General features: G+C 43.2%; 1 protein-coding gene across 1 annotated transcript; it reads left to right on the forward strand.

Moving 5' to 3' along the window:
* The first annotated feature begins 8,004 nt into the window (after window positions 1-8,004).
* Window positions 8,005-52,857, forward strand: LOC124616695. The gene is made up of 4 exons (XM_047145033.1): window positions 8,005-8,098; window positions 25,473-25,554; window positions 32,862-32,956; window positions 52,120-52,857. Exons 1-4 carry the CDS (start codon window positions 8,005-8,007, stop codon window positions 52,290-52,292), a joined length of 444 nt encoding a protein of 147 aa, XP_047000989.1. The 3' UTR covers window positions 52,293-52,857.
* Window positions 52,858-70,746: the final 17,889 nt, after the last annotated feature.

The raw sequence follows: 70,746 nt of genomic DNA on the forward strand, positions 1-70,746 counted from the left end.
CGTCAAATCCTGCATACGTCCAAGCAAATCTGAACATGTCCTGGAATTTTCGAGAGCGAAGTTGATTGTGTGAGTGCCTGAACTTTGATAATTGACACACGTCAATTGCTAGAAAATAAAAAAGTTAAAATTTAAACTCGAGGGAAGACTTGAACCAAGGTCCTCTCGTCCCGCAGTTGCTTACGCTAACCACGAGACCACGGGCTCCTCAGATCACGTCGTCCTTGATGTGGCTTATGTTACACGTCGACTACTCAATTTGTATATTTTGCTTATTTTTTTTCATAGTTCGACAAAACTTCTTCCTGTTTTCTCGATTGATCTGTGTTCAGTTTTTCAAGGCCTATCCACTGTGCCAACTTATAACTAAATCTGAGGGGGGTGCGATGGGGAGGTTCCCTTGTGAGAATGGATGATTTTGTATGGGGTAGCAATGCAGGATTTTTCGTAGGATTTTATGCAGCATGCTAACAGGCATGTCCAACGTTCGGGCAATTCTCCGTGTGCTGCACGTTTGCACACCACCGCTCGAACCCTCCTGCAACATTGTGGCCACATCTTCTACAGATGTCGGATCAATTGTCATATTACACTTCAAAAGTACGTACCTTTTAGAATATTGTAATAATTGTCTCCGGGCCCTTATCAGACATCGGAGCAATGCCTTTTGTCATACCCTTGAGTGTCGGAACTTCTGCAGGGCTACTGGTGCACAGTCATCGTTCTTGTAAAAGAACTTTACAAGCAGCGGGTGATCCTTCGTGGAAATAGTGATGCTGGGCGTCTGGGACGCAAATATAATAGTGGACTTATAATTTATATATTAATGGTGGACATTAAGAGCAACAAAATACTGCAAAAGCCAGTGAATGTCGTTGTAGGTGACTTAGCTAGACGCTGCTGGTACATACACGTTAAGAAAAGTTCATGTGACATGTAGCACGTAGTGTATGCTGTGTCGATCATGATACAAACATAACAACATAATGTCTGCTCCCTTTTAGTTAATCGGAGTAACACTATGTACTGTCACATATAACTGTCTTATGAAAGTCGAGTTAAGGTCTACAAGTAGAATAGTGAAGGAATGTGACCAGTTCGAAACACTAGCTGTACGACAAGATAAAAGATAAGTTATCATATCGTCGAAGTTGGCGCAGCGGTTCCGTATTGTCTCAGTCAGTTTATCTCCTATAGTCCAGGTTGCCCCTTTGTTTTCAGTACGTAGTTGTTGGAGGTTCTCGGGACAAATAAGGTCATTTACGTCGATATAATGTGGATTTGTTTGGCCTGTAATTGCTAGTTTGCGACGCAGATTTGCAAATAATGTGGATGTGTTTCTGCACGCGAACCTGAGAACGAGGGTATCTCCTAGTTTGATGTGGAGCACAATGTGATATTCCTGAATGTGGCCGCCAGCATTTTACTTTGCTAGAAGCCCGCCTTGATGCAGCTTGATACACGTGTAATAGCATATAGTACAAAAGTGGAGTGAGAGTCCGCCAAATTGTACTGAACTTGCTTCTGATTGGTCGGCACGTTCGGGTACTAGGCGCCAAAACGTCTAATTTCTCTTAGTAATTGTTTGTATACTTTTCATTCTATTTAACCCGTTTACAGTATGACACTCTCTCATGGTTACCCTACGAGTCTCTCGTTTTTTTTTTTTTAAATTAAATTTCACTAGTTTTGAGAAACATAAGAGTAACGATATTACAACCGAAGTGTTTCGGACACCTTTGTGTCGCTTTGGTGCTCTTGGAGACGAAGTACTTCGGCTGCGCTAGTCACATTCGGGCGTTCCGGAGAGCCGGACGCTCAAGTATGTTTCGGTCGTTCAGATGGAACGTACCTGTCGTATTCTGTATCGGAAGTTGTCAGAAAAGTTACGGTACAATTTAGAAAGCTATGTCGAGTGTTGTAAAAGACAGTAGAAGACGTGTGATTATTTAAAATATAACAAAGCAGAATACAGTACTGAGAAGTGTCACCTACCGTCATTGTCAGTACTACAGATATAGCCCTCTGTAGATACGGAGACTAACATTGGCAAGTGGCATCCCACAAAAAGCACAATCGCAGGTTCAAGATGACAGCAAAGCAGTCTCCGCCGAAGAAGATCCCACGACCGACGAGCTGTCTTCTCTGCTGGTCGTATGTAAAGTATACTAGCGGCAAGACACAGTCAATGCCTTCTCTGCGCCGTAGCGATGGTAGCAATGGTGCTGCTAAAGCACATTTACTTACCACAGCTTTTCGAAATTTCTTCACCAAAAAAGACGAAGTAAATATTCCAGAATTCGAATCAAGAACAGATGCCAACACGAGTAAGCTAGAAATAGATATCCTCTGAGTAGTGAAACAGCTTAAATCACTTGAGAGAAGCAAGTTTTCCAGTCCACACTGTATGATGCAATAGCTCCACACTTAACGATCATCTACAACCGTTCGCTCGACGAAAGATCCGTACCCAAAGACTGCAAAGTCGCACATGTTACACCAGTATCCAAGAAAGGTAGTAGAGGTAATCCACTAAATTACAGGCCCATATCATTAACGACGATATGCAGCAGGATTATGGAGAATATGTTGTCTTAGAGCATTGTGACTTACGTCGAAGAGAAAGGTCTATTGCCGGCCGGTGTGGCCGAGCGGTTCTAGGCGCTTCAGTCTGGAACCGCACGACCGCTACGGTCGCAGGTTCGAATCCTGCCTGGGGCATGGCTGTGAGTGATGTTAGGTTTAAGTAGCTCTAAATCCTAGGGGACTGATGACCTCAGATTTAAGTCCCATAGTGCTCAGAGCCATTTGAACCATTTGAACCATTTTTGAAGAACGGTCTATTGACACACAGTCAACACGGATGTAGGGAACATCGTTCTTGTGAAACACAACTATCTTTTTACACACACTAAGTGTTGAGCGCTCTTGACAAGGGATTTCAAATTGATTCCGCATTTTTAGATTTCCAGAAGGCTTTCGACTCTGTACAACACAAGCGACTTGTAGTGAAATTGCGTGCTTATGGAATATGGTCCGAGTTACGTGACTATATTCGTGATTTCCTGTCAGAGAGGTCGCAGTTCGTAGTACTTGACGGAAAGTCAACGAGTGAAACAGAAGTGACTTCTGGCGTTTCCCAAAGTAGTGTTATAGTCCCTCTGCTGTTCCTTATCAATATAAATGAGTTAGGAGGCAATCTGAGCAGCCGTCTTAGGCTGTTTGCAGATGATGCTGTCATTTATCGTCTTGTGAAGTCACCAGAAGATCAAAAGCGATCGCAAAACGATTTAGAATATATATATGGTGCGAAAACTAGCAGTTGATCCTAAATAACGAAAGGTGGTAGGCCATCCACATGAGTACTAAAAGGAATCCGTTAAACTTCGGCTACACGATAAATCAGTCAAATCTAAAGGCCGTAAATTCAACTAAATACCTAGGAAGCACAATTACGAACAACTTAAATTGGGAAGAACACAGAGAAAATGTTGTGAGAAGACGAACGAAAGACTGCGTTATAGTGGCAGAACACTTGGAAAATGTAACAGATCTCCTAAAGAGACTGCCTTAACTACACTGGTCCGTCCTCTTTTGGAACACTGCTGAGCGGTCTGGGATCGTTACCAGATAGGATTGACGGAGTACAACGAGAAGCTTCAAGGAGGAGCAGTATATTTTGTATTATGACGAAATAGGGAAGAGAGTGTCACTGACATGATACAGGTTTTGGGGTGCAAATCATTAAAATAAACGCGTTTTTCGTTACCGCGGAATCGTATCATGAAATTTAAGTCACCAACTTTCTCCTCTGAATGCGAAAATATTTTGTTGACGCCTATCTACATAGGGAGAAACGATCGTCATAATAAAATAAGCGAAGTCCGAGCTCGCTCGGAAAAATACAGGTCTTCTATTTTTCTGCGCCCTGTTCGTGATTGGGATAATAGAGATTTGTTGTGAAGGTCGTTCGATGAACCCTTTGCCAAGCACTTAAGTGCTATTTACGGAGTACCAATGTAGATGCAGATGTAGACACGATAAAACACCAGGCTGCCTTTGTGTCACTGGTACTGCGTGTCTGGATGTGCTTAAGATCCTTTTAATTCCATAAATAGATGAAGATGACCGAGATGGGATGGTTTACTACCGGCAAGACGGCATAGAACCTCATTTCCTCATTTCCTTGCAGGAGTCCAAGGTTTCCTCGATAATCGCTTCCCAGTTCGGTGGGTTGACCGTGAAGGGCCAATCACATAGCCCCCTCGCTCCCCAGACTTGACACCACCGGATATCTTCCACTGGGGTTTCATTAAAGACCGTGTGTATGTTCCTCCCCTACCAAACAATTAGCTAACCTGAAAAATCGAATCTAGGCTGCCGTGCGCAAGTTACACCTGAATGGTTGCGATAACTGTAGGAAGAAATTGATTACCTGTAGCATATTTCCCACATAACAAATAGTAGTCACATCGAACCAAAGTGACGTCACTTTTATGTGACACTTGACGTTGTTAGCTACAAAGTGACACATCTGCCGATCTGTGTGTTATCTCAAGAAATTTCTTTATCATTCCAGAATTATACAGCCCTTCTTGACCCACCCTGTATATTTTATTAATAAATACTTGCATTTACTTATTTCTCCAATACTATATCATCTATCAGTCACTGATCAGGAAACAGTGCGGATTACACACATCAAAAAAAGTTTTGCATCACCCCAGTTACCAGAACACCTGAAGATAGACGTTGACTGTGGGTACTGTATCACAAACATAGTCCCTTTCACTGTTCATACATGTCACTAAACCCGCCCAAAGATGTAAACAATCATCCACGAGCAGCGACTATTAGACGGAGGGGGTCCGAAAGTCGATCAGTTCTAGTCATTCCACCAGGAACGAGGTACACGGCTCGTGTTGTCTGCAGTTCAACCATGCCTAGACGGTCAATACCGCTATTCGATCACGTCCGCATTGTTACTTTGTGCCAGGAAGGGCTCTTAACAAGGTAGGAGCCCAGGCGTCTCGGAGTGAACCAAAGTAGTTATGTTCGGACATGGAGGAGATACAGAGGGAGACAGGAACTGTCGGTGACATGCCTCGATCAGGCCGTCCAAGGGCTATTACTGCAGTGGATGACCGCTACCTAGTGATTATGTCTCGGAGAAACTCTGGCAGCAGCGCCACCATGTTGAATAATACTTTTCGTGCAGCCACAGGACGTCGTGTTACGAATCAAACTGTGCGCAATAGGCTGCATGATGCGCTGCTTCACTCCCGACGTCCATCGTGAGGTCCATCTTTGCAACCAGGACACTATGCAGCGCAGTACAGATGGTCCCAACAACATTCCGAATGGATCGCTCAGGACTGGCATCACGTTCCCTTCACCGATGAGTGTCGCATATGCCTTCAACCAGAAAATCGTTGGAGACGTGTTTGGAGGCAACCCGGTCAGGCTGAACGCCTTAGATACACTGCCCAGTGAGTGCAGCATAGTGGAGGTTCCCTGCTGTTTTGGGGTGGCATTATGTGTGGCCGACGTACGCCGCTGGTGGTCATGAAAGAAGCCATGTTGGCTGTACGCTACGTGAATGCCATCCTCCGACCGATAGTGCAACCATATCGGCAGCAAACTGGCGAGGCATTCGTCTTCATGGACGACAATTCACGCCCCCATCTTGCACGTCTTGAGAATGACTTCCTTCAAGATAACGACCTCGCTCGACTGGAGTGGCCAGCATGTTCTCCAGACAAGAATCCTATCGAACATGCCTGGGATAGATTGTAAAGGACTGTTTATTGACGACGTGACTCACCAACCACTTTGAGGGATCTACCCCGAATCGCCGTTGAGGAGTGGGACAATCTGCACCAACAGTGCCTTGATGAACTTGTGGACAGTATGCCACGACGAATACAGGCACGCATCAATGCAAGAGGACGTGGTACTGCGTATTAGAGGTACTGGTGTGTACAGCAATCTGGACCACCATCTTTCAAGGTCTCGTTGTATGATGGTACAACATGCAATGTGTGGTTTTCAGGCGTAATAAAAAGGTCGGAAATGATGTTTATGTTGATCTCTATTCCAATTTTCTGTACAGGTTCCGGAACTCTCGGAACCGAGGTGATGAAAAACCTTTTTGATGTGTGTTTCTGTATGCGTCAACTAGTCTAACAGTTGACTTCCTGCATTAAGCCTTTAACGTAAGATTATACACTACTGGGCATTAAAATTATTACACCAAGAAGAAATGCAGATGATAAACAGGTATTCATAGGGCAAATATATTATACTAGAACTGACATATGATAACATTTTCACAAAATTTGGGTGCATAGATCCTGAGAAATCAGTACCCAGGACAACCACCTCTGGCCGCAATAACGGCCTTGATACGCCTGGGCATTGAGTCAAACAGAGCTTGGATGGTGTGTACAGGTACAGCTGCCCATGCAGTTTCAACACGATACCACAGTTCATCAAGAGTAGTGACTGGCCTATTGTGACGAGCCAGTTGATCGGCCACCATTGACTAGACGTTTTCAGTTGGTGAGAGATCTGGAGAATGTGCTGGCCAGGGCAGCAGTCGAACATTTTCTGTATCCAGAAAGGCCCGTACAGGACCTTCAACATGCGGTCGTGCATTATCCTACTGAAATGTAGGGTTTCGCAGGGATCGAATGAAGGGTAGAGGCACGGGTCGTAACACATCTGAAATGTAACGTCCACTGTTCAAAGTGCCGTCAATGCGAACAAGAGGTGACCGAGACATGTAAGCAATGGCACCACACACCATCACGCCGGGTGATACGCCACTATGGCGATGACGAATACACGCTTCCAATGTGCGTTCACCGCGATGTCGCCAAACACGGATGCGACCATCATGATGCTATAAACAGAACCTGGATTCATCCGAAAAAAATGACATTTTGCCATTCGTGCACCCAGGTTCGTCGTTGAGTACACCATCGCAGGCGCTCCTGTCTGTGAAGCAGCGTCAAGGGTAACCGCAGCCATGGTCTCCGAGCTGATAGTCCATGCTTCTGCAAACGTCGTCGAACTGTTCCTGCAGATGGCTGTTGTCTTGCAAACGTCCGCATCTTCTGATTCAGGGATGGAGACGTGCCTGCACGATCTGTTACAGCCATGCGGATAAGATGCCTGTCATCTCGACTGCTACTGATACGAGGCCGTTAGGATCCAGCACGGCGTTCCGTATTACCCTCTTGAACCCACCAATTCCATATTCTGCTAACAGTCATTGGATTTCGACGAACGCGAGCAGCAATGTGGCGATACGATAAACCGCAATCGTGACAGGCTACAATCCGACCTTTATCGAAGTCGGAAACGTGATGGTCCGCATTTCTCCTTCTTACACGAGGCGTCACAACAACGTTACACCAGGCAACGCCGGTCAACTGCTATTTGTGTATGAGAAATCGGTTGGAAACTTTCCTCATGTCAGCACGTTGTAGGTGTCGCCACCGGCGCCAACCTTGTGTGAATGCTCTGAGAAGCTAATCATTTGCATATCACAGCATCTTCTTCCTGTCGGTTAAATTTCGCGTTGTAGAACGTCATCTTCGTGGTGTAGCAATTTTAATGGCCAGTAGTGTATCTGTTAATGAGGAGACCATAACAGCTTCTTCAATTTTTAAATACTGAAAGCTGAATTTTTGCTGCCACCGGAAGTCGTTAGACAGACAACCTGCTGCTGCGACAGTGCACCGTTTAGCCGTTTGGTTATACAGATGCTGGCTGGTGGTCAGGAGGAAACGTGACTTCGGAGGTGGTTCCTCATTGGCGGCGTTTTCATGGTGGGGCTGGAAGAAGAAGCCCCTGCCACCGACCGGGACTGCACGCCATGGCTTGTTCGCCGGCGTACCTGGAAGGGGGACGTCAGAATGGGCGCCCGCCGCTCTTCCTCGCTGTGCAGTGAGTCACGGCTGCAGTACTGCTTCGGCAGTAGCCGCGGGCGTACGCAGCATGCTGGAGGACGGCCGCCTCTGCGGCTTCAGCGGCACGTCGCTGTTGGTGTTGCTCGTTCTTTTCTGCCTGCAACCTGCGGGCGTCGCCTGTCGTAAGTCGATGCAGCGTGGCATCCTGTGTGTGTGTGTGTGTGTGTGTGTTTCTGTGTCTTAGGAGGGGGAGAGAGACTGGGGGAGTATAATAAACGTGTTCACGAACACTAGTTGGCGTAATTTTCATGAGTAGTGCACCTGTAATGGGAAGTCGCTTTCTATTACATCACCAACTGACAGTTTGAGTCCATGGTTAGCACAGTGTCAAACGAAAATATGTGGGAACTACTTTTTCATTAATTTTAACAACTCATTTTGCTGCCCACCATCACTGGTACGCCATCTGTTGCAACTAGAATAATATTTTCCTTCAGGTACTCATTAAAAAAATCCATGCGTTCCAAACAATACAGAAGTTGTTACAAATACCTTCAGCAGTAGAAGTATTTACCTCAGCTATATCAATAAGAATATTTGTGGGCTTTGCCTGTCAGGGAGTTTAGTTCTACAATAATTACTTAAAGATGATTACTGGCTAATTGTTGTGCTCTCAATCATTAGTGGTAGCTATGATCCTATCTCAATAATTGTTTCAATCACTGTGTTTTCCATTTTTTCTGTAATGTGAATAATAATGTTACTACACACCTTTCCACATGTAAAAATTTGGAAATTTATCGTAAGTTCCTATCGGACGAAACTGCTGAGGTCATCGGTCCCTAGGCTTACACACTACTTAATCTAACTTAAACTAACTTATGCCAAAGATAACACACGCACCCATGCCCGAGGGAGGAATCGTACGGAGAGAGTCGCGGGAACCGTGGCAAGGCGCCCAAGGCCGCGCAGCTACCCCGCACGACCCCGCAACGTAAAATGTGGTTCATGTCAGCTCCGCTAAATTGTTGCAGGTTAATTATGGTTTCTACATCATTGAAAAGCTGATTCTTTAAAGCAGTACCAAATATATTCGCTGCCACCTTCTGTTCGTTTTGAAACACCATAGTGGAAAACACTTTAGAAAGTCTTCTCTGTTGAAAAACGTTCCATAGTTGGTTAGCAGCTTGATGAGCGGAACTTCATGTTTAAATATTTTTCCGCAAAATACCATCTCTTCATTTCTTGCACCACCAGAAGATGACACATACGGTAGCCCAAGATTATGCAATGTTCATATCTTGTTCATTTCTTTCTACAACCATATTTCCCACTTCTTTCCAAATTTTGCGACCAAGTTCTTTTTTTATGAAACGATTGATCAACCATTTGTCTCACAAAATCCCATTTCTTAATCCAAAGTCCCACATTCTGGACGATCATTTGCCTTGCTATCGAACACACGTTCATTCATTGTATTTTCACAAATGGGTTCAGTTTACGTTTCCACTTTTGCCATCCACCAACAACGAAATTCCCGACTTCTCTCTCTCTCTTTCGCACAACAGTTATTGGCAAGTTTTAGCTTTTCAGCTGTATGACAACAAATAAAATAGATTGTTATTTTCCCGCTTATCGTACCTTAACCTCTAAGCTACCCTGTAACGAAAAGCAGAATACGTTGTACAGTCACGCATGCAGCCAACAAGAAGGGAACAGTTACAGTAAGTGAAGAACCCAGTATGACATGTCCCATGTGTCCGCTCACTTAGATGGAAACATTACCAACTCACCCTCATATTTTAAGGAGAAAGAAAAGCACACCTGTAGGATACTAGGTCCAGCAATTGATCCCGCGCAAAAATTTTGGGCCATAATTCTGACAGTACGGAGTTATGACCTTCTCAAAGAACAGCTTTTGAACTTGCGCGCGCACCGTTTCTCCGTCATTCGCTCCGCGCCACTGCAGCCGCCCAATGCCCGACCGCCAAGTACTGTATAGCGGAGTGACAACCAGGGACCTCCTATTAGTGGGATGTTGAAGGCGAGGGTAGGGAAGAGGGGAGGTGGACACATCTGCCAAAGCAAACGCGTTATGAAATCTCGTTCGCGGACACATGGTATTCTAAGCGAAAAATATGTAATTAATGCGAGTACTCTGTATGATATGTCAACCTCACGAATATTTACTTTCAATATTATTTACAGCATTCTCGCATTGACATTCTGCAGCTATATATGCGCATTAAAAGCAAATCAGTAAACCTAAGCAATAAAAATTGTTGTTAAATGAAGTTAATTATTTTCGATTTACAGTTTACTCTCGCCGATCACATTGACGAATAGCACAACTCCTGAGTGTACTTCACACTGACATTGTCAGCTTTAAAATCCAAACAAAGTAACGGATTAAAATCCGCGCACTTTGACACAGTGAACCAAACATGTTACCATCGTCAAAAGAGTGTTTCAAAAAACTTTCACTCAGTCTGCTCTGCAGCACTTCGCACTCTAGCGGCTGCAACAGCGAGGACATAAATTTAGAAGTCGTACATTCGGAAGGTCATAAGTGCGTACTATCAGAATTACGTCCCAAATTTTTGCGCGGTATCGATTTCTGGTGCTATTATCCTGCAAGTGTGCCCTTTTCCCCTTAAAATATGAGATCGAGTAAATGAAATTTCCTCGTTAGAGAACTAGAAAACAGACACACTCACTAGCTGCCTAGTGATCCAATTGTAGCAAACGGTCGCCTGCGACTTCGAAACGTTCGAAGCAGTTAAATGTATCGCTCTTCTCACCACAGATTGCACTGGCAGCTTTCGTATTGCTGTTATCAACATCAAAAAATGAACTAAATACTATTTACGTGCGTAAGATAAATTGTTGGCAAACTTTTAAGTTCTCCAACGTCGTAAAGAGCCTACTTCGCAGATAGAAAAGCTTAGGGACACGCATCCCGCAGCGTTGCCCCAGAAAATGAGCATTGGTGAACAGCATGAAATGAGTATCACCGCAGAACGTTCATGTATGTTGAACTCTTCAGGTGTTTATGCATCATCGGATGTTAAAAGTCTGATACTGGTGACGTTTATACACTACTGGCCATTAAAATTGCTACACCACGAAGATGATGTGCCACAGACGCGAAATTTAACCGACAGGGAGGAGATGCTGTGATATGCAAATTATTAGCTTTTCAGACCATTCACACAAGGTTGGCGCCAGTAGCGACACCTACAACGTGCTGACATGAGGAAAGTTTCCAACAGATTTCTCATACACTAACAGCAGTTGACCGGCGTTGCCTGGTGAAACGTTGTTGTGATGCCTTGTGTAAGGAGGAGAAATGCGTACCATCACGTTTCCGACTTTGATAAAGGTCGGATTGTAGCCTATCGCGATTGCGGTTTATCGTATCGCCACATTGCTGCTCGCGTTGGTCGAGATCCAATGACTGTTAGCAGAATATGGAATCGGTGGGTTCAGGAGGGTAATACGGAACGCCGTGCTGCATCCCAACGAGCTCGTATCACTAGCAGTCGAGATGACAGACATCTTATCCGCATGGCTGTAACGGATCGTGCAGCCACGCATCGATCCCTGAGTCAACAGACTGGGAGTTTTGCAAGACAACAACCATCTGCAGGAACAGTTCGACGACGTTTGCAGCAGCATGGACTATCAGCTCGGAGACCATGGCTGCGGTTACCCTTGACGCTGCATCATAGACAGGAGCGCCTGCGATGGTGTACTCAACGACGAACCTGGGTGCACGAATGGCAAAACGTCATTTTTTCCGGATGAATCCAGGTTCTGTTTATAGCATCATGATGGTCGCATCCGTGTTTGGCGACATCGCGGTGAACGCACATTGGAAGCGTGTATTCGTCATCGCCATAGTGGCGTATCACCCGGATGATGGTATGGGGTGCCGTTGCTTACACCTCTCGGTCACCTCTTGTTCGCATTGACGGCACTTTGAACAGTGGACGTTACATTTCATGTGGTACGACCCGTGGCTCCACCCTTTATCCGATCCCTGCGAAACCCTACATTTCAGCAGGATAATGCACGACCGCATGTTGAAGGTCCTGTATGGGCCTTTCTGGATGCAGAAAATGATCGACTGCTGCCCTGCCCAGCACATTCTGCAGATCTCTCACCAATTGAAAACGTCCGGTCAATGGTGGCCGAGCAACTGGCTCGTCACAATACGCCTGTCACAACTCTTGATGAACTGTGGTATCGTGTTGAAGCTGCATGGGCAGCTGTACCTGTACACGGCATCCAAGCTCTGTTTGAGTCAATGCCCAGGCGTATCAAGGCCGTTATTACGGCCAGAGGTGGTTGTTCTGGGTATGATTTCTCAAGATCTATGCACCCAAACTGCGTGAAAATGTAATGACATGTCAGTTCTAGTATAATATATTTATCCAATGAATACCAGTTTATCATCTGCATTTCTTCTTGGTGTAGCAATTTTAATGGCCAGTTGTGTATAATGATGAGCGAAAACATTATGACGAACTGCTTAACAGCTTGTTTGTCCGTCCTTGAAACGAAATACATCACTGATTCTGCGTATCGGGGATCCGACAGTTTGTTGGTAGATTGGTGGAGGTATCTGGCGTTAGATGTCTACGCACACGTCAGGTAATTCTTGTAAATAACGGGCCGGTGACTCACGTTACGTGGTGATCGCGCCCATAGCATTTACCTCACTCGAGTCTTGTGGTCGAGACATCATCGTCAATTCACTATAATGCTCCTCAACCCACTGTGGCAAGGTTCTGGCTCAGGGACACGGACAATTATACAGCTGAATGATGATCTCGCCATCGGGGAAAACGTCAAGCACGAAGGGATGCAGATGGTTCGCAGCTGTCAGCATGTCTTCGATTGCTACCAGAGGTCCCATCCAAGCGCAGGAGAATCTCTCCTGTAGCATAATACTGCTCTTACCAGCCTGCGTCCGTGGCGCGCTACATGTTTCGAGCTGCCGTCCACCTCGATTACGACGTTTGTGGAAACGACCAGCGACCGAGTGTAGTAAAAACCTGATTCACCCGAAGAGGCGACAGGTTTCCGTTGAACGACAGTCGAATCCCGATGGTCTCGTGCCCACTGCAATCGTAATTGACAATGTCGTTGGCTCAACATGTAAACACGTAGAAATGGTCTGCTGCGGAGTTCCATGTTCAACAATGTACGATCAACGGTGTGCTCCGAAATACTTGTGCACCAGCATTGTGCTCTTTCTGGAGAGATGCTACAGATCACCATCTTTCCTATTTTACAGAGCAGAGAAGCCTCCGAACTCCGCATTCTGTGAAGAGCCGTGGGGACGTCCAATCATCTAGGCCTGGTGGTAGTTTTGCTCTCCTTCTACCGCTTTCCGTTGGTGCTCACGACAGTAGTACGTGAGTATTCGACCAGCTTCGCCATTTTCGATATACCCGTTCACAGGCTCTGCGTAATAATAATATGCCCTTTGTCAAAGTCACTTATCTACATCTACATGGATACTCTGCAAATCACATTTAAGTGCCTGGCAGAGGGTTCATCGAACCACCTTCACAATTCTCCATTATTCCAGTCTCGTAGCGCGCGGAAAGAACGAACACCTATATCTTTCCGTACAAGCTCTGATTTCCCTTATTTTATCTTTCTCCCTATGTAGGTCGGTGTCAACAAAATATTTTCGCATTCGGAGGAGAAAGTTGGTGATTGGAATTTCGTGAAAGGTTTCGGAAACGCCTTTCTTTTAATGATTTCCAGCCCAAATCCTGTATCATTTCTGTGACACTTTCTCCCATATTTCGCGATAACACAAAACGTACTGCCTTTCTTTGACTTTTTTCGATGTACCTCGTCAGTCGTAACTGGTAAGGATCCCATACCGGCCAGCAGTATTCTAAAAGAGGACGGACAAATGCAGTGTAGGCAGTCTACTTACTAGACATGTCACATTTTCTAAGTGTCCTACCAATAAAACGCAGTCTTTGGTTAGCCTTCCCCACAACATTTTCTATGTGTTCCTTACAATTTAAGTTGTTCGTAATTGTAATACCTAGGTATTTAGTTGAATTGACGGCTTTTAGATTAGACTGATTTATCGTGTAACCGAAGTTTAACGAGTTCCTTTTAGCACTCATGTGGATGACTTCACACTTTTCGTTATTTAGGATCAACTGCTACTTATCGCACCATTCAGATATCTTTTATAAATCGTTTTGCAATTTGTTTTGGTCTTCCGATAACTTTATTAGTCGATAAACGACAGCGTCATCTCCAAACAACCGAAGACGGCTGCCCAGATTGTCTCCAAAATCGTTTATATTGCTAAGGAACAGCAAACGGCCTATAACACTACCTTGTGGAACGCCAGAAATCACTTCTGTTCTACTCGATGACTTTTCGTCAACTACTACGAACTGTGACCTCTCTGACAGGAAATCACAACTGCAGTCACATAGCTGAGACGATATTCCATAAGTACGCAATTTCACTACAAGCCGCTTGTGTGGTACAGTGTCAAAAGCCTTCCGGAAATCCAGAAATACGGAATCGATCTGAAATCTCTTGTCAATAGCACTCAACACTTCATGTGAATAAAGAACTAGTTGTGTTTCACAGGAACGATGTTTTCTAAACTCATGTTGACTGTGTGTCCAAAGACCGTTTTCTTCGAGGTAATTCATAATGTTCCTACGCAATACACGTTCTAAAATCCTGCTGCATATCGACGTTAACGATATGGAAATGTAATTTAGTGGATTACTCCTACTACCTTTCTTGAATATTGGTGTTACCTGTGCAACTTTACAGTCTTTGGGTACGGATCTTCCGTCGAGCGAACGGTTGTATGTGATTGTTAAGTATGGCGCTAATGCATCAGCATACTCCGAAAGGAACCTAATTGGTACACAGTCTGGACCAGAAGACTTGCTTTTATTAAGTGATTTAAGTTGTTTCACTACTCCGAGGGTATTTACTTCTACGTTACTCGTGTTGACAGCTGTTCTAGATTCGAATTCTGGAATATTTACTTCGTCTTCTTTTTTGAAGGCATTTCGGAAGGCTGTGTTTAGTAACTCTGCTTTGGCAGCACTGTCTTCGATAGTATTTCAATTGCTATCGTGCAGAGAAGGTATTGATTGTTTCTTGCCGCTAACATACTTCACATACGGCCACAATCTCTTTGGATTTTCTGCCCGGTTTCGAGACAAAATTTCGTTGTGGAAACGGTTATAGGCATCTCGCATTGAAGTCCGCGCTAAATTTCGAGCTTCTGTAAAGGAACGCCAATCTTGGGGATTTTGCGTCTGTTTGAATTTGGCATGTTTGTTTCGTTGTTTCTACAACAGTGTTCTAACCTATTTTTTCTACCAAGGAGGACCAGCTCCGTCGCTTGTTAATTTATTTGGTTTAAATCTCTCAATTGCTGCGGATACTACTTCTTTGAATTTGAGTCACATCTGATCTACAGTTATATTATTAATTTGGAATGAGTGGAGATTGTCTCTCAGGAAGGCGTCAGGTGAATTTTTATCTGCTTTTTTGAATAGGTATATGTTTCGCTTATTTTTCGGGGGTTTGGGGATTACAATATTTAGTTTCGCTACGACAGCCCTGTGTTCACTAATCTCTGAATCGGATTTGATATTCGTTATTAATTGAAGTTTTTTTGTTGCTAAGAGGTCAAGTGTGTTTTCACAACCGTTTACTATTCGCGTGGGCGCATGAACTAACTGCTCGAAATAATTTTCAGAGAATGCGTTTAGCACAGTTTCGGATGATATTTTATGCATACCTCCGAAATTAAAGATGTATATTCGCCAACATATCGAGGGTAAATTAAAGTCACCACCAACTATTATCGTATGAGTCGGCTACGTGTTTCAAATCAAACTCAAGTTTTCTTTGAACCTTTCAGCAACTGTATCATCTGAACTGGGAGGTAGGTAAAAGAATCCAATTATTATTTTATGCCGGTTGCCAACAGTGAGCTCTGCCCACACGAACTCGCAGGAAGTATCTGCTTCAATTTCGCGACAAGTTAAACTACTTCTGACAGCAACAAACACGCCACCGCCAACTGTGTTTAGCCTCTCATTTCGGAACACCGTTAGGTTCTTCGCAAAAATTTCGGCTGAGCTTATATCCGGCTTTAGCCAGCTTTCAGTGCCTATAACGATTTGAACATCAGTGCTTTCTATTAGCGCTTGGAGCTCTGGTACTTTCCCAACACAGCTACTACAATTTACAACTGTTATACCACTGGTTCCTGTATCTACGTTCTTCCTGTGTTCAGCCTGCACCCTTTGTGACTGAAGCCCTTCTTGTGTTTTCCCGAGACCCTCTAACCTAAAAAACCGCCCAGTCCACGCCACACAGCCCCTGCCGCCCGTGTAGGTGCCTCCTGCGTATAGTGGACTCCTGACCTATTCAGCGGAACTCGAAACCCAACCACCCTTTGGTGCAAGTCGAGGAATGTGCAGCCTGCTCGGTCGCAGAACCGTCTGAGCCTCTGATTCAGACGCTTCACTCGGCTCTGTACCAGAGGTCCGCAATCGGTCCTGTCGACTGTGCTACATATGGTCAGCTCTGGTTTCATCTTGCAAGCAAGACTGGCAGCCTTTACCACTTCCGTTAGCCGCTCGAAACCAGAGAGAGTCTCTTCTGATCCAAAGTGACACACATCATTGGTACCGATGTGAGCAACCACCTGCAGTTGGCTGCAGCCTGTGCAGCGGATTTCCCCATCTGCAGCCCCTATCTTCTCCAGGGTGATCCCCCATCCGGGTCTGCTCCGATTGCTTACTTTTGATACCGCTTCACGTGCCCGAAACCCCTCCAGGCGGCATCTAACGTCGTGATGGGCAGTGGTGATAAAGTTTTGGCTCGTCAGTGTATTTCGTTGGCTGCACTAATTCCTAGCAACTAATAGTTACTTCGTTGCAGAACAGTTTTACCAGTCAGGAGGAGGTTAACTGCCCGCAGAAGTATTCTTAAGAGTTTGCGTACAACCTCTGTGTGAAATGCGGTAGTTTTCTCCCAAGATGAGATTTCACAAAGCTGCAGATGTTACGTGCGCACGCAGAGTAAATATTTCCATATTCTGGGAACTCATTGATAAGAGGAAACATGTCTGATACGGATGCTTAAAGCGCTATCTTTGGATTGTGAGAGGTGAGATAACACCCATAAATGATTAGTTTTGAGAAAGTCTGTGTTTTCCCTGTAAGCAAACCACTCAACACGGTTTTTGTGCAATTTAGTCGGAATACTCGAAAACGGGTCTACTACTGAAAGTCTTATCAGACTGAAGTCCTCTTGAAATGTTAGATGTCCCGGGACTTTCCCTAGTAGATATACCTTTCGTAGTGATTAACATCTAAACTTAATACCAGACAATGAAGGATAACACGATGATTTACAAGCTTCTGGTTTTAAAGCCGAACAGTGGCTTCCATTTTCGTCATTCGTAATTTCGCTAACGTCCTTGGTTGTCTTTTGCGATTTTCCGTGTGCGGAGCGTAAACCTCGGAACAGTGATCAACAGAGCACGTTACGCTGTCAGATATGAGAAAACCTCGCCGTAGAAGAGCTACTACTCAGAACAACAGACCGCGCGTGCTCTACAACGCGGGTTAACACCACCTGCAAGAGGGAACAGGGACCGAAGAGGAAGAGGCCGAAATCGCATGCCTTCCATACGCTGGTACCATTTCCTGGAAGATCGAAAGAATAATTCTAACGAAACGGATTAGTTTGTTCAAATGGTTCGATTCGCACAATTTGCCTTGGCGCCAGCTCCGGTTCGTCGTTCAAACCTTGCTTAATATACGGTAACACAGCTACTGTGTACTGTGGGACAGATGTTAGAATGTCTATACAAACGGTTTTTTTTTCTTTATTCTGATTTTAACACCTTATACAAAGGCTGGCTGGCAGCAGCACAATACGCCGCTCTTCAGCCTTGAGTGTTACAACAAGTAGTACATAAAGGTGGCACAGAGTAGACAGTAATAACGGTGGGCAAAAAAAATGTAGACACTAGAAATCGAAAAAACATGTAGCCGTTCACGCTGGACGAGAAACATCACTAACACTGGGCGACACGATGCACAGAACATGGATGATGGCGACGGCACGTGAACGGTGGGGGCGTGACGGCGAACAACACTACACACAAACGAAGGCACACACACGAAACACTGACGGCGATGATCTCCGGCGCGCGAATGTTCACTGAGCGTGTACGAGTCCGGGGACCTGCCAAGAGAGGAGGTGGAGGAGGAGGAATGGGAAGGGGAATGGGAGAGGGGGGAGCAGAGATGCCATGGGCAAAGGAGAGAGGGGGAGGGAGGAAGGGGGAGGGGAAGCCCGGTGGAGAGGGGAGGAGGGAGGGGGGGAAGGAAAGAGGAGGGAAGGGAAGGGAGGGAGGGAGGGTGCCTAAAGGAGAGGACACAGGAGGTGGGGGGGAGGATCAAATTTGAGAAGAGGGGTAGATGGAGGGGACAAGGACATCATCAGGGAGGGGGAGCTGGCGGAAGCCACCTTGGGAGAGGGTAAGGAGGGTGGAGAGATGGAGACCGGGTTATACAAACGGCTGCTAGTCCAGGCTAAACCAAAAACATTGTACCCCATGTGCACCAAGATTCCTCCCCCAAACCGCGATTTTAACATGGCCTTTTCATATATATATATATATATATATATATATATATATATATATATATATATATATATATATATATAGGATGGCCCATTGATGGTGACAGGGCCAGATATCTCACGAAATAAGCGTCAAACGAAAAAACTACAAACACCGAAACTTGTCTAGCTTGAAGGTGGAAACCAGATGGCACTATGGTTGGCCCGCTAGATGGCGCTGCCATAGGTAAAACGGATATCAACTGCGTTTTTTTAAATAGGAACCTACATTTTTATTACATATTCGTGTAGCACGTAAAGAAATATGAATGTTTTAGTTGGACCACTTTTTTCGCTGTGTGATAGATGGCGCTGTAATAGTCACAAACATATGGCTCACAATTTAGACGAACAGTTGGTAACAGGTAGGGTTTTTTAATTAGAATGCAGAACGTAGGTACGTTTGAACATTTTATTTCGCTTGTTCCAATGTGATACATGTATCTTTGTGAACTTATCATTTCTGAGAACGCATGCTGTTACAGCGTCATTACCTGTAAATACCACATTAATGCAATAAATGCTCAAAATGATGTCCGTCACCCTCAATGCATTTGGCAATACGTGTAACAACATTCCTCTCAACAGCGAGTAATTCGCCTTCCGTAATGTTCGCACATACATTGACAATGCGTTGACGCTTGTTGTCAGGCGTTGTCGGTGGATCATGATAGCAAATATCGTTCAGCATTCCCCACAGAAAGAAATCCGGGGACGCCAGATCTGGTAAACGTGCGGGCCATGGTATGGTGCTTCGACGACCAATCCACCTGTCATGAAATATGCTACTCAATGCTGGTTCAACCGCACGCGAGCTATGTGCCGGACATCCATCATGTTGGAAGTACATCGCCATTCTGTCATGCAGTGAAACATCTTGTAGTAACATCGGTAGAAAATTACTTATTAAATCAGCACACATTGCACCATTTAGATTGCCATCGGTAAAATGGAGGCCAATTATCCTTCCTCCCATAATGCCGCACCATACATTAACCCGCCAAGGTCGCTGATGTTCCACTTGTCGCAGCCATCGTGGATTTTCCGTTGCCCAATAATGCGTATTATGCCGGTTTACGTTACCGCTGTTGGTGAATGACCCATCGTCGCTAAACAGAACGCGTGCAAAAAAATCTGTCATCGTCCCACGATTTTTCTTGTGTCCAGTGACAGAAATGTTCACGACGTTCAAAGTCGTCGCCATGCAATTCTGGTGTAATCGATGTTGATGTAGCATTCTCAACACCGACATTTTTGAGATTCCCTATTCTCGCGTAATTTATCTGCTGCTGATGTGCGGATTAGCCGCGACAGCAGCTAAAACACCTACTGGGGCATCATCATTTGTTGTAGGTCGTGGTTGACGTTTCACATGTGGCTGAACACTTCCTGTTTCCTTAAATAACGTAACTATGCGGCGAACGGTCCGGACACATGGATGATGTCGTCCAGGATACCGAGTAGCATACATAGCACACGCCCGTTGGGCATTTTGATCATAATAGCCATACATCAACACGATATCGACCTTTTCTGCAATTGGTAAACGGTCCATTTTAACACGGGTAATGTATCACGAAGCAAATACCGTCCGCACTGGCGGAATGTTACGTGATACCACGTACTTATACGTTTGTGACTATTACAGCGCCATCTATCACAAAGCGAAAACAGTGGTTCAACTAAAACATTCATATTTCTTTACGTACTACACGAATATGTAATAAAAAATGGGGGTTCCTATTTAAAAAAACGTTGTTGATATCCGTTTGACCTATGGCAGCGCCATCTAGCGGGCCAACCATAGCGCCATCTGGTTTCCCCCTTCAAGCTAGAGGAGTTTCGTCCTTTGTAGTTTTTTCGTTTTATGCTTATTTCGTGAGATAGTTGGCCCGGTCATTATCAATGAAGCACCCTGTATATGTAATTACAGCGATTTGGCTCTGTAATGTCATATGTCATCCTGTAATCGTATGTCGTTGTCTTGCCTGTGTTGTCCTGTGTATGTTTATTGTTTGTTGTGTTACAAAACTGTCGCTATGTGGTTTTACGGTTTTTTGTTTCATTTGCGGTGTCTGTATGCAGTTCGAAATTTGTTTGCTTGTTATGCTGGCGCGTATGTTATTGTACGGTGGGAACTGCTTTGGGAAAAGGGCAAACTTAAGTGAGAACAATCGCAAATGTTAGGTCTTCTTCCTTTGATTCTTTTCCCCGAGAGCATAAATAAAAGAGAGCGAAACGGGTATCGAGTAAAACAAAGAGTCTTTTATTTAGTTGTAGAGACGGACAACACCTCCAAGAAGACAATAATAATAATAATAATAATAATTGTTCACTAGCTGACGCATTACACGTCGAAGTCATAGTCGGAAATTCTGATTCATGGAACATACAGATGGATAAGCAAGTCGATAGTACGCTGTCATATAAGAGTTGGCACTCACCACAATTAATCAATTTTGAAAAATGAAGACCTTTGTTACAACATAAGTTAGTTTCCAAGCCACCTACATCCATGTGTAATAAAGGTAATTCCTGAAACATCATTTATGGAAAATAAGCTGCACGTAATGCACGGTCAGATTATTTTCAACGTACCTAATTAAAATATGTAAACATTCGTTACTGTTCTGACTATGTATTTCACTTGTATTTGTTTTATGTTTTAATCTGTTGTTTTGCGTTCTACTTTCATTTTTTTAGTTTGCGGTTTCATGTAGCTGTATTTTCTTAGTTGAAAATAATAAGAAACTCATTATTACGCTAGTAAATAATTACAATAATGATAATCTGTAAAGAAATAGGTTAAAACATAACGTTTTTTTACAGTAAGCACATAAAGTGAACGAAATTTCTTCAGGTAATATACACGACGAAGGCAATACAAAACAAAATTCAGCAGGATTTCAAATTGTTATGGATGATCCTCTAAATGTCCTTGTTTCTATGGGGTATATTTCACTACGCTGGTAAGCGTTGGCGAAGAGAATTGATTACGTTCTAATGAATGAAACTTGATCATTTGTTTCTGAGGTGGAGATTGATTTTATTATCTTTAACTTGGACATTCAGCCGGCCGAAGTGGCCGAGCGGTTCTAGGCGCTACAGTCTGGAACCGCGCGACCGCTACGGTCGCATGTTCGAATCCTGCCCCGGGCATGGACGTGTGTGATGTCCTCAGGTTAGTTAGGTTTAATTAGTTCTAAGTTCTAGGGGATTGATGACCTCAAAAGTTAAGTCCCATAGTGATCAGAGCCATTTGAACCATTTGGACATTCGTTCTCTCTCTCAGGTGGCAAATGCTGTAAAGCATTCTCACAACAAGAAGACAAACAGTAACAGAGCCACACTCACACAGACATAGAACAGTAAAAGAATCGATAGTAGCACAGGTAACTGAAAACGTGAATGAGGCCCATAACTCGGGTGCAGCTTCAAATGCCGCCGCGGCACTACAGCGCTGCTACGAACGATTACACCGCTGTCAATGAGATGGAATAATCCCCTCCCCGGAGATACAGTGGCGGGCGTAGTTAAGTTCGAACATTCATGCACTGAGCCTGAGACACGGGTACTCTCACTTCTGATTCGGCGTTATTCCACTTCATGTTCTTGCAGAATATCATCTTTACTGCGATTTGACTTCATACATTGTGATGAAATGGTGGGCAGTAGTTAATGGTCTTGTTTGCATGCTCTAGGTAAGCTTTACCTGCGTTCAAAGGAATAGGGTGCCCATTTAAACGACTGCAGTAAAAGCTGTGGCAATGGTGGACCCAGCAAGGCGCGGTTTTTTCTGCGGAAAGTTTGGAGAGATCCAGAATGAGATTTTCACTCTGCAGCAGAGTGTGCACTGATATGAAACTTCCTGGCAGATTAAAACTGTGTGCCGGACCGTGACTCGAACTCGGGGCCTTTGCCTTTCGCGGGCAAGTGCTCTACCAACTGAGCTACCCAAGCACGACTCATCCCCCAGGCTGTGGCTAAGCCATGTCTCCGCAATATCCTTTCTATCAGGAATGCTAGTTCTGCAAGGTTCGCAGGAGAGCTTCTGTAAAGTTTGGAAGGTAAGAGACGAGGTACTGGCAGAACTAAAGCTGTGAGTACCGGACGTGAGTCGTGCTTCGGTAGCTCAGTTGGTAGAGCACTTGCCCGCGAAAGGCAAAGGTCCCGAGTTCGAGTCTCGGTCCGGCACACAGTTTTAATCTGCCAGGAAGTTTCGTGTGGAGACATTTCCGGATGGCCGAGTTCCGGTGTCTCATTGTGAAGACACATTTAGTCGGCGCTGGATGGGAGGCAGGCGCGTCCAGGTATAGATACTATCGCGCAGAAGACACCACTGCACTGGCCAGCGCGTTGTAGACCGGCAACAAAGCAGAGGATAGGCCCTTGTTAAGGAGGACCCTGACAAAGGAACTGTGAATGTTATGCGAATTTCCGTGGGACAGGGTGACTGGCGCCAAGACGTCCAGACTCTGTTTCAAAACATATTTGTGGAAGAACGAGGCTTTTAGCGAGTTTACGGCCGTTCTTTGAAAACTTTGAAATGGACGCAACAGGGGAGATAACAAGCTGTTTATGGAGGGCTGTGCTTCCATCCTGAGCATTTTCTTAGCAAAAGAGACGCAAAATGCGTGGGAAAGAGGCTCCGAAGCTGAATCTTTTTTCCTTTTTCTTGCAATTAACTTTAAAGCCTCTGAGTGGTCAAATCGGTGTTTGCAGAGCAAAGGCCGCTCTCCCAGCTAAGAATGCTGGGCTCCAGCTCGTGATTGGCTTGTGCGAAAGTGGGGGGAGTCTAAAATGTAAATGTGCTTTTGGTACTGAGCAGAGAAGGAAGCGAGCAGAAAGGGAGAAGTCACGCTTGTATAGGCGCTTCGCTAGTAAAGAACTGCAGGTCTCTACCTAAACGGTGAGACTTGTGTTCCTTGCTAGTGTGCCACTTAGAGCCTGTGCCAGTCACCTTCTGAACAGTCAGAGGTACTGCTTATATGATCAGCCTCACAACGAGTGAAGCGTGGGTGTACTTATTTGTCTTTAGTCAGCCGTCTAAACGTTTGACATATTTCGTCACGCACAGTCATGGCATGGAGTCAAATTGGTTTGGCAGACCAGCAAACAGGACCACCTGCACACTGGAATCCACCAGGGTTCCAGAGGATCATAGGAAAGTACCTGCGTTCCGAAGTAACTGAACGTGAGGCCGCATACTTACATTTTTCACGAACGCGCCATTAATAACACATTGCCGCCGTCCACGACTTCAGTCGCCAAACGCATCGTGGTGTGCCACCTTGACCAGCAGGAGGATAAAGTATTCGCTGCTGCCTCGTAGGGCTCTAATACACTACTGGCCATTAAAATTGCTGCACCAAGAAGAAATGCAGATGATAAACGGGTATTCATTGGACAAATATATTATACAAGAACTGCCATGTGATTACATCTTCGCGCAACTGGGGTGCATAGATCCTGGGAAATCAGTACCCAGAACAACCACCTCTGGCCGTAATAACGGCCTTAATACGTCTGGGCATTGAGTCAAAGAGACATTGGATGGCGTGTACAGGTACAGCTGTCCATGCAGCTTCAACACGATACCACAGTTCATCAAGAGTAGTGACTGGCGTATTGTGACGAGCCAGTTGCTCGACCACCATTGACTAGACGTTTTCAATTGGTGAGATATCTGGAGAATGTGCTGGCCAGCGCAGCAGTCGAACATTTTCTGTATCCAGAAAGGCCCGTACAAGACCTGCAACACGCGGTCGTCCATTATCTTGCTGAAATGTAGGGTTTCGCAGGGATCGAATGAAGGGTAGAGCCACGGGTCATAACATATCTGGAATGCAACGTCCACTGTTCAAAGTACCATCAATGCGAACAAGAGGTGACCGAGACGTGTAACCAATGGCACCCCATACCATCACGCCGGGTGATACGCCAGTATGGCGATGAGGAATACACTCTTCCAATGTGCGTTCACCGCGATGTCGCCAAACACGGATGCGAGCATCATTATGCTGTAAACAGCACCTGAATTCATCGGAAAAAATGACGTTTTGCCATTCGTGTACCCACGTTCGTCGTTGAGTACACCATCGCAGGTGCTCCTGCCTGTGATGCAGCGTCAAGGGTAACCGCAGCTATGGTTTCCGAGTTGATAGTCCATGCTGCTGCAAACGTCGTCGAACTGTTCGTGCAGATGGTTGTTGTATTGCAAACGTTCCCATCTGTTGACTCAGGGATTGAGACGTGGCTGCACGATCCGTTACAGCCATGCGGATAAGATGCCTGTCATCTCGACTGCTAGTGATACGGGGCTGTTGGGATCCTGCACGGCATTCCGTATTACCCTCCTGAACCCACCGATTCCATATCCTGCTAACAGTCATTGGATCTCGACCAACGCGAGCAGCAATGTCGCGATACGATAAACCGCAATTGCGATAGGCTACAATCCGACCTTTATAAAAGTCGGAAACGTGATGGTACGCATTTCTCTTCCTTAGATGAGACATCACAACAACCTTTCACCAGGCAACGCCGGTCAACTGCTGTTTGTGTATGAGAAATAGGTTGGAAACTTTCCTCAAGTCAGCACGTTGTAGGAGTCGCCACCGGCACCAACCTTGTGTGTATGCTCTGAAAAGCTAATCATTTGCATATCACAGCATCTTCTTCCTGTCGGTTAAATTTCGCGTCTGTAGCACGTCATCTTCGTGGTGTAGCAATTTTAATGGCCAGTAGTGTATATGTAGATACTATAGATACTAAGACGAGAACCTTCTGCTAAGAGGTCGATCATAATTGGGCGGTTCCGTTTATTTGTTCCAGGCATGAAATGCTCGGCAAGCGGTTTGTGCCCCGGCAGTTACCTGTGCTGCCACAATCAACATTGCTGTCTGCCGTCTGAGAGGTTTGTACCACAGCGAGCTGATTCAACCGTGGCTACCCATGCGTCATGCGATCAGTCTCACTTTCTTACACACGACAGCATATACATAAGCATGTACATACCGTGATATACGTCACTTGTTTCTTAAGTCAGCACTGTTTTCATATTTTAAAAAGCACGCGACTACATTTTGAAACATATTTGATTATTAATAGTGAACACAACTTCCGATTGTTTAAGCTCGCTGTCAGATAACATTAAAGAAACTTGGTTCAAATGGCTCTGAGCACTATGGGACTTAACTGCTGTGGTCATCAGTCCCCTAGAACTTAGAACTACTTAAACCTAACCAACCTAAGGACATCACACACATCCATGCCCGAGGCAGGATTCGAACCTGCGACCGTAGCGGTCGCGCGGTTCCAGACTGTAGCGCCTAGAACCGCTCGGCCACTCTGGCCGGCCAAAGAAACTTGGTAAAACTCGTTAGATAAGACCAAAATTATAAAGTGTCTTTTTCTTTCGCATCTGCTTTCTGCGCGTAGTATTCGGTGATAACAAGCGGTCACCCACTCCGCGTTTCATCATGAATGTTAGTGTGACATCTTGAAAGAACGGTCATCCCACCGCTCACAGTGTCCCACATAGAGATCGCAAATCTTAGGCATTTTAAATACTCGCAAACAAACGTAAACAAAGTTAAATGTTTTCGTTATGTTGCCTGTGGGTAGGAAGCGTGAACCGCTGATAGCTGCAGTACAGCGGTCAAGTTTGAACGGTACGTATTTAAAAACACCGCGTACTGTACTTAAAGAACGTGTGTCAGTACGTTGAGAATTTCGGCACTAACACTCGCGAAAGGTCACTGTAATTATTACAGGCGGTGATCTAACCAGCGTTCTGTGATGAAATTCATTCATTAAACAACAGACTTGTTTATATCTTAAATTGCAGTAGAGAGATGATGCAGTGCAGACACGTCTTGCCTGTTTACGGTTTTGTGCTGCTACAGACAGTTTGGCAACGTGTCATTTATGGCAGCCATATTGAATGGATAAGTCTGATGTATTGTATTGACAGTTGCGAAATGCTGCAAGAGGTCGCTTGCTTTATCATAAAAACACTGATGAGCCAAAGATTCTGGTACACCTGCCTAATATCGTATAGGGCCCCTGCAAACACGCAGAAGTGCTGCAGTATGACGTGGCATGGACTCGACTAATGTCTGAAGTAGTGCTGGAGGGAACTGACACCATGAATCCTGCAGGGCTGTCCATGAATCCATAAGAGTACTAGGGGTGGAGATCTCTTCTGAACAGCACGTTGCAAGGTATCCCAGATATGCTCAATAACGTTCATGTCTCGGGAGTTTGGCGCTCAGCGAAAGTGTTTAAAAGCAGAAGAGAGTTCCTGGAGCCACTCTGTAGAAATTCCGGAAGTATGGGGTGTCGCATTGTCCTGCTGGAATTTCCCACCTCCGTCGGAATGCTCAATGGATGTACAGGAATTGATGCAGCTGATTAGACAGGATGCTGACGTACGTGTCACTAATCAGAATCCTATCTGGGCGTATCAGGGGTCCCATATCATTCCAACTGCGCAAGCCCCACACCATTACAGAGCCTCCACCAGCTTGAACAGTATCCTGCTGACATGCAGGGTCCATGGATTCATGAGGTTGTCTCCATACCCGTATACGTCCATCCGCTCGATACAACTTAAAACGAGACTCGTCCGACCAGGCCACGTGTTTCCAGTCATCAACAGTCCAATGTCGGTGTTGAGGGGCGCAGGCTAGGCGTAAAGCTTTATGTCGTGCAGTCATCAAGGGTACACGAGTGGGCCTTCGGCTACGAAAGCCCATATCGATGATGCTTCGTTGAACGGTTCGCACGCTGACCCTTGTTGATGGCCAAGCATGGAAATCTGCAGCAATTTGCGGAAGGTTTGCACTTCCGTCATGTTGAAAGATTTTCTTCAGTCGTCATTGGTCCCATTCTTGTAGGACCTTTTCCGGGGCGCAGCAATGTCAGAGATTTGATGTATTACCGATTCGTGATATTCACGTTATTTCTGTGAAACAGTCGTACGGGAAAATCCCCACTTCATCGTTACCTCGAAAATGCTGTGTCCCATCGCTCATGCGCCGACTATAACACCACGTTCAGACTCACTTAAATCTTGATAACCTACCATTGCAGAAACAGCAACTGATCTGACAATTGCGCCAGACACTTGTCTTATACAGACGTTGTCTACCACAGCGCCGTATTCTGCCTGTTCGCATATTTGAATACGTAAGCCTATATCAGTTTATTTGGCGCTTCAGTCTATATGTTCAAATGATGATAGATGTTATTATCTTTACTTAAAGACAAGCATTATCTTCTCAACAATCTTCAAATTGTGAGCTACACACTTTTTTTTATGGAATTAGTGAATTTACTCATGGCACTTTCGTTGCCTGTGTCTGGAATTAGTAATCAAATTAATTAATTTAGTAAGATTGTATCTTCAATTTCTGGTGTACTCATGTATTACAGCAAACGAAAATGAAGACAGTGAATAGTTGATGGAGTATGAATGAGAACAGTGGCATATTTAAGTTTATAAAAATAATGACAAGTTTTTGTTAATCCTTTTGTACTTACAATGAGCAGAAAAAAACTGCAAACACAAATCAGAAAAAGGGATGGTGTTTGATTGGCGAGGCATGTATTGTAGTGGAAACTATATAAATACTCCCCTGAATTAATCCCTCTTACAACGCAATCTGACTATGTTTACATGGATCCACTGTGAGGCCCAGTTCTATCCAAATGGAATCGACTGCGACCAAGTGCACCTCAAACTATGGTTCATGGAGAACAGGGAGCTGTGAATATCACTTAATAGCCCTGTGACGGTGCAGCAATACCTTACCCTTTCATCTTGATTCAGACGGCAGCAGAAAACGGCAAGCTGTGGGCAAGGGGCGGAGTTTAGCGGCAGCTGTAATGTTCCGATGCGCCCTCGAAAACTTACGAACTATGTGGACTGGCGTTCTGATCATTAGAGGACAGGAAACTTCTCTATCAGAGCCCTGAAATACCGACAGATTTCAGTGTGTGGTGCACCTGTTCGCTGGTCTGGCCAAACCAATTTGACGCACAGGCACGACGGCGCATGTTGGAATTGTTAAACGTCCGACAGCAAACTCAGGACGAATAAGTTCACCCTCATGACACACGATATGTCCGAGGCGATATGCAGTTCCACTGTCGGTACAGTTGGAAACTGACACTGGCTCTTGGTCCACCACAAGTTACAGGCCACAAGTCTCACCCACTAGGGAGAGACCTGAAGTTCTCCACCAGGGAAGGACCAGAAGATGAAGAGAGGCAAAGAAGAACGGTCATTTTCCACCAAGTCTCAGTACGGGAGCCAAATTTGCAAGGAAGAAAAACCGGCTCCACGTTGTACAAACCAATCGAACTCTCCTCTCCTCATTGAATCTCCCCTCTTCACTGTTCTGCTGGCCAGGTAGCCAATCCAGACACAGCACCGGCTTTCCCACGCTGGGGGAGCAAGCCTCTGCTTTGCATATCCTAGGAAAAGGCTATCAGCGACTCAAAATCTTTCTTGTCTGCAAGATTTTAGACTAGGGAGGCGCTGTTCTCACATTAAGCGTGTCCATGTTTTGGCAGAAAACGTCTACCTCGACGCGACCATAGTCTCTCATTTATGGAGAGATTTAATCTTACCAGGCCGACCATTTCCAATTTCTGAGACTGGGATGTTAAGCTTCACAGACAGTGGTGCCCACGAAATACATGTTGTTGCTGCTCGCTAAAAGAACCTGGCGACTTCCTGGCGCCAGGGTAGTTACAGTCTTGCCTATACTAAACACTTGCACCAGCCACTCTGTTCGTATCGTCCCAGCTTCTAACATGAGAATGCTTGTTGTTTTATGACCATCTCACTGCTTGCACAAAAGCTCAGATTACAGCAGTCTCTCTTAAATGGCTTCCTCCACCCACTTTCTGCCAACTGGACACCTTCACGACAGACTGTTGCTTGGCCTAGGTGAAATGTTTAGTGAGCCGGCATCCTCCTGTTCTGACCCTTAGTGGGAAGAGAGGAATGCCATGGCCCGAGGTCCCTCGCAGGTGCAATTCACAATGCCCTGCTTCCCCAAATCACTCGCACAGCCAGGTCACTGGACACAACATTTATGGCCCGCAATCCATCTTTCACCCTGTTCTCTGTCGTCTCCACTATGGTCCCTCGGGTACAAGTTCTCTACAGGCTACACACGCTGTTATATGAAAATCCTGCCTACAATTTCCTCATGTAAAAAAAGTCGTCAGCCACACATACCAAATATAGTACTGGGAAACACGGAGACCATTACCTAAAATATGAATATTAATGTGACCAACAGTGTAGTTAAAGTGAGAGAGTGGTGTGTCACCTGTCAATATGTTTACATAATATAATAAACAATATTAAAATGACATGTTCAAATTTTACCTGCTACATTTCAGAGATGTCAAATGTAGTTCTGTACAACACAATAAAACCAACAGTTAATGCAGCTTATGAACAAGAGTAAGAGATAAACTTCACTTTTTGGAGTGTTTACGACAGTGAAAACTTGAAATGAAGAAACTTGGTTCCGAGTTGCTGAAACTACTAAGTTCAGCAGCTTCTGTCCTTCGTATAATTTCTATTTTTGTAACTAACAAAGCAACACCTTAGCTCCCCTCCCTACTTGTGGGATTGTGTAAAGTGGAAGCTACTGGTGGCTTCTTGATCCACCGCTTTTTTTTACATATTATTATTGAAACATGACAACCGATTGAAGCATCATGGTCACAGTGCTCCATATCCATAATGGTTAAAAGTTTTATTTCAGTACCTATGCAGGTAAAAGGAGCAATAAAAAAGTAAAGGAAGTGTCAACTGCAGTTAATGAACATCACAGTTGCAATGTTCCACATTCATAATGGATAAAAATTTTGCTGAAGCTTTTATTTATGACTAGAATGCACTAAAGTCATTATTAAAGACATATAATGTGGTATAAACGATTTAGCAAATTTGAGGGTAAGGAAAACACGTTGAAAAGTAACCACAACAAAAGACAGCGTTTGCCGTTTCTGACACAGTACATTCTTAACTCTTTATTTGGAGATGCTTTCAAATTTCAAGAAAAAAATTATTTTAGTGGCATTGTGAATTTATTTTAAAAACTGCTGGCCATAATCAGTAAAGCCCTTCCAGTGTGTAAAATATTACCTAACTTTTACGTAAATCGGTGTTGCTAACTGTATATGCTTTCTAAACGTAATGTGGCAAAGATATTCTGACAGTCTCTCCTCATTTGCGTTGAAATTAAAAAAGAAGAAAAGAAGTGCCTTGAAGCGTCTACTGTCCATCTGGCACATAATAGCTCTTGTGCAGCCCGCCATGTCTGCCAAAATTACAAAATACCGCCCTACAAAGGTGGATGCTGTAAATGTGTCCAATCAGTGGATGACTGAGAACTACACTGCCGTTAAAGTTCATCATCAAATAGTCAGTGAATTCAAATATTTTATAAATTCTACGACTGAAGATAGATGAGAAATTTTGGAGCAAATCTTTCACTCATGATCATAAGCAGAAACTTAATGTTGCTGATTTTACAATCAGAATAAGCTACACTGTCACTGACATTGAAGGTAAAAACTTGATAACTTTGTCACTTACACCCTAATAAGTCCTATGGAATAAGTTCAGGCGAATGACGTCATGAGCCAAGGACAAACAAGTGTTAAAACGATCTGAGTTGTTTGTTTTCGAAATTTTCTTCCTGTATTGTTCCATACATGTATCCCAATAAGGAAATTTTATTTAAGAAGTTCTGTACATTTATAAGAACATGCAGCATTCGATAAGTGAACTTCAAGAAAGGAAAACATTTTACGTCTGATAATACCCTCTTAAATTTAGCATAGAATCATGTACATTTTTTTCTGAGAGTCGGTCTCCCAGAGAGAAGAAAGGGAAAAAGTGAAATTTCCTAATCTTATCAGAAAGATTTCCTTGAGGCACAATGTTTTCTTCCTGTACAGGATTTGTTCACCCCAGTTCAGAACCATTAGGAATCGTTCTTCAAAATATTATAATTAATAAAATAGCATATTTTTGTTTATCCTTTTTAATGATTTTTTCGTGGATTAATTTTGATTAATTAACGAGCCTGAGGAAAAAAATTAATCACAACTACCACTGTGTGAAGGAAAACCGAACCCCGACCTTCTTTTCTTCTTACAGTCACCACAGTCAGGCCAATTTTGAGATTTCCTGGTGAGGGTAGCAAGACCAGGGAAGTCGATAATGGTTATCAAGTAGATAATAATTAATATCATTATGTCCAACCTTGTCATCAAATATGGGGTGTCTAAGAAGCCTGCATAAAACATTCACACAAATCGTATTAATGAGTTTTATTACAAAATGAAAAGAGGCAATTACACAGATGTGTTGCAAGCAAGGGGGGCGACATACGAAATAAAGAATCTTCTTAAGTATGAGCAATCACTAGTCGCTGCTACATAGAAACTACAAGCGAAGTAACTATCGTTGTTCCTTCTATCCAAGTTGCTAGTCTTGAAGTTGCTATTGAACTGGGACCGTCACCAGTCGGTCGCGGCACTTACGTCCTCTTCACATTGGGGCCTCTGCTGTCACGTTGTCGTCCTGGAGATGGGTGGGTCAGCGTGCGATTGGCTGACGTCTTCTCACTGCCATCTCTTCTCTATCGTTCCCGACTGCAGTGCCGGCGCTTGACTTTAGGCTGTAACAAATACTATCCGCTTTTCGTACCCAAATTTTTGTTGTGTTGTGAAACATAATAATGTTTCTTCTCATCAACACGATAAATATCATTGAAGTGACAGCTCAGGCAGAGTGGCTGCAAATGCTAAAAATACAACACAATTAATTTTCGCAACGTAGAAACTGTAACAAAAGCACAAACTCTGCTGAAAATTCGTGAAATTTGAAGTGTGGGGCGAGAAGTTTCTGGTGTGAAGAGCTTGTCATGTCACTAGTATTTAATATAAAGTGATTAATATGAAATTTCACAGCACCAATGGCTTGAAACGACACACTAAAAGCGAAATGTAGTATCAAGAATTTGCTTTTCCAGCTAAGAACCAAGTTCCATGTTCGTGTATGAAAATTTTGGCATACTTTACATAAAAGGGTTCATGAATTTTGTGAGTTGTCTTTAAGTGTAGCACACAGCTAAGGAAGCTTTTTTTCATGATGTTCCGCAGTGTCACAGTATTTTTGTTTAGAATCGCAGAGATAGCTGGTGCAACTGGTGGCGTCATTCTTCTACTCGGAGGCGTGGCTTTCTGTTGTATCCAGTGTTGCAGGACCAGAAGACAAGGCAAGTATTATTCTTCTGCCAATCACCTGCAAAACTAATCTTCTTTCCATAATACCAGCTCTGCACTTGGTATGTACTGTACCAGTGGGTGGTGAGTTTCATATGGTCGTTTCAGAGCGTCAGAGAGACAAGAGTGTTACAATAAGAGTGCAAGATCTGAACTGCACGACATTTTGCCAATAACTATTCGATAGGCCACTGATTTTGGCAGGTCGATGGACGAGAGATAGGTGAGCAAACAAGAAGCGCCACACGATACACTAATGCGTGTTTATTGTTAATTATTAACGTCAAAATGGTTCAACACAGGTTCCTACTACTTGAAAAGTGCGCGCAATTTTCGATGGAAATAATGTTCCAGATCCAATTGTGAAAAGAATAATAACAAAATTCGAAAATATTGATTGAGTTTTTGATTTAAAACACGTGACATGGTCGTTCAAAAACAAACATCATGGCAGCCTGCGAGAGTATGACGAAGAGTCCATGGATCTCGATTCTTCATCATGCGCAGGACTTGGACACTTCACCATATGCTCATTAAATTTTTTCATCTTACAGGATCCAACTGACTCAACAACTGCGCCAACAGACCATGCACACAGAAGGGATTTCTTCAGTTGTATTTCCGAACTAAAAGAAGAAATGAATGCTCATTCTGTGGCCAAAGTCATCATCAACGGCAAATCTCACTTACATTTCAATGGCTTCATTAATAGACACAATTCCCGAATTTGAGATTCATCAAATCAACAAACGACTGATGAGAAAAAAATGCGTCCGCAACGTGTCACTGATTGGTGTCCATTGTGATCTGGATGAATGCATTAACGGTAAACGGTGAACGTTGTCTTAACATGATAACCCAGTTGTTTGTGCCTCAGTTGCTTCCAACTGTTCTTAAAGACATATGGTTTCACCAGGACGGTGTCACTTGCCATACTGCCCGTGAAACATCGACGACCTTACGTGAGCCATTTCCTGGTCGTGTCATCTCTCGTTTTCGGAACCGGAAGTAGCCGCCACGTTTTTTCGATTCAACAACACCCGTGGCCGTTTTTGTGTGGTGTTTCCTGAAGCGTCACGTTTGCACCAACAAGGCGATGCAAGTTACCACTACAGCATTAAAAGACGAAACTGAACGCTCTGTCTACGAAATATCATGCATTCTGGTACAATTGTTTATGACCACCATGTAAGCAAACACCAGTTTTCATCTTTATCTCCCTTCTTCACTTCCCTCCCCCTTCCCCCTCGCATCCCCCTCTGCCTTTAGTCTACTTGTTCTCTTATCCATTAGTTATTAAACCCAAACTTATGATATAATTTATTATATTAATTTCTATAATTTATTATACAAGATTACCAGCGAAACTTAACTAATATAATTTATGACCAAAAATGGTCACCAGATGGTCACCTATGTATTATCTTAATTAGTATAATTTATGACTCAACTTGACTTCACAATCAAATATGGCTACCTAGAATTTTCACCCCATTCTATAAAATACGAGAGATGAATGAAAAGTAATGCCTCCACAGTCGTTAATTGGGTTTGGATTGGAATATTTTAATAAATCAAACGCAGAAATAATCCTTAGAATGTGGTCTTTAATTACCAATATTCACTTTTCCACATAATCACCAGCCAGCTGGATACATCTCTGCCAACGATGAACAAGTTTTCTGAAGCTGTCGCGGAAGAAGTCGACACTCTGTTTCGCAACCACAGCCACACAATTCTCTCAACATCTTCATCAGAAGCATAATGATGTCCTCGCGGGTCATCTTTCATTATCGGGAACAGATGGAAGTCAGACGGTGCTAAATCTGGGCTGTATGGAGGATGCCATACAGTGGTGAGATTCAGTCTCTGAAGTTCTGCTGTGGTGCCAAGTGAAATGTGTGGTTTGGCATTGTCATGCTACAGGAAAACATTTCCCTTTTCCTTTCGGACCCTTGTTATCCATCATTTCAGAGTTCGCAGCGTTGTGACGTAACGCTCTGAATTTATTGTTGTTCCACGATCAAGAAAAATCAACACGGATAACAACATCTGCGACCCAGAACACTGTGGCCATGATTTTTTCCAGCTGAGGGCTGGGTCTTGAATTTCTTTTTGGGGGCGAGTCTTTGTGTCGATATTCCATAGACTGACGTTTCGTCTCCGGGTCGTAATGATGTACCCAAGTTTCGTCTCCTGTCACAATTGAATGGAGAAAGGCGTCATCTTCATTCTTGTAACGCGAGAGGAGTTTCTGGCAAATTTCAAGTCTGTGCCCTTTCATTTCAGGAGTCAGCATCCGGGGTACCCATCGTGCATTGATCTTCCGATAGAAAAGGAAACCAATAATGTGACCCACACGTTCTTGCGACATGCCTATTGTGCTTGCAATTTCTCTCTGAGTAAGACGACGATCGTCCTGAATTAATCTGTCAACATTTTGCTTGTGAAACTTGAGGGTTTCTGTCACAGGACGTCCAACTCTTTGTTTGTCATGCAGGTCAGATGTTCCCACCTCAACATCTTTAAAGTTACTCGCCCAACGACACACAGTACTCACATCAACACAATCACCATAAACTGCTTTCATTCTCTGATGAATCTCCTTTGGAGTGACACCTTCTGCTGTCATGAATTCAGTGACTACATATTGCTTCAATCGCACTGAGCGACCGTCTGCGCAGGGTTCCATACTTCTTTACACTGTAACAACACAACCGTTCAATGCTAAGGCTTCGCGCCAACTGGAGTTGTTGAGAAGAGGCTGCAGAACAAGCCAGTACCTGCCACATACCAATGCTGCCAACTGTTGAAGAGTTACGAAGGTGGAGGCATTACTTTTCAGTCAACCCTCATAGTTATTCTAATTACTGTTTTGCTGAAGACGCCTACCCCCATCCCCCCAGTAATTCGGGCTTAAAACTTGGAAAACATGCTACATGTTTCACCGGCACTGTGATAGCCATAAAATGAAAAATATTAATTAAGTACTCATATCTTATAACTTTTTAATTATGAAGCAGGAACTATTAAAAATACGAGACAATGAACTCACGCTTGCATTATCGGTGGTAGATGTGGGTGTTATTTAACATTCAAGTTCATCGCACTCTGAAGCTTGAGTCATGTAAGAGGGCAGCCAAATTTTCAGCCGTTCTGCACATCTCCCTCCTCTAGCTGCTAGCAGCCAATAATATTCATTCTCCTTCCGGGCTGCTGGCAGACAGTTACAGCTAGAGAGGGAGAATCTCGCTCCTACATGCTGCACTGTTACCATACTTCGCGACGACCGAATTATTCATTCATAACTGTCAGTTTTTTCGTTTCCCTTTTTTTCTTGCAACAGTGTATCTGTAAATGTTTAAGTGTGATAAAAAAAAGTCAGGTGACGGCAATGAATGTGAAGTGCTTCAGAAGCAGGCGAGGCGGATTATTTACCGCATTTATAACTTTTTCAAACATGCATTTGAAAGCAGGTCTCGTACTGTTGACATTTGAAAACACGCAAACGGACTGTAGAGCCATGTGGTGTCAGCAAGAGAACTGTAAAAAGAATTGTAAAAGAAAGTTTCAGAGCTGTAGAAACCATAGAAACGTTTTCGTGTCGCCTGGAAAGCACCAAAATCGCAAGAAACCTCTAACACAAATGGATGGTTTTAACAGTGATTTTTTTTAAAGTTCTTCATGTGAGTGATGAATACCTGACATGACAAAAACGTGTTACAGTTATGCAACTTCGTCAATGTAAAGGATTTTAAAAACATTGGTTCCAGATACATTAAGAAGAGAGCTTTTAGGTGCAGCACGAACTGTATCCCATATAAAGATTCACGATACAAGAGAAATTGTTAGCTAGCAGTGTATATCTTGATGGAAAATGGGTCAATTACAATCATTCGAAGAAGATCTGCTGGAAGACGAGTGACGGTACTGGCAGTTTTAAAGTTCTCATGGGAATAGGTTCTCGGATAATTATTCTGCATGCTGACTCTTCTTCTGGTTTTGTTTCTGAGAGTAAACTTGTATTTACATGTAAGAAAAACAGCAGTGATTACCATTCGGAAACGAAGGCTGTCATTTTCGTAACATGATTCACAATTCTTGTCATACCTTGCTTCGAAGTCAGTCACTGCCAATTATAATTCAACTTTATAGAGAAAACATCAAGTACAAACACCAGAAAAGTGGATAATTTCCTCAGCTTAAAAATAAAAATATTAAGCACCGTATAGGCCAGATTCGTGCCGATCTCCTGAAGCTCGTTAATTTATACAATCACGTGACAGAACGTATAACTTGACTTCATTGCACGTGAATGGGGTCACACAATTTTGTGTTTGCCCCCACGTCACTGTCAGTGTAGCGCCATAGAATTAATTTTGGCAAAGGGTTTTACGGCTATGTGGGAGAAAGAAACAAAACATTCAAGATAACATACAGTGAATCGCTTGTGTATGAAACAATAGACAATAGACAACATTCCACCTGCAGCTGTCCGTGCAGCATGTTGAAAAGCTTCATGAAGAAGAATTTGACAAGGAAGTGGTGGTGGATACAAGCCTTGAACCTATCATCATAAATTTACGATCAGATTGTTTAGAAACAGACTAAAATAGCAGTGACAATTGTATTACGATATAGACTTTGGAACAAAGTAATAATATTTCTTAGTTTTAAAGACTCGTTGTTCGAAAAATGTATCAGTTGCATACGTAATAATGAGAACTTCCAAGCCTTATTGATTAGTACTTTGTATCCTTTTCGTTATTCAGACCATAACGTTCAAAATATTTCCCAAGGAGAAGTTAAGCTTCTCCCATCATGTTGTATGTGCGAGCTAACATCCCAACGATGTTCGGGCTCACATCCAATTCCTCTTCGTCGAAATGTCTTGGCTCAAACTCACCTAGGAGTTGAACCACACATATCGCATTACACGCCCTAAATTACACACTTGTGACCCTTTGGTTAAATTGTCTGGCCGATTGGAAGTTTGCGAAATTGTATGAAAAATACAACGTTAATATAACATATAACAACAATAATAATAATATCGGGAACTAAATTAACGACCCATAAATGATGAAAGTCACACAGTTGCGATTCGGTTAGAATAATGTTTATTCAGAAAGTAAACTAATAGCGAAAGTGGTCGTATTTAGAGTTACTGTTACACTCGAGCGCATATTCATTTGACACAGTTCTATCATTCACAATCTCATCGCGAAATACAAATCCCATCTCCACCTCGTTATCTACGCGAAAAGTTAGAGTTCACACCAGGCGCGCGGCTGCCCACCGCTCAGAGTCCCGCGATTCCACCCAACGCGAAATTTTCTAAGTCGTTTCACTTCCTAGCTACCAAAAGACCGACTGTCCGCTTACGCGTCTCCACCAGCACTGTCCCCCCGCCCGTCTCCGGCCGCGTCTCCAGCGTGCCGAACATCGTCGCTCAACTGACGAGGGCAATTCCCTTCCCTGAAGCCGTCCATCTGACTGGCTACAGCTTATTCTACACTATTTTACATTTTGATCTACTTAAATAATCAAAGCTTGACCACTTTCAAGTTCAAAATAAAGTAAAAATAATATCCATTGCATAACAAACGTTAAATTCTTTTACATAAAACCAATACAGTTTACTTCCTAACTTTGAATGTAACGGCCAGTAGCCTTACACCAATGTGCTGTCTGATAAATAAATGAAGAACAAAAGTAGCTATTATGCACTAAACTTTACAACAAATATTCTGTTACCTAATGATTCAATAAGGTGTCATGCTGTCATCGTTCAATGTGTTTTGCGTGGAGGAAATGATGATCTGATGCTGAACTGAAAATACTGATAGTTTAAATTTACTACATCTTTTAAACAAATAAAGTTACAGAGTTGATATGTACAATATTTGTTATTTTAATGATGCACTTTATATGAAATGTCGATCGTTAAGATCGACCAAAGTGTTCAGATTTTAGCATTCAAGTCTTTGTCACAAAACGTGTTAATTTCACTTAAACACTAAATCCTGAACTGTTATAGATATGATCAAATTCAAGTTTTATTGGAATCACCATGATAATTTAAGAAGGATGGTAGATTAAAATTAATGTGGCTTCATTCCCTGAATTACTACAGACTTAAGTCGTTTTCATAAATGTTTCTCTTTATGGCCGATCTTAGGTCCGCCATATTTAATACTGCTATGCCTCCCTGGTCACAAACCGCTCCTACGGGGTTTCCCTATGATGTAGGTTCTTGTCTGTCTCACTCGCACACTACAGCGCTTAGGCCTGATCAGCCTGGCCTCATTCAGCACAATAGATGCCTGTGGACTTTCCCCATCTCTTGGCGAGTCTGCGCTCTTTGTGGCACACGGTCCTGGAAAGCAAGATTCATTTCACAATTCCTGGAAGGCTGTCTCTTTCGGCCATATACTTAAATGAGAGTGAAATGATCGTTAACTCGCATATGCTTTAATAACACACGAGAATGCAGCTGGATAAATTCGTCAGAAGTCCGATATTTCTACATGTAAACCTCTGTCGTTTTCAAGTCATGAACAAGATAAGACCCTAAAATGAAACTAACTGTTACTTGTCGAGACCATCGGTGGTTTTCGATGTTAATGGTCAACATTTCCTGGAGTTATTCGCAGGTGATGTTTAATTATTTGCTTGTTCAATGGATTATAAATGCGGTCTCTCATTGTAATATCTAACATGATACTTTACACTCATAATTTTCATTAACAGTGAAAAGTATGACAACTCACTGACAGTTTTTACGATATTATTTTATATTAGTCTTTTCTACCACTAATTCTTTCTAACCACAGCACTTACACTTAACTATAGTCAAACACATCCACACACACACGCACGCACACACACACACGCACACACACACACCTTACACATTTTTAAAATTCTATTGAGTGGAATCAGTTGTCAAGCAAATATAACGATTTAGGTTTGTGCTCGAAGTTAATTTTGTTGTGTGTTAAATTTTTACTTATAATGCAGTTCAAATCCCAATAAATGGTAATTATTGCAAGCAGTTTCAATGACCTTATGGTTAGACAGTTGTCATTTTGAGAAAAATTTTACTTCACGTCTTCATGAAGCTTTGTCAGCTGTTCTCGCCTCCCGACGTCACACAGAGTAAATCTGTGGAGTGGTGGACACAACGTCGTCAAGACATGAATTAATATTTCTCTCATGACGACTGATCGAAATTGGTTTTAATATTTATTATTGCCCTCATAGACTTGAACGTATAAGACAATGTACTGTACGCAAACGAGCCTGACTGTTGACTGCAACAATGCAGTTCGGCAACGTGGATTTTGTTTGCCCGCTCTCTGCTGCCACGCATGTGCAGTTCTCATCCCCCCCACACTTCCTTTCCACTCCGCTCCCTGTGCGAAAGCGCCATCCTAAGTGACGTGGGTTATAGTTACTGATGTGCTATAACTGTTTAATAATGAATCAGAAGGTTTTAGAAACATGTAGCCACCTTAGAACTTGTGCTTGCATTAACAATACTGGTTGTATACCTAATTCAAAGTTTTAAGACATTAAGTGAGGGTGAAATATTTCGCGCTGCACAGAGGCCGCTGGCACAATACCACGTCGACTGTACGCGCGCCACACAGCTGTTAAGCACTGCATAGAGAGACAAGCCTCACTGTGCCACTCTGTGCACCAAGTGGTCTGCTTTCTTGTGCAGTGCTCGGCCCGCCACACCAACATTTACGTAGTGGGTGGCAGATGGCAATCGGCAGCTGCAACGCCCCTTGCTAAGTAATCAAAATACCGCAGCAATAGTGGGGTGTGCACTGCAGACAGCTGCCTCATTGTTACTCCCTCTAAGTAGTGACGTCTCCCTCTAGCATGTGTGCTGCCCAAAGAGTCTGAGCCATTGCTGCAGTCAGCTTATTATAACTCGTTTGCTACCCTTGATCTACACGCATGGTCTAAGGGGAGCGTCTTTCATTAGTAATCAAAACGTCCTCAGCCCTTGGTTCAAAACCCGCCTTCATTTTAATTTTGGTTAATATACAGCACTGATGGCCGAAGACTTTCGGCATAAGATGTCACCTTTATTCTGCAAATGGCCTTGACAAAGGGGGCGAAGGAGCGGAAAGAGGTTCACGACACTCTCTTGTGTTTGGGGTGGGAAACTGCCCCTAAATGTGGAAGAATCAGCAATGATCAAGGGTTGGAGGCTGCAGAAAGCAATGGAAACCACTGCATTAAACCCACGTAACGTGTATCCACAGAACATTTGACCTGTAATTGAAACAGTGTCGTGATGATCACACCATTGGCAAAAGATTCCCGAAGAGTCTCCCACTCGGATCTCCGAGTGGGGACTGCCAACGAGGAGTTGACTGTGAGAAAAAGATTGAATAACGAACGAAAGGATAACGTTCTTCGAGTGGGGTCGTGGAAAGTCAGAAGCCTGAACGTAGTAGAGAAGCTATAAAATCTGAAACGGGAAATGCAAAGGCTCAATCTAAATATAGTAGGGGTCAGTGAAACGAAATGGAAAGAAGACAAGAATTTCAGATCAGATGAGTGTAGGGTAATATCAACAGCAACAGAAAATGGTAAAACGGGAGTAGGATATGTCGAGAATAAGAAGGTAGGACAGAGTGTGTGTTATTGTGAATAGTTCAGTGATAGGCTTATTCTTATCAGAATGGACAGTAAACCAGCACCGAAAACGATAATTCAGACATACAAGCCGACGTCGAAAGCGAAAGATGAAGAGATAGGGAAAGTATATGAGGATATTGAAAGGGTAATACAGTACGTAAATGGAAATGAAAATCTAACACTCATGGGCGACTGGAACGCAGTTGTAAGAGAAGAAGTATAACAAAATACATTAAAATTGCTACACCAAGAAGAAATGCAGATGACAAACGGGTATTCATTGGACAAATATATTATACTAGGACTGACATGTGATTACATTTTCATGCAATTTGGGTGCATAGATCCTGAGAAATCAGTACCCAGAACAACCACCTCTGGCCATAATAATGGCCTTGATACGCCTGGGCATTGAGTCAAATAGAGCTTGGATGCCGTGTACAGGTACAGCTGCCCATGCAGCTTCAACACGATACCACAGTTCATCAAGAGTAGTCACTGGCGTATTGTGACAAGCCAGTTGCTTGGCCACCATTGACCAAATGTTTTCAATTGGTGAGAGATCTGGAGAATGTGCTGGCCAGGGCAGCAGTCGAACATTTTCTGTATCCAGAAAGGCCCGTACAGGACCTGCAACATACGGTCATGCATTACCCTGCTGAAATGTAGGGTTTCGCAGGGATCGAATGAAGGGTAGAGCCACAGGTCGTAAAACATCTGAAATGTAACGTCCACTGTTCAAAGTGCCGTCAATGCGAACAAGAGGTGACCGAGACGTGTAACCAATGGCACCCTATGCCATCACGCCCGGTGATACGCCAGTATGGCGATGACGAATACACGCTTCCAATGTGCGATCACCGTGATGTCACCAAACACGGATGCGACCATCACGATGCTGTAAACAGAACCTGGATTCATCTGAAAAAAATGACGTTTTGCCATTCGTGCAGCCAGGTTCGTCGTTGAGTTCACCATCACTGGTGCCCCCGTCTGTGATGCAGCGTGAAGGGTAACCGCAGCCATGGTCCCTGAGCTGGTAGTCCATGCTGCTGCAAATGTCGTTGAACTGTTTGTGCAAATGGTTGTTGTCTTGCAAACGGCTAAACGGCTCTGAGCACTATGGGACTTAACATCCGAGGTCATCAGTCCCCTAGAACTTAGAACTACTTAAACCTAACTAACCTAAGGACGTCACACACATCCATGCCCGAGGCAGGATTCGATCCTGCGACCGTAGCGGTCGCGCGGTTCCAGACTGAAGCGCCTTTAACCGCGTGGCCACACTGGCGGGCTGTCTTGCAAACGTCCCCATCTGTTGACTCAGGGATCGACACGTGGCTGCACGATCCGTTACAGCCATGGGGGTAAGATGCCTGTCATCTCGACTGCTGGTGATACGGGCCATTGAGATCCAGCACGGCATTCTGTGTTACCCTCCTGAATCCACCAATTCCATAGTCTGCTAACAGTCATTGGATCTTGACCAACATGAGCAGCAATGTCGCGGTACGATAAACCATAATCGCGATAGGCTACATTCCAACCTTTATCAAAGTCGGAGACGTGATGGTACACATTTCTCCTCCTTACACGAGGCATTGCAACAACATTTCAACAGGCAACGCCGGTCAACTGCTGTTTGTGTATGAGAAATTGGTTGGAAACTTTCCTCATGCCAGCAAGTTGTAGGTGTTGCCACCAGCGCCAAACTTGAGTGAATACTCTGAAAAGCAAATCATTTGCATATCACAGTATCTTCTTCCTGTCGGTTAAATTTCACGTCTGTAGCACGTCATCTTGATGGTGTAGCAATTTTAATGGCCAGTGGTGTATTACAGGAGAATATCGGCTTTGGAATAAAATGAGTTTGTAAAAAATTTCAGCTAGTAGTAGCGCATACTCTGCTCAAGAATTATAAGAGGATGAGGTATATATGGAAAAGGCCGGGTAATACTGGAAGATTTCAGTTAGATGCGGCATGGTCAAACGGAGGTTCCAAAATTAGATAGTGGATTGTACGGCGTACCCAGGAGCTGATACATACTCAGATCACGATGTAGTAGTGATGAAGAGTAGGCTGAGGTTTAACAGATAAGTCAGGAAGAGTCAATGCACAGTGAAGTGGGATACGGAAGTACTAAGGAATGACGAGATACGCTTGAAGTTCGCTAAGGCTATACATAAGGAGTAGCTCAGTAAGCAATACAGTTGAGGAAGGGTGGACATCTCTAAAAAGGGCAATCACAGAAGTTGGAAAGGAAAACATAGGTACAAAGAAGGTAACTGCGAAGAAACCATGGAAAACAGAAGAAATACTTCAGCTGATCGATGAAAACAAAAATGTTCAGGGAAATTCAGAAATACAAGTCGCTGAGGAATGAAATAAACAGGAAGTGCAAGGAAGCTAACATGAAATTGCTGCATGAAAAATGTGAAGAAATCGAAAAAGGAATGATTATCGGAAGGACTGACTTAGCATATAGGAAAGTCAAAACAGCCTTCGGTGACATTAGAAGCTAGGGTGGAAACATTAAGAGTGCAACTGGAGTTCCTTTGTTAAATGAAGAGGAGAGAGTGGATAGGTGGAAAGAGTGTATTGAAGGCCTCCGTGAGGGAGAAGATTTGTTCGTTGTGATAGAAGTAGCAGCAGAAGTCGGTTTAGAAGAGATAGGGGATCCAGCATTAGAATCAGAATTTAAGAGAGCTTTGGATGATTTAAGATCAAATAAGGAAGAAGTGATCTATAAGACTCCATCAGAACTTCTAAGATCATTGGGGAAAGTGGCAACAAAACGAGTATTCACGTTGGTGTGTAGAGTGTATGAGTCTGGCGACATACCATCTGACTTTCGGAAATATATCATCCACAAAATTCCGAAGACTGGAAGAGCTGGAAAGTGCGAGAATTATCGCAGAATCAGCTTAACAGCTCATGCATCCAAGTTACTCACAAGAATAACATACAAAAGCATGGAAAATGAAATTGAGGATGTGTTAGGTGAAGACCAGTTTGGCTTTAGGGAAGATAAAGGCACCAGAGAGGCAATTCTGGCGTTGCGGCTGACAATTAAAACAGGAATAAGGAAAAAGCAAGAGACGTTCATAGGATTTGTCGACCTGGAAAAAGCGTCAGACATTGTAAAATGGTGCAACATGTTCGAAATTCTGAGAAAAACAGGGGTAAGCTATAAGGAGAGATGGGTAACATGCAATATGCACAAAAGCCAAGAGGGAATAATAAGAGTGGACGACAAGACGAAGTGATCAGATTGAAAAAATTGCAAGACAGGGATGTATTGTTTCGCCCCTACTGCACCATCTATACATTGAAGAAGGAGTGATGGAAATAAAAGAAAGGTTCAGGAGTGGAAATAAAATTCAAGGTGAAAGGACATCAATGGTACGATTTGCAAATGACATTGCTATCCTGAGTGAAAGTGAAGATAAATTACGTAATCTTCTGAATGAATTAACAACCTAACGAGTACAAAATATGGATCGAGAGTAAATCGATGAAAGACGAACGTAATGAAAAGTAGCAGAAATGAGACCAGCCAGAAAACATCAGGGCAGATGGTCACGAAGTAGATGAAGTTAAAGAATTCTGTTACCTAGACAAGAAAATAACCAATGATGGACGGAGCAAGGAGGACATCAAAAGCAGACTAGCACTGCCAAAAAGGGCATTTCTGGCCAAGAGAAGTCTACTAGTACCTAACATAGGGGTTAATTTGAGGAAGAAATTTCTGACAATGTACATCTGGAGCACAGCATTGTATGAAAGTGAAACATGGACTGTGGGAAAACCGGAACAGAAGAGAATCGAAGCATTTGACATGTGGTGCTACAAACAAATGCTGAAAATTAGGTGGACTGGTAACGCAAGAAATGAGGAGGTTCTGTGCAGAATCGTAGAGGAAAGGAATATGTGGAAAACACTGACAAGGAGAAGGAATGGGATGATGGGACATCTGTTAATACATCAGGGGATGACTTCCATGGTACTAGAGGGAACTGTAGAGGGTAAGGACTGTAGAGGAAGACAGAGACTGTAATACAGCCAGCAAATAACTGAGGACGTAGATCGCAAGTGCTATTCTCAGATGAAGAGTTTAGTTGACACAGGAGAGAAATTCGGGGCGGGCAGTATCAAAACTGTCAGAAGGTTGATGACTAAAAAAAAAGAAAGAAAACCTATCGCTCGTTGACGAATGGGTAGTTGTACGTATCAAACGAGTACCCAAAAAAGAAAGTAGGAGTAATCCGCTGAATTATTATAAGAATAAACGAAAAATAGTCTTAATACTTGCCCAGAGGAGAATTTTGCCCAGACATTCGGTAACCCCTTGTACGTATGGTAGCAGGACGGTGTTCCGTGCTTCGTTCTGCATTTACCTTTTGCCCTCGTACTTCGGCTCCAAAGTTTTATGTATCATCCTCATGTCGTAGCCATTAGCTCCAAAAATGGACCTGAGATTCTGTAGTTCAGCTTTGGTATTGTGTTCATCGCTGACCCTGTAGGCTCTCTTAGTTAAAGTTTGCAGGGCCGATTTCTTTTGCGTAGGATGGTGCTGAGAGGATGCATGCGGGTATCTGTCCGTGTTGGTAGGCTTCCTACAAACTCTGTGTCCAAGTTTCCCGTCAGGTTTACGCTAAAGTTCCACTTCGTAGCAGCAACAAAGTGAAAGATGCTCTGGGCTCGATGAAAGATACAATTGACAAGTTTCATCCTGCCGGAATTCATGAACACGAGAGATATATCCGTCTCAAACAATACAACATATCAGCGGTGGCAGAACATCAAGAACAGTGCAAGATGAAGATCGAATTTCGAGAGACCGCGTACTGACGAACCAGTCGTTTGGTTTGTGGAGGAAGATTAAAGAGGCTATAGGAATAGCCAAGCGACCCCACAATGTGAATAGAGAAGTCGGGTACCGACTCCCAGGGTCTTGGTTGCCAGCAGTGACAGCTTTGCGGAAGGACAGCTCTCGCAAAGCAATAGGCGCGCTACAGGCCACTGCGGCGGAGGGTACACAGAGTGCTGACGCGCCCTAGTCGATACTAGGCAGTTAGTCAACAACGCTACGCGGCAGTCGCCGCTCAGTTTCCTATTCGCCGATTTCCACCAATGGCAAGCAATAGAGGAAACTCCAATGGAAAACTCCTATTTCCGCCAATGACAACACGGAATGCAAAGACCAATAAAAGAACACCTAATACCCTTCCTCCTCACTCTTATAATCAATGACAGCACTCCTCCATAGTCCCCACCTCCGGACAATCCAAGCCAAGGCACGCTCGCGACTCCATCCCCTCAAGCTCCTTTCTGGCCGTACATGGGGTCTGGACCCCTCCACCATCCTCCATACCTATAAATCCCTCATCCGCCCTATCCTTTGCTACGCCCACCCTTCCTGGATCTCCGCTCTCCCTGCCTTTTACAAATCCCTTCAGATCCTAAAAAAATGGCTCTGAGCACTATGGGACTCAACTGCTGAGGTTATTAGTCCCCTAGAACTTAGAACTAGTTAAACCTAACTAACCTAAGGACATCACAACATCCATGCCCGAGGCAGGATTCGAACCTGCGACCGTAGCGGTCTTGCGGTTCCAGACTGCAGCGCCTTTAACCGCATGGCCACTTCGGCCGGCTCAGATCCTAGAACGCCATGCTCTTCGCCTCGCCTATCACATCTGTCTCCCCTCCCCCATGCAGATCCTGTATGACCTTATTCCGTTCCCCCACCTCCTCCTTTTCCTCGAACGGATACGGATCCTCTTCACCTCCCATAAACTTGATCCTCCTCACCCACTTGTCTCTCCCATCCTCTCCCGCCCCCGTCCGCTGCTGCGCCTGTATTTCCACGTCCCACCTGCTCTCCATCTCTCCACTCTCCACACCCTCTCCCAAGGTGGCTTCCGCCAGCTCCCCCTCCCTGATGATCCCCTCCTCCCCTACATCTACCCCTCCTACCAACTTTGATACTCCCTCCCTCTTCCTGTGTCGTTCCTATGGGCACCCTCTCTCCCTTCTTTCCCCTTTCCCTCCCTCTTCCCTCTCTGCCCCCTCCTCCCCTGGGCCGCCCCTAACCCCATAACTTCATTCCTCCCCCCATCTCCTCTGCCCTTGGCATCTTTGCTCTCCCCTCCCCCTTCCCCACCACCTTCTTCCCCTCTTGGCAGGTCCCCAGACTCGCACACGCTACGTGGACATTCACGCACTGAAGATCATCACCATCAGTTTCTCGTGTGTGTGCCATCGTGTTGGTGTTTAGTGTTCTTCGCCGTCACGCTCCTTCGTTCACCTGTACCATCGAAGTCGTCAGTGTTTGTGCGCCGTGCCGACAGTTTTTAGTGTTTTTTCGTCGAGTGTTAACGGCTTCATGTTAATTGTTTCTGTGTCTACTGTTTTTGCCCCCCCCCCCCGCCCCCCACTTTGTTCAGTATCTTGTGTGTCTACTTGTATTTTCATTGTAAACCTTGTGGCTGAAGGGCAGCGTAGTATGCTGCTGCCAGCCCACCTGATATGAGGTGTTTAAATAACAATAAAGAAAAAAAATCTTCCATAGTATATAAGTAACCAAACTAGCGCTCATTCAGCAGTTAGCAATACACTCTGAGGAAGGCGTCTTACCATAGTCGCCGAAACGTCGCAATTTTATAGTTGATACTGCGGCCTCAAACCGAGAACAATTTTATTGAATCTGATACTCTATTTCACATTGTCACTATCGTTTTATGAGACTATCAGGTCGGATTGAGGGAGGACATACACTCCTGGAAATTGAAATAAGAACACCGTGAATTCATTGTCCCAGGAAGAGGAAACTTTATTGACACATTCCTGGGGTCAGATACATCACATGATCACACTGACAGAACCACAGGCACATAGACACAGGCAACAGAGCATGCACAATGTCGGCACTAGTACAGTGTATATCCACCTTTCGCAGCAATGCAGGCTGCTATTCTCCCATGGAGACGATCGTAGAGATGCTGGATGTAGTCCTGTGGAACGGCTTGCCATGCCATTTCCACCTGGCGCCTCAGTTGGACCAGCGTTCGTGCTGGACGTGCAGACCGCGTGAGACGACGCTTCATCCAGTCCCAAACATGCTCAATGGGGGACAGATCCGGAGATCTTGCTGGCCAGGGCAGTTGACTTACACCTTCTAGAGCACGTTGGGTGGCACGGGATACATGCGGACGTGCATTGTCCTGTTGGAACAGCAAGTTCCCTTGCCGGTCTAGGAATGGTAGAACGATGGGTTCGATGACGGTTTGGATGTACCGTGCACTATTCAGTGTCCCCTCGACGATCACCAGTGGTGTACGGCCAGTGTAGGAGATCGCTCCCCACACCATGATGCCGGGTGTTGGCCCTGTGTGCCTCGGTCGTATGCAGTCCTGATTGTGGCGCTCACCTGCACGGCGCCAAACACGCATACGACCATCATTGGCACCAAGGCAGAAGCGACTCTCATCGCTGAAGACGACATGTCTCCATTCGTCCCTCCATTCACGCCTGTCGCGACACCACTGGAGGCGGGCTGCACAATGTTGGGGCGTGAGCGGAAGACGGCCTAACGGTGCGCGGGACCGTAGCCCAGCTTCATGGAGACGGTTGCGAATGGTCCTAGCCGATACCCCAGGAGCAACAGTGTCCCTAATTTGCTGGGAAGTGGCGGTGCGGTCCCCTACGGCACTGCGTAGGATCCTACGGTCTTGGCGTGCATCCGTGGGTCGCTGCGGTCCGGTCCCAGGTCGACGGGCACGTGCACCTTCCGCCGACCACTGGCGACAACATCGATGTACTGTGGAGACCTCACGCCCCACGTGTTGAGCAATTCGGCGGTACGTCCACCCGGCCTCCCGCATGCCCACTATACGCCCTCGCTCAAAGTCCGTCAACTGCACATACGGTTCACGTCCACGCTGTCGCGGCATGCTACCAGTGTTAAAGACTGCGATGGAGCTCCGTATGCCACGGCAAACTGGCTGACACTGACGGCGGCGGTGCACAAATGCTGCGCAGCTAGCGCCATTCGACGGCCAACACCGCGGTTCCTGGTGTGTCCGCTGTGCCGTGCGTGTGATCATTGCTTGTACAGCCCTCTCGCAGTGTCCGGAGCAAGTATGGTGGGTCTGACACACCTGTGTCAATGTGTTCTTTTTTCCATTTCCAGGAGTGTAGAAGCAATTCAGAGGCGGGCTGCTGGATTTGTTACTGGTAGGTTTGATCATCACGCGAGTGTTACGGAAATTTTGGTAAACTTTTTGGAAACAGTGATCAATAGAGTATTATATTTTAACTTAAGTTCAGTCTTGATCACAACACTTATGTCTCAATAACATAGGTGACCGGTTTCGGTTATATTTATATAACCATCTTCAGACCCATGGCTTCCTTGGAGGAAGGTAGGGGGAGCTCTCCCCAGCTGCTACGAAGTCAATTGATAACAGTCATCAGTTGACTTCGTAGCAGCTGAGGAGAGCTCCGCCTACCATCCTCCAAGGAAGCCCTGGGTCTGAAGATGGTTATACAAATATAACCGAAACCGGTCACCTATGATATTGAGACATGAGTGTCGTGATCAAGACTGAACTTTAGTTAAAATATGTTACGGAAATGCTTCAGGAACTCGGGTGGGAGTATCTAGAGGAAAGGAGGCGTTCTTTTCGTGAATCGGTACTGAGGAAATTTAGAGAACCAGCATTTGAGGTTGACTGCAGTACAGTTTTACTGCCGCCAACGTATATTTCGCGGAAAGACCACAAAGATAAGATAAGATAGATTAGGGCTCGTACAGAGGCATATAGTCATTCATTTTTCCCTCGTTCTGTTTGCGAGTGGAACAGGGAGAGAAGATGCTAGTTGTGGTACGAGGTACCCTCCACCACGCACAGTATGGTGGATTGCGGAGTATGTATGTAGATGTAGATGACTTCCTTCTGGCGCCTTATGATCGGTCGGTTTTGTTTCAGATGACCCATCGTTCATATAACTTTTTTCTTGTACTCTAGTAGGAAACTATTGACTTTGATTGTCTGTATATATCAAACTATTGCTCGTATTGGCATAACCTGTTTACACAATCGTTTACAGACTCGTTAGTTGTAGCTTACAAGTTAAGCTAGATATGCATCTGCGCGGAGGCTTCAGCTATCTAACTGCACCTCCTCTACAGCACACTGGCTGATCACAACTGAGCCCCCACCACTGCCGTTTCCATCCCTCTACCACACTGTCTGCAAAAATATGCGACCACCTTGTTTTCTGTGCACTCTACACGAGGTACATATTCGAGAAAAAAATACGTTTGCTGAATAGTTTCGTAACGTGGGCTCTCGCAGTGCACAATTTCTTTCGTGCAGAACGTGCCATCGCAAGCTATTGAGCATGTCTGCGGCTCGCTCTTTATATTAGATTAGATTAGATTAGATTAACTTTTATTCCAATTGATCCGTAGTGAGGAGGTCCTCCAGGATGAATAACTGTCAGAAAAACAGCAATACATGACAAATATTTACAACTCAATCAATTAAGCTAATGTACCTTTGCACAGGTCCCAAGGGGAGTGATCGTCATTTTTTAATGAACACTATATGAAAGAATCACTTTACAAATACTAATGCACTGAATTTAAAATAAAAAAGTTTTTTATTTGTTTATAAGGTAATAAACGTGTAATACAACTACTATAATACTTATTTACAATGAACACATTACTGCACTGAAATGGTGCAGAAGTTATATTGTACTTACATATATATATATATATATATATATATATATATATATATATATATATATAAATTAGTTGGTTCTACTGAGAAATTCGTCAATGGAATAGAAGGAGTTGGCCACCAATAAATCCTTTAGGCTTCTCTTAAACTGAATTTCATTGGTTGTTAAGCTTTTTATGGCTGCTGCCAAGTTATTGAAAATGTGTGTTCCTGAATAATGCACACCTTTTTGTACAAGACTAAGGGACTTTAAATCCTTGTAAAGATTATTCTTATTTCTAGTATTGATTCCATGAATTGAGCCGTTGGTTTGAAAAAGTGATATATTTTTAATAACAAATTTCATTAAAGAATAAATATATTGTGAAGCAGTAGTTAGAATCCCTAGTTCCCAAGACAGGTTTCTGCAGGATGTTCTTGAGTTCACACCACATATAACTCTTACTGCACGTTTTTGTGCCCGGGAAACTTTAGACGAAATGTACCTGTGGCAAAGCTCTCGGTTGTTCCTCGCTGATGACCTCGCTGTTGAGCGCCCATAAACCCCCCCCCCCCCCCTCGGATGTTCCTCGGCTCATTTCTTCTCCCTGTTATCCAGTTTGGCAGAGTCCAGGCTGCTCTGAAGCAATATTCAGTATCTGGTCAAATCAGCATTTTGTATGTGTTGAGTGACTGATATAAGTGTAGCAACCAGTTCCATTTAAGGGAAGACACAGAATGATGTCGTCTGTTGTTCCAGATGCCAGCAACCCAGTACTGAGGTTACCTGCCGTCGTTCCGACTCCGACACCATCCACAGGCGGTGATGGCGACCTCTGCACGGAGACCTCGCCACTTAGTCACGACCACCGTGTGACGTATGGGTCTCATCAGGACATTAGCTCGACATCGTCTCGCCTCAGCAAGTCGTGAAGCCTATGTATTTCCGCAAACGAACCATAAGGAGGTCGAGGATAACGGAGGAAGTGTTAACCTTGCTGAGGCGACAAATCAACTAGGGAAAACTGTGCGCGGGGGCCATAACTTGAGCATTTCAAGCAGACCATCGCTTTGGGAAGGGTATTGACTAATGCTATTTGGACAACAAGGTGGAGAACTTTGGTGTGGTCATAGCAAACTGTTTTATGGACTTTGAACTTCTTGAATGTGTTAAACTGTGTCCCATGTTGGGAATTGAATCCATACCTTTGTTTTTCGTAGATAACTTACTATTAATTGAGCTATCCAACGAACTTCAGGTTTCTATGGAGAACATCGTTTTCTTCCTGTTCATACACCTCGAGTATACTCCTCCATTCATCGCTGGACTAGCGCACCTGGGACAGATGAAAGTGACGAAGATTTGTTATTCTTAGATTGCGGTCTAGAGACGATATGTCGGTTGGTGACTCGTAGCAACTGTTTTTGAAGCAGCAGGTTCGCTATACAGGGGGTTCTGAAATTACGAAATTCCCGTTACAAACTTCTATGACTTGTAGAGGGGAGTGAGTACACATTTCTATTGACACTTAAACATTAAACAAAAAAGGATCCAGCATACTGTATGTACAGAACAGTACTGCTGCATTACAACAGAAGCTCGTATGATGTTTTGTTTGTGGGGCGCTCAACTACACGGTCATCAGCGCCCGTACAAAAGACCCAGTTTTCACACAGCGCAATTCTTTTTTACACAGTCCAAACTAGCCACTGTCACTACAGATGATGATGATGATTATTATTATTATTATTATGACGATGAAATGAGGAGGACAACACAAACACCCAGTCCCCAGGCAGAGAAAGTCCCCAGCGGCTCGATGTGGCGACGACCAATGTCCTTACAGACATTGTACCTACGAAGCACTTACTGGTACACGCTCTCCGTCCCAACTGGTGTCTCTTCGATTTCTACTACACGGGACTGTTGTCTAAGAAACAGAGAGTAACTCCATTCGGCGAATCACTATTTTAACCTGTGACACTACCGTCCAGGGGAGAAAGTTGTTATTTAAATACTAGTATCAAACAGCTCGTTATTGTGTGTTTGTCTTACTACATTTCAATTTTCAATATTATGTAAAAGTTCATGTTGTGGGCGTTTATTATGGGCGTTCCCATTCAAAATATCTATCAATAAGATGTGTGTCTAAGTGGTTTCTTTTTTTTTTGTATTTATGTTAATCCTTTGTTGTAGAACATTATCATACGACAGAATTTGAATAGCCCTTTACTCCAATTTTTAGTATGTGATCCAATTTGACAGGTATCGATAGATTCGTTTGGTATCGATAGTTTAAACAGTGAGTAAAACATATTCTGTTCATTAAAAAGATCAAATGATTTTAATCTGTGGCGATTGGGAATGAAACACCAAAAGTGCTAACATCCTTTATGGCAGAGAATACTGCCTCATGCTTCGTTTTACCGCATTTTCACCGAATCTGTTATGGTGGAAGTGTACAGTCGTAACAAAGTACACATAGGAGAACCCTCTCTCTCTCTCTCTGTCACTCTCTCTCTTCCTCTCTTTCATCCCTAACATTTATCCCGCCGTTTTCCATAATTTGGTAAAATTATTTTCTTTTAACTTTGAGCCGCGCAGGGTAGCCGTGCAGTCTGAGGTGTCTTGTCACGGTTCGCCCGGCTCCCTCCGTCGGAGGTTCGAGTCCTCCCTCGGGCATGAGTGTGTGTGTTGTCCTTAGAATAAGTTAGTTTAAGTTAGATTAAGTAGCAGTTTGGTCCCATAGTCCTTACCACAATTTTTTTTAACTTTGAGCCTCCAGTTAACCCAAGGGAGCAACGTCACATGTGCTGTTTGTCTGAGAATAGTGGAACCTTCGTTCTGTGTGTTAACATACTTTGGCTCTTGGTGTACCATATTTTCTAAGACGGAGATTGGGGATGAGCCCAGAATTTGCCTAAACGAATGGGGAAATCCGCCCAAAAACCACAATCAGGCATGACTATGTAATGAGCTTCATCTTAGAAATGAAACCCATGCAAGTCTATATATTCGCCATCTGTATTCTGTGAAATTAAGCTCTAAGAACATGAAGTTTCAAATCATAACAAATAATGGCGAAATATATGTTTGAGAGACTGATCTGACGGTGTCACTGCTCTGTTCTGCGAGCTTCAGCAAACTGTAAATCGTCGAGTTACCTGACAGCTGTAAATGCTACGAAAGACAGCAGAAGTGTGCCAGGCGAAATAAAGTATGTGCATTTAAAGTGAAATGAAGGTGTAGAAAGGCGAACATTTACCATAAAGAAAAGTCAGTGCTGATGCAAGCATATGAAGCCACGTGGTTGCAAGTGCAGGCAAAGGAAACGCATTAACGTAATGGAAACATCAACGCAAATGGTGCTAGAAAGATATTCTAATGCTCCAAAAGATTCTGTTCAGGATAGATAACACCAAGTATTTGATTACTATTTGGTTCAAATACCTCACAATAATTATCTATATTGTTTCTACATAACATGACGTGCTTTTAGTTGAGAGGGTGAGAGAATTTGATTGTTACCAGTGTTCAAGGGTGTGATGATTGCATCTGGATTCGCTGTCTGCTCGGCGACATGGATCTGGTTTTCGTTATAATTTGAATATATATGCGACGCGAGAGAGTGTCCTGTCGAAACACGACTAAAAAACCCGATTTGTAAAAAAACGAAAATGATAATGCCTTAAATGCTCAGATTAAGACACAAGCATGCAGTGATCTCATTCAAACATGTGAAACAGCATGGAGGAACTACATATCCGCGTCGTCCGTCTGAAACCAAAAATCAGAGCGTCAACATCACTCAAAAGCTTCCTGTTCGACCACGTTGTCTCAAAACTGAATTTTCACTCAGAGCCCCTCATTGGCCCCACTGTCCAAACTCCTTCAACTCCGTGAGACGTTCCACTCTTGGCTACACAAAGGAGACTGTAGGCATACAGTGCTATTATACTTTGGTGATGAATCAGACGACTGACTGATGGACGGCGCGCTTGAGCGCTTATGAAAGGAGCTGGCGCCTATGATATACGCCATTCAATAGGAATAAACACCTTTAATGGATTTTGTACACTGTGAAGCTTTTAAAACTTCGATGTAAACGTTTTGTAAGAAACTTAGGTGAGCTATTTGGCGCCTAATTTTTATGTAGCACCTTTAAAATGCTCAGATAAACAGAGAGTTCAACACGAAACTAAAACTCCAGTTCAGAATAGGAGACAACTCTTTTTCTCGAGCTGCTGATCTGTTGCTCTGTTATGGTTTGGTCGACGGTGAAGTCTTCGTGAAGACTTGGTTAATCGCTGGATTTGAAGATCCTCTTGTACTTTTGTATGTCAACTGGTGCTGCTCTTCCACAGCTATGTTAGAAAATGAAGTCTACCGTTTGTACGAATGCAGTGACGTATCTGCTGTCGGGGGATCTACTGTGTCCAAACTGCCAATGGCCTTTGTTATGCAGTGAGGGTTCTAAGTTAGCTGCGATTGCTGTAAGCCCTCATATAAGTTCTCGGGTTGTTGTTCATGATTCTGGATAATTACAACCTTTTGTTCACAAATTCTACATCCATCGTATTTCGATGCATGAGGAACTTTACGGTGAAGATCATTATGAGCACCTTAATTTTTGTCAGTGACCAAATACAAACAAATCCAGAGTGTTTTCAACATGTATTGTTCTACGATAAATCAGTGTTCCAAATCATAATAACGTCAATAAGCGCAACATGCATCACTGGATCTCAGTAAACCGACACTGGCTGCTTGACGTTGAACGTGAGTATTGTTGGTCAGTTAATATTTGGTGTACAATAATGTGTGTCGGACTTGTTAATCTTCGTTTTTTGCCGGGCATACTGGATTGAAAGTCATGCAAATATTTTGGGGGAAGAATTACAGTTGTTATTTGAAGCTCTTAGTTTTCATGTACGTCAAAACAGCATAGTTGCAGCATGGTGCTTGCTCACAATAAACTCCTTATTTGTGTCAGTGTTTATAGCTTCGGTTTCGTCCTCCATTTGAAAAAAAATGTTTACACTACAGTTATTTATGGTTTCTCATAGAATATTAATATTCAATTAAAATAGGGTATCCAATTTTAAAAAGAGAATTCTTTTCTGGTTCATCAACTAGTAAAAAGTGGGTAGTGCCATCTTGTAGGTTGCTGTCATTCATACGAATCTAATCTTTACTCTTCTTTAGGGGTTCATAGTTCTCCAGATATTTTGGTGTCTCAACTTACATGTCTCACGCTGTGTAGAGCCAACTTCTCAGTCGCTATATTGAAAATCTGTCAGAAAATTTTAAAGAAAAAATACCCTCTAATATTCATTGAAAAAAAAGTAGTCATTTTTTCTCAAGGAGTAGAAAGTAACATATTGCTCTATCTGAAATTTATAAGACTTCACTATTCAGTGCGCTCTTAAAATAACTAGTTTCAGACAGCTAAACCCCAGCACAAAACTTACTGCAGGGGACGTTTGCCGTGCAGATAACACTGCTCATCAATCTCACATGATGCAGGCACCTTACCCATGCACCAATGAAATCAGAGCTGATATGCTCAGCTGATGAAAAGTTCAAGGTTTTCTGTAATCGGTACTGAAATTGCCTTTTACTGTACAGTGCCATGTCCAATAACGATATTCCGTCAACGGCAGTTTACAAAACATGTAAAGATGAAATGAAACACAGTATTATACTAGCACGTTCAATATCTATGGCAACTGTTGCTACAAATGTATACAACACAGCCATTTCTGTTATAATGTCACTCCACACATCATTGCTTGCGAGATAAGGTTAGCAACATGTGCCCAGAAAACACCACTGGGCAAGTCTTCCGATTTCTACTCATTCAATTTTAGGGTGTCCATACAAGATAAAATGTCCTCATAGCATTTTCAACACGTTTCTGAAAAGAGGTTATTTTCCACCTTAAAAAAGACAAAAATATTTCAGAAGCCTTCCCGGGGACAAAATATGTTCTTGGCTACATCAGTTGAAGAGCTCCTCAGCACTATATATTCATGTCATCAGTGACTTAACTCAGCAAGGAAGACCAGTGTATTTCACATACAAGTAAACCAAGAGAAATGAAATTGAAAGGGTGAATGCACAATGAGGATGTGAAGCAGATTAAATTCAGTAAGTGACATAATTTTTCAGGTGGCTGTGTATAACTTACTGTGAAGGACACATGTAAATATTGTGTGTTTAAACTATGTCTTATTTTTAGTATGTAACTTGCTCTGTTGTAAATAATATACCATTTTTTTGTATTCTGTTTTATAAGGATTAAATATGACTAAATCTCTACAACTTTTTTATGTATCACAATGCATTGGGCTACCGTACACCCCCTACAAACAAATAGTTTTAAAAGAAAGCTATTGTCGTTTTAATAATGACTGCAAAACATAATTACAGCAATTTTTGACATAAACTGATTTAGTAAGCTTATATACCCTTACAGGGTGTTGCTTATGCGGTCTTCAGGCCGAATATTGTTTTGACGCAATTCTCCATGCTACTATTCCTCTCTGAAATCCTCATCAGGTTTGAACAATTACTGCAACCTACATCCTTCTGAATCTGACTACTGTATTCGTCTTTTGGTCTCTCTCTACAATTTTTACCCCCACCTTGCCCCCCCCCCCAAACACACACACACACACACACACACACAAACACTTCCCTCCAGTACTAAACTGGTGATCGCTTGATTTTTCAGATTATGTCATATCAACCGGTCCTTTCTTCTAGTCAAGTTGTGCCACAAATTTCTCTTCTCCCCAATTCTATTCAGTACCTCCTCATTAGTTACATGATCTACTCATCTAACTTTCAGCATTATTCTGTAGCACCACATTTCAAAGCCCGTATTCTCTCTTATCTAAAATGGTTATTGTCCACATACTCCAGACAAATACCCTATGAAAAGGCTTCCTAACACTTAAATCTACGTTTGATGTTAACAGATTTTTCTTCTTCATAAAGGCTTTCCTTGCCATTGCCAGTCTACATTTTATATCCTCTCCACTTCATGCAGCCATCATCAGCTATTTTGCTGTCCACATAGCAAAAATCATCATCTACTTTTAGTGTCTGGTTTCCTAATTTAGTTCTCCGGCCGTCGTGGCAGAGTGGTTCTAGGCGCTTCAGTCAGGAACCGCGCTGCTGCTATGGTCGCAGGTTTGAATCCTGCCTTGGGCATGGATGTGTGTGATGTCCTTAGGTTAGTTAGGTTTAAGTAGTTCTAAGTTATATGGGACTGATGGCCTCAGATGTTAAGTCCCATAGTGCTTAGAGCCATTTGAACTTAATTTAATTCCTTCAGCAATACATGATTTAATTCGACTACTTTCCATTATTCTTGTTTTCCTTTTGTTGATGTTCGTCTTATATTCTCCTTCCAAAACGCTGTCCATTCAGTTCAGCTGCTCTTCCAAGTCCTTTGCTAACTCTAAGAGTATTACAGAGTCATTGGGAAATCTCAAAGTTTTTATTTCTTCTCCCTGATCTTTCATTTCTGCTCCAGATTTTTCTCTGGTTTCCTTTATTGCTTGCTCAACGTACAGTTCGAATAACACTAGGGATATGCTACAACTCTGTCTCATTCCCTTCTCAACCACCTGGTTACGGTACAAGCTGTAAATAGAATGCGATTTTCACTCTGCAGAGGAGTGTGCGCTGATATGGAACTTCCTGGCAGATTCAAACTGAGTGCTGGACTGAGACTCGTACCCTAACACACAGTTTTAATCTGCCAAGAAGTTTCATATCAGTGCACACTCCGCTGCACAGCGAAAATCTCATTCTGAAAACATCCCCCAGGCCGTGGCTAAGCCATGTCTCCGCATTATCCTTTCTTCCAGAAGTGCTAGTTCTGCAAGGTTCGCAGAAGAGCTTCTGTGAAGTTTGCAAGGTAGGAGTCGAGGTACTGGCAGAACTGAAGCTGTGAGGACGGGGCTTGAGTCGTGCTTGGGCAGCTCAGATGGTAAGCACTTGGCTGCGAAAAGCAGAGGTCCCGAGTTCGAGTCTCGGTGCAGCATACAGTTTTAATCTGTCAGAGAGTTTCAAGCTATAAATAGCCTTTTGCACCCTCTATTTTAGCCTTGCTACTTCCAGAATTCCAAAGAGAGTGTTCCAATCCAAACTGTCAAACGCTTTCTCTAAGTCTACAAGTGCTACCAACATAGGCCTACCTTTCCTTAACATACACTCCTGGAAATGGAAAAAAGAACACATTGACACCGGTGTGTCAGACCCACCATACTTGCTCCGGACACTGCGAGAGGGCTGTACAAGCAATGATCACACGAACGGCACAGCGGACACACCAGGAACCGCGGTGTTGGCCGTCGAATGGCGCTAGCTGCGCAGCATTTGTGCACCGCCGCCGTCAGTGTCAGCCAGTTTGCCGTGGCATACGGAGCTCCATCGCAGTCTTTAACACTGGTAGCATGCCGCGACAGCGTGGACGTGAACCGTATGTGCAGTTGACGGACTTTGAGCGAGGGCGAATAGTGGGCATGCGGGAGGCCGGGTGGACGTACCGCCGAATTGCTCAACACGTGGGGCGTGAGGTCTCCACAGTACATCGATGTTGTCGCCAGTGGTCGGCGGAAGGTGCACGTGCCCGTCGACCTGGGACCGGACAGCAGCGACCCACGGATGCACGCCAAGACCGTAGGATCCTACGCAGTGCCGTAGGGGACCGCACCGCCACTTCCCAGCAAATTAGGGACACTGTTGCTCCTGGGGTATCGGCGAGGACCATTCGCAACCGTCTCCATGAAGCTGGGCTACGGTCCCGCACACCGTTAGGCCGTCTTCCGCTCACGCCCCAACATCGTGCAGCCCGCCTCCAGTGGTGTCGCGACAGGCGTGAATGGAGGGACGAATGGAGACATGTCATCTTCAGCGATGAGAGTCGCTTCTGCCTTGGTGCCAATGATGGTCGTATGTGTGTTTGGCGCCGTGCAGGTGAGCGCCACAATCAGGACTGCATACGACCAAGGCACACAGGGCCAACACCCGGCATCATGGTGTGGGGAGCGATCTCCTACACTGGCCGTACACCACTGGTGATCGTCGAGGGGACACTGAATAGTGCACGGTACATCCAATCCGTCATCGAACCCATCGTTCTACCATTCCTAGACCGGCAAGGGAACTTGCTGTTCCAACAGGACAATGCACGTCCGCATGTATCCCGTGCCACCCAACGTGCTCTAGAAGGTGTAAGTCAACTACCCTGGCCAGCAAGATCTCCGGATCTGTCCCCCATTGAGCATGTTTGGGACTGGATGAAGCGTCGTCTCACGCGGTCTGCACGTCCAGCACGAACGCTGGTCCAACTGAGGCGCCAGGTGGAAATGGCATGGCAAGCCGTTCCACAGGACTACATCCAGCATCTCTACGATCGTCTCAATGGGTGAATAGCAGCCTGCATTGCTGCGAAAGGTGGATATACACTGTACTAGTGCCGACATTGTGCGTGCTCTGTTGCCTGTGTCTATGTGCCTGTGGTTCTGTCAGTGTGATCATGTGATGTATCTGACCCCAGGAATGTGTCAATAAAGTTTCCCCTTCCTGGGACAATGAATTCACGGTGTTCTTATTTCGATTTCCAGGAGTGTATCTTCTGAGAGGAGTCATAGGATCAATCGTCTCATGTGTTCCTGTATTGCTCTGGAGACCAAACTGACCTTTCCCAAGGTTGGTTCTACCAATTGTTCCATTGTTCTGTGAAGAAAGGAAGGGAAAGCTTAAAGGTGGAAGGTGGAAGGAGTACATAGAAGGTCTGTACAAGAGAGATGAACTTGAAGGCAATATTATAGAAAAGGAAGATGATGTATATAAAGCTGAGCTGGGAGACATGATACTGTGAGAAGAATTTGATAGAAAACAAAAATCTAAGACCTAACAAGTTCCCTTGGGTAGACAACATTCCTGAAGAACAAATGATAGCCTTGGGAGAGTCAGGAATGATAAAACCATTCTGTCTGGTGTGGAAGATGTGTGAGACAGGCGAAATACCTTCAGACCTCAAGATAAATGTAGTAAATCCGATCCCAAAGAAAGCAGGTGCTGAAAGGTGCGAATATTACGGAACTATCAGTTTAGATAGTCATGGTTGCAAAATACTGACACGAATTCTGTACAAAATAATGGAAAAAATATTAAATTTATATCATGAGAACGGCTTACTGAATGTTTACTTATTCCCTTGTTTCCAAGCTGCACACCGGCACAAAACAACACGTCGTATTTATTGGTCTGTTAGTGCAACTTCAGTAATAAATGTAATGTCCCTTTCAGTAGCGTTATTGAATTCTGCATGGGCTCACTGTGAGACTGTGACTGTGAGCGCTACTGGTTGTCAGTGTTGAAATTAGCATTGGCCTCCAAGATTTTGAGACGGATGTGCACGGTGTTTCATATAAGAAACAGTGCAAGAAAGGTAGCCTCCAACGTTAAACTACATTCAGCAGATGACTGACACAATGAAAGTATGTTCAGGGTTGCCACAAGTTTCCTGAAGTGAAATTCCTTGATATTTCTCTGATTTTCAGACATGTTTCGGTATTTTCCCTGACAAACTTTGAATCTCCAGAGCAAGTAAAGATGTAAGTTGACAAAAAAATTTAATGACTTCTGTACTTCTAAATGTGTTATTAACCCTCTAGTTTTGAATGAATGACAAGTTGTCTCCTTTACAGGATTTATGATCTGAAGGGTAAGTAAACAGGTAAGTTGCGTAAATGAAAGTCATTTTTTTAGATGAAGAATTTCTGTTTTTATGAATGAGTTAACTTTAACTATGAATTAACAGCAATTCCATAGTCGCTGACACTAAATCACAAAATACTAAGACAAAACCATTTTATTCAAAACCTTTTCTTCTGTTACTGTCAGCTTACATTTTTCATGTTTTAGTCAATTTTTAAATATGCAGATGGTGAACATTACACTGTAAAATATTCAGGTAAAAATGCTGCAAAAATATCAGTTGTCTTGAAATGCAGAAGAAATATTGATACACATTTGTATATCTATGATGTATCCTTAAAAACATAAATTTATCAGAGCAAAGCATTAAAGTGCGTACAAAAAATTTTACTTGGCTAATTTTTTTAAATCTAATAGCTATTACAGTTATGTATTATGAAATTATAATTTAAAAGAAACTTTTATGGCACAACCCAATATTTCATTACAATTTATCACTCCAAAATATCATCCAGCATGTCGAATACTTCGATTTTAAGGTGTTTATATTAAGACATTTGTTAGCTTCCATTAGTGCTTTTAAAGATAAAAGATGTTTTCCATGGAATCAAACCTTTTAAGTGGGGATGTAATGGATTTTGGTCCAAAAAATCGATATTTCAAAAATATTTTCTTGATCTGCACAGTGCGAATTTTATCATGGTAGCAGCTTTATAAATGCCTTTAAATTAAACTGATTATCTCTGCACTAGTGGCCACTCCCACCTTTTCTGACATTTGGGCATCTGCTTGCTTCAGCGGAATTTTTGACAGTGTGAAGGATATTTTCTTTCGATATCTTTGGCTGACGTCTATATCTCTAGCTGACATCTATATCTTAGCCTGAAAACTTTCTTGTAAGTGGTTTATTTACTTTTTGAAAATATGAACATATGTCAGTATGTGGAAGGTTAAATTCGCAAACCTTTATGTGGAAGTCAAGATTTACGCATAATGAGTGGTGGAAAAACTGTTTAGGAAACGGAGGTTTCATGGAAATCGGTTTACCAACAAAAAAGAAGAAGCAGCTCGAAAAGAAGAACATAAGCTCTCAGCTTCAGCATCGAAACTTGGGACAGGAGAATTGTACAGGTGCGTGAATGATGTTGATATGGATTACACTGGATTCAGACCTATTGATTTAGAGCTTCTTTGCCAGGTTATAAAGCTTTCATGTACATGTGTTGTTTGTAAAAATACGGAATGCATGATTGTTGTTGAAGAAAGAAGAGTGGGAATAGCTTGTGATTTTAAATTAATCTGTAATTCGTGTCGCTATGAATGTTCATTTTTCTCCTCCAAAGAAACAGACACTGGTATGTATGAAAGCAATTTTAGGTTAGCATATGCTCTGAGATGCCTTGGACAGTGCAGGGAAGGATGTAATTTATTGTGTGGTTTTCTGAATATACCTCCATATTGAGCAAGGTTTGAAAAAGTAAATAAAGAAAAGTCTGATGGTGTATGCGATACTGCTAAAGTTTCTACGAAAAAAGCAGTGGAGGAATTGTTGGAAATAATCCAAAAAGAAATAGCTCATGGGGTAAATATTCATGACAGTGAATCTCCTACAAATGTTACTGACCTGTGTGTGTCTGTAGATGGGACCTGGATGAAAACAGGTCACACATCTCTGTATGGAGCTGTATGTGTTATTGGTATTGACTCAGGAAAAGTTTTAGATGTACAAATTATGTCTAAATACTGTCACCAGTGTGCAAGAAGGAAAATGTCCAACAATGATGACAGTGAGAAACTGTGGCAAGAAAAGCGTGAGAAGCATGCTCTAAAAATTATAGTGGCTCGAGTGGGGGCATGGAGGCTGCTGCAGTTGTGAGGATGATCTCCAGATCTGAGGACCAGTATAGTGTTAGATACACTAAATACCTTGGTGACAGGGACTCCTCTCCGTTCAAAGCTGTAACAGATAAAAATCAGTACAATACAACAATAGAAAAGTTGAAGAGGCTTGATGGTAGGCTTCATCGCTTGCTGAAAGAGAAGATAGGTGAAGTACTTGAGGATGGAAAACCACTGGCAGGAAAAGGCAGGCTTACTCTGAATGAAAATTGATTCACTTCAGTTATTTTATGGGAGAGCTGTCAGGAAAAACACACATAATTTAGAGGCAATGACGCATGCTGTGTGAGCCATTTTCTTCCACAAACTAACCACTGACCAAACACCAGTGCACAATCTGTGGCCGGCCATGGTGGTCTAGCGGTTCTAGGCGCTCAGTCCGGAGCCGCGCGACTGCTACGGTCGCAGGTTCGAATCCTGCCTCGGGCATGGATGTGTGTGATGTCCTTGGGTTAGTTTGGTTTAAGTAGTTCTAAGTTCTAGGGGACTGATGACCACAGATGTTAAGTCCCATAGTGCTCAGAGCCAGCCAGCACAATCTGTGTCCGAAAATCGATTGGTGTAAGTTCAACAACAGAAATTAGACATATTCACACAAACACACATTACCAGAATCTGTTAGGAATTCAATTATTCCCACATTCAGGTTCCTTGCAAAACCTGCTTTATTGAGAGAGTGTCCTCACAGAAAGACACAAAATGCAAATGAAAGGCTCAGTAATTTAATTTGGATTAGAGATTCAAAAAGAGCATTCTGTGGACTTGAAGTACTAAAAATAGGTGTCTATGATGCAGCTTTATGTTACAATAACGGTAATAATGGCAGAACTGAAGTGCTGAAGAGAATTGGCATAGATTCGGGTGTGTTTTCGACAAAATAATTTTTCACCATCGACGAGAGTAAGGTCAAGAAAGCTAACAGATCAGTATCTTACCTGCAAATACAGGCCAGGCAAATTCGAAGAGGAGAGGAGAGAAACCTGGAGGATGAGCAGTATCAGTATGGAGGATTTTAAAATTGACGTAAGCTTATTACATGTAGAAGTATGAGAAGAACATCTTTGAACCTCAATTTCTCTGTTTTAATTTTTTTACGTTATTAGAAGCCTTTTCTCAAAAAGTATAGGCGCTAATGCTATGAAATTTTTAGGAACTGTTTGCAATGTGTTGTTGTCTTCCTCAAACCAAAACCTACGAGGTCCTACAAATTCATTCTGATTTTTAGATGCTTTTATGTATAAAAAATTAATTTCTGATGTGGAAAATTAAAAACTCTGATAATGATACAATTTGTACCATAAATTAATATCTGTAGTTCAGTGGTCTTACTTTCTCAGGACACGACAATAAAATTTTGAGGTTAATTATATGATTAGAATTTGAGTTGCGGCTTTTTATAAAAAAGATAATGAAAAATTTAAAAATTCAAATTTCTGGCAAAATATTAATCCTACATATTTTAATATTTTTTCCGTTAAAACACAGCTCTTTTGCTTGACACATGCAAAATTTTAGATTTGTGCATTAATAAATATGACTGTAATAATTTTTGAAATAAATAACAAGTTTTTTGCGTGGCCATCTTCTGCAACAAGTATAGAAATACTTTTTTGTAAATAAAACACCGCATTTTCCTGCTGCCACTTAATTTATTTATCCCAGACGCGTTTCGACTTTTTCTTGTTCTAAGGCATCATCAGTGGGATTTATAATAATACACTTTTGTTATTTTTAGATTATTAACCAGCTCACGTCACGATTTTTTATGGAATAATGTAATTATTTACGATTTGCTGATCTGTGTTTCCTCTCATCTGATCTGGAGGTCGCACTACCACATTATTACTGACATACAAGCACAACTTTTGTTCTGACCTAATTCACACTATTCACCATGTTTCTCCTTCTTTTTTGTGAGATGTACTATTGATCTTTTGCCACTCGATGTAACTGTTCCGTCGGACACTGCTCTTAATAACATAAATATTGCAACTCCAGTACGTATTTCCTACTCTTTGGCGTATTTACCTACTTATTGCCAAGCTAATGAAGCATATGTTCAAGACTAACTTCTATTCATGATGTTTATAATGTACAATGTGTGTGTGTGTGTGTGTTTGTGTGTGTGTGTGACAGAGAGAGAGAGAGAGAGAGAGAGAGAGAGAGAGATGAAGAGAGTTTTCTTTTTTGAGTGGGGAGGCTGGTGGTTTGAAATGTATGGTGCTGAATATGAATGTATGAATGTACTAGCTTCCGGCGGCGCGGTTCTTTCCGTCCCTTTACGACGTACCTGCACCTACATGTGAACATTGTCTCAGCATATCATCTATAGGGAAGCCGAGCGAAACCTACTGTACTTCGACGTGAACCAGGCTGCAATTAAAGTCACTAATCTACGTTTCGGGAGAAAGTTTTCATACGAAATGAAAGGTTGGAAATTTTGTCCTCAATTAATATATTCTGAAAATTGGGTGAACAAGTATCTCTACCAAGCCCGTACTAGTCTTAACAGAGTCACTCACAATCCCTTTCACTCACGTTAGCAAGTTTATGATGTTGCATTTCCCGAAAACGTAATAGCTACAAAATTACTAATTGTTTTTGATTGATGATGCTCGCCAAATATTAAGTCTGTCGGTACCAAATGCAGTCACAGTTTTTAGCCACCGACCTGCTCAATACGCCACGCGGAATATATGTCTTTTCTCGTCACAAAATTCACTTAAAAATTCCGAAATTTCTACACGCCCATCGGAATGATTATGCCGTCACTGTACCACACTTTTGATGTATGAAACACTGCTATATCTGGCAACTTACCGTTTCCATCGGAACTACTACTACACACGTCCGACGTGTTTCATGGCTAGGCTCCCACTCTTCCCTAGAATACTCTAAGTCTTCTCTACTGGCAGAGAAAGGCGCGCGAAGAATATTGCTTTACCATTGGTCAGTTTACCCTACAGCCAATAGCAAAACAACATTCTCCCCCGTCAGTCCGCGCTTTTCATCAATAACCAATCGCAAAATAGTAAACCTAACGACTGCACTTTTTACCGACGTAATTATCTAATATTCTGAAGTTTTGTTTATGCATAAAGTTATTTACTATTGTTATTTATACCTGAATTAACTTTCCCTTTACCATAAACTTATTGTACAAATCTATTCTACAAAAATACCCTTTGTCCACATCCACACTTCTTCGAAATGCTCCCACACTAAATCCCACTACATAACTCGTTAAACAATTATCTTCAACTAACCTTAAACCCCCCATGAACCATGGACCTTGCCGTTGGTGGGGAGGCTTGCGTGCCTCAGCGATACAGATAGCCGTACCGTAGGTGCAACCACAACGGAGGGGTATCTGTTGAGAGGCCAGACAAACGTGTGGTTCCTGAAGAGGGGCAGCAGCCTTTTCAGTAGTTGCAAGGGCAACAGTCTGGATGATTGACTGATCTGGCCTTGTAACAATAACCAAAACGGCCTTGCTGTGCTGGTACTGCGAACGGCTGAAAGCAAGGGGAAACTACAGCCGTAATTTTTCCCGAGGGCATGCAGCTTTACTGTATGATTACATGATGATGGTGTCCTCTTGGGTAAAATATTCCGGAGGTAAAATAGTCCCCCATTCGGATCTCCGGGCGGGGACTACTCAAGAGGATGTCGTTATCAGGAGAAAGAAAACTGGCGTTCTACGGATCGGAGCGTGGAATGTCAGATCCCTTAATCGGGCAGGTAGGTTAGAAAATTTAAAAAGGGAAATGGATAGGTTGAAGTTAGATATAGTGGGAATTAGTGAAGTTCGGTGGCAGGAGGAACAAGACTTCTGGTCAGGTGACTACAGGGTTATAAACACAAAATCAAATAGGGGTAATGCAGGAGTAGGTTTAATAATGAATAGGAAAATAGGAATGCGGGTAAGCTACTACAAACAGCATAGTGAACGCATTATTGTGGCCAAGATAGATACGAAGCCCACACCTACTACAGTAGTACAAGTTTATATGCCAACTAGCTCTGCAGATGACGAAGAAATTGAAGGAATGTATGATGAAATAAAAGAAATTATTCAGATTGTGAAGGGAGACGAAAATTTAATAGTCATGGGTGACTGGAATTCGAGTGTAGGAAAAGGGAGAGAAGGAAACATAGTAGGTGAATATGGATTGGGGGACAGAAATGAAAGAGGAAGCCGCCTGGTAGAATTTTGCACAGAGCATAACTTAATCATAACTAACACTTGGTTTAAGAATCATGAAAGAAGGTTGTATACATGGAAGAACCCTGGAGATACTAAAAGGTATCAGATAGATTATATAATGGTAAGACAGAGATTTAGGAACCAGGTTTTAAATTGTAAGACATTTCCAGGGGCAGATGTGGACTCTGACCACAATCTATTGGTTATGACCTGTAGATTAAAACTGAAGAAACTGCAAAAAGGTGGGAATTTAAGGAGATGGGACCTGGATAAACTGAAAGAACCAGAGGTTGTACAGAGATTCAGGGAGAGCATAAGGGAGCAATTGACAGGAGTGGGGGAAATAAATACAGTAGAAGAAGAATGGGTAGCTTTGAGGGATGAAGTAGTGAAGGCAGCAGAGGATCAAGTAGGTAAAAAGACGAGGGCTAGTAGAAATCCTTGGGTAACAGAAGAAATATTGAATTTAATTGATGAAAGGAGAAAATATAAAAATGCAGTAAGTGAAACAGGCAAAAAGGAATACAAACGTCTCAAAAATGAGATCGCCAGGAAGTGCAAAATGGCTAAGCAGGGATGGCTAGAGGACAAATGTAAGGATGTAGAGGCCTATCTCACTAGGGGTAAGATAGATACCGCCTACAGGAAAATTAAAGAGACCTTTGGAGATCAGAGAACGACTTGTATGAATATCAAGAGCTCAGATGGAAACCCAGTTCTAAGCAAAGAAGGGAAAGCAGAAAGGTGGAAGGAGTATATAGAGGGTCTATACAAGGGCGATGTACTTGAGGACAATATTATGGAAATGGAAGAGGATGTAGATGAAGATGAAATGGGAGATACGATACTGCGTGAAGAGTTTGACAGAGCACTGAAAGACCTGAGTCGAAACAAGGCCCCCGGAGTAGACAATATTCCATTGGAACTACTGACGGCCGTGGGAGAGCCAGTCCTGACAAAACTCTACCATCTGGTGAGCAAGATGTATGAAACAGGCGAAATACCCTCAGACTTCAAGAAGAATATAATAATTCCAATCCCGAAGAAAGCAGGTGTTGACAGATGTGAAAATTACCGAACTATCAGCTTAATAAGTCACAGCTGCAAAATACTAACACGAATTCTTTACAGACGAATGGAAAAACTAGTAGAAGCCAACCTCGGGGAAGATCAGTTTGGATTCCGTAGACACACTGGAACACGTGAGGCAATACTGACCTTACGACTTATCTTAGAAGAAAGATTAAGGAAAGGCAAACCTACGTTTCTAGCATTTGTAGACTTAGAGAAAGCTTTTGACAATGTTGACTGGAATACTCTCTTTCAAATTCTAAAGGTGGCAGGGGTAAAATACAGGGAGCGAAAGGCTATTTACAATTTGTACAGAAACCAGATGGCAGTTATAAGAGTCGAGGGACATGAAAGGGAAGCAGTGGTTGGGAAGGGAGTAAGACAGGGTTGTAGCCTCTCCCCGATGTTGTTCAATCTGTATATTGAGCAAGCAGTAAAGGAAACAAAAGAAAAATTCGGGGTAGGTATTAAAATTCATGGAGAAGAAATAAAAACTTTGAGGTTCGCCGATGACATTGTAATTCTGTCAGAGACAGCAAAGGACTTGGAAGAGCAGTTGAATGGAATGGACAGTGTCTTGAAAGGAGGATATAAGATGAACATCAACAAAAGCAAAACAAGGATAATGGAATGTAGTCTAATTAAGTCGGGTGATGCTGAGGGAATTAGATTAGGAAATGAGGCACTTAAAGTAGTAAAGGAGTTTTGCTATTTGGGGAGCAAAATAACTGATGATGGTCGAAGTAGAGAGGATATAAAATGTAGGCTGGCAATGGCAAGGAAAGCGTTTCTGAAGAAGAGAAATTTGTTAACATCCAGTATTGATTTAAGTGTCAGGAAGTCATTTCTGAAAGTATTCGTATGGAGTGTAGCCATGTATGGAAGTGAAACATGGACGATAAATAGTTTGGACAAGAAGAGAATAGAAGCTTTCGAAATGTGGTGCTACAGAAGAATGCTGAAGATTAGATGGGTAGATCACATAACTAATGAGGAAGTATTGAATAGGATTGGGGAGAAGAGAAGTTTGTGGCACAACTTGACCAGAAGAAGGGATCGGTTGGTAGGACATGTTCTGAGGCATCAAGGGATCACCAGTTTAGTATTGGAGGGCAGCGTGGAGGGTAAAAATCGTAGAGGGAGACCAAGAGATGAATACACTAAGCAGATTCAGAAGGATGTAGGTTGCAGTAGGTACTGGGAGATGAAAAAGCTTGCACAGGATAGAGTAGCATGGAGAGCTGCATCAAACCAGTCTCAGGACTGAAGACCACAACAACAACAACAACAACAACACCTGAATTAACTTTCCCTTTACCATAAACTTATTGTACAAATCTATTCTACAAAAATACCCTTTGTCCACATCCACACTTCTTCGAAATGCTCCCACACTAAATCCCACTACATAACTCGTTAAACAATTATCTTCAACTAACCTTAAACCACACTCACGCATCATTCATACT

The sequence above is a fragment of the Schistocerca americana genome, chromosome 5 (assembly GCF_021461395.2).
Source record: "Schistocerca americana isolate TAMUIC-IGC-003095 chromosome 5, iqSchAmer2.1, whole genome shotgun sequence".
Lineage (NCBI taxonomy): Eukaryota > Metazoa > Arthropoda > Insecta > Orthoptera > Acrididae > Schistocerca > Schistocerca americana.

Bases quoted from the DNA above. Each gene is read 5' to 3' on its own strand.
- LOC124616695 (XM_047145033.1), top strand. From the start codon at position 8,005: ATGCTGGAGGACGGCCGCCTCTGCGGCTTCAGCGGCACGTCGCTGTTG. The intron at 8,099-25,472 runs GTAAGTCGATGC...TATTTGTTCCAG, and splicing joins ACCTGCGGGCGTCGCCTGTC to GCATGAAATGCTCGGCAAGC. The intron at 32,957-52,119 runs GCAAGTATTATT...CTGTTGTTCCAG, and splicing joins TTGCAGGACCAGAAGACAAG to ATGCCAGCAACCCAGTACTG.